Source organism: Elaeis guineensis, chromosome 12 (genome assembly GCF_000442705.2).
Source record: "Elaeis guineensis isolate ETL-2024a chromosome 12, EG11, whole genome shotgun sequence".
NCBI classification, from domain to species: Eukaryota; Viridiplantae; Streptophyta; class Magnoliopsida; order Arecales; family Arecaceae; genus Elaeis; species Elaeis guineensis.
In genome coordinates, this window is record NC_026004.2 from 78,689,205 (window position 1) to 78,761,293 (window position 72,089).

At 38.2% G+C, this 72,089-nt stretch overlaps 2 protein-coding genes and 2 non-coding genes across 4 annotated transcripts; all 4 read right to left on the reverse strand.

The window, feature by feature from the left end:
• Positions 1–29,242: 29,242 nt before the first annotated feature.
• On the reverse strand, positions 29,243–29,345 carry LOC114912887 (U6 spliceosomal RNA). Its single transcript, XR_003798878.2, has one exon. It is a non-coding gene; the product is annotated as a U6 spliceosomal RNA (small nuclear RNA).
• A 3,015-nt stretch (positions 29,346–32,360) lies between these two features.
• Positions 32,361–32,458, reverse strand: LOC114912888 (U6 spliceosomal RNA). The gene has a single exon (XR_003798879.1). It is a non-coding gene; the product is annotated as a U6 spliceosomal RNA (small nuclear RNA).
• Positions 32,459–54,378: 21,920 nt separating this feature from the next.
• On the reverse strand, positions 54,379–55,461 carry LOC105033276 (ricin-like). Its single transcript, XM_010908010.3, has one exon. It carries the CDS (start codon positions 55,459–55,461, stop codon positions 54,379–54,381), a length of 1,083 nt encoding a protein of 360 aa, XP_010906312.2.
• A 10,850-nt stretch (positions 55,462–66,311) lies between these two features.
• Positions 66,312–66,776, reverse strand: LOC140852850 (abrin-d-like). Its single transcript, XM_073246404.1, has one exon. The coding sequence runs from the start codon at positions 66,774–66,776 to the stop codon at positions 66,312–66,314; it is 465 nt and encodes a 154-aa protein (XP_073102505.1).
• Between the last annotated feature and the right edge of the window lie 5,313 nt (positions 66,777–72,089).

Genomic DNA, 72,089 nt, shown 5'->3' on the forward strand with positions numbered 1-72,089 from the left:
ACCTACACTTGATATTGCCATCGTCCTAGTAATAGCGTATTATTTGGTCGTGAACCAATTTAAGGACTACGTGATAAATCCATCTTTATCGATCAAAGTAGTCCTAAGAACTTCATCACAATATAGAAGTTCATTAGAAGATGTAACCTTGTGATAAAAAAATACCAAATAATTTTTATTATTTATCAATTCATATACAAGTATAGTTAGCACAATCGTCACATGATTGGCTTTAGGACATATTTTTCAACAACTCCCACTTAGACTAAAGCCAATCAGTATTGTATCATATACCCATCTTCGATTTATTATCTCAGAACTCTTAAACATCGAGGCTTTAGTAAATGGGTTGGTCAAATTTTTCTTTCCATCGATCTTCTAAAGATTGATGTCACCTTAATAGATTTTTCGAATAAGGTGGTAGTGATGCAAAATACCTAGTAAACTAATGGGACTTCGGCTCCTTGGCATGAGCTATGGCTCTAATGCTGTACAATACAGCAGGACCATCATCAGAGAGTGCCACTTAGCTTGCCAGTGAACCTGTACAATCACATAGCTTTCTTGCAAGCATCAAATGCTGTAATATATTTTGCCTCGTAATTTGAATTTGGCTATATTTTTCTGCTTGAAATCTTTCCAGCAGATTGCTCTATTATTTAAGGTAAGGATGTATTCCGACGCGTTCTTGGTATTATTATGTCCAACTAAAAACTAGAGTCATACTCCATAAATTTTAAGTCAGATTCTCCATAAATGAATCACTGATCCTTAGTATTTCTCAAATACTTAAGAATGACCTTCCAGTGATTCTCACTCAGATCTTGCAAGTATTCACTCACTATTCTAGTGAATATATCATATCCGATCTCATACATGGTGTAATGATAGAATAAATTCTACTCATAAACACCCTATGTATGTTAGACTGAAAAACTTAAGCAGCCTCTTAGATCTATCTCTATAGATCTTCATCCCTAGGATGAGAGATGCTTTTTCTAAGTCCTTTATGGAGAACTATGATAATAGTGAAACCTTTATTCTCTATAATGTAAGAAATATTATTTTTGATTAAGAGAATTTTATTCACATACAAGATAAGAAATACACTCATAGAACTATTAACCCATTTATATTTGTAGGGTTCTTCTTCGTTCTCAATGAAGCCATACGTTTTGATCACTTATTAAAATACATGTTCCAACTCTAAAAAAATTAGCATTGCCACAAGAGAAAATGTCTCATTATGGTTAATACCATAATGTTGACAATATCCTTAGACAACCAGACGAGCTTTGTAGGTCTCCACCTTCTCGTCTGTGCTACTCTGATCCTATTGAAGATCCACTTACACTCTATGGGCTTTACCCTTCAAGTGAATCAATGAGTGTCCATACACCGTTGACCTTCATGGACTCCATTTTGGACCAATGGCCCCAAGCCATTAATTAGAGTAGAACCTCTGCATGATATCTATGTAGGTGATCAAATCCTTATTGTTCTCATCGAGTTCAACAGGATCACGTTTCAGAATCTAAATACTGAAGTATCTATCCGACGGATGCGGTACTCTACCGAATCTCCTTAATAGTACCTCTACAATGGGTTTCAGATTTGATCTGATCAAATTCGATTCTATGGGTTCACTAGACTGTGTCAGTTCTTCTACCTGTCGAACTTCATAAGTTCCATATTAAACACATCAGTACCTTCACCAAGGTATTCCTTTTTCTGAAAGGAATGCTGAACAACTCTTGTTCTTTAGCATGGTAGAAGTTATATCACCTAGATCTTTTGGGGTTGTCCTACAAAATAATATATATATAGGATCAAGATCCAAGCTAATCTATCTGTAAATGCTTGACATAAAATAACACTCCCAAATCCTAAGATAAGAAAGTATCAGCTTATGCCTAGTCCATATCTCATATGGAGTCTTTGCAACTGATTAATTTAGAATTCAGTTCAGAACATAACAAGTAGTCTTAAGAGCATAACCCTAAAAGGAGACTGACAAACTTATAAACCCCATCATGGATCGAACTGTGTCTAACAAAGTTGATTCTAATAGGAGAGAATCATATTCTCTTTTAGATATGTCAAAAATTAATTAAAATACATTCTCCTCTTTGGTCTGATCGAAGAATTTCAATGCTCTTTCAAGTTTGTTTCTCTATCTTATTATGGACTTATTTAAATATTTCAAATAATCCAAATTTATGGCAAACATGTTCGTAGATCCAATACATCAGTATATATCAAATTCAAAATATCATTGGCTCGTTCATCTTTTCCAGCAAAAGGTGACTTGGTAATCTTACTAAGGAGATAGGATTAACAGGTTGACAATGATTCACAATCATTGACCTCAAAAATTATCTCCTGTTGATCCTATTCTTATTTATATGATCGAGCTTAAATTGTCAAAGGTAGACTTTCATGATATTATCTATTTTAAGGAGTTTGTTTGATTGTGTACAATACACTAACAGGTCGTGACTATCCATAAATATCATTTCTTAGTTGTCCATATGATCTTGACATCATTCATAATGATATCACAAAATCATTAGACAGTAGTGACAATCACTAAAATGACATTCTAAGAATGAAAAATAGACTCGATAATTTTTAAATCTAAGATTGGAACATAACTTCCATCTCCAATGTTCTGAAATCTCTTATTGTTTTCAAACTTTCTACTATCTTGAAGTCATTACAATAATTTACATAGACTTCTGATATCTAATACCCAGGTAGTAGTATCACAGATAAAGAAATCACAAAGTGTTATCATATAAGTATCTTGTTCAGTAACCTTTTTGCTGATTTCACTTTCTTTACCTATTCGAATCAAAGGACTCTGCCAGACTATGTTTATCTTTGACTCTTTTGTCAGTTTGGACTTATTAGCCCAAGCACTACTCTTTTGCACCTTCTTTTTTTTTTTCTTAAAGATTTATTACCCCACTGAAGATACATCTTCAGAGGTATGAAAGAACTCCTTCAATATTTGAAGAATTTTCTCTCACTGAGCATCATCGAATTTACAACTAAATTCATATATTTTGCTGCTCTTAAAAATACTACACGATGATATGATCATTGGTCCACTTCTGATAAGTGCCTTCGATCGCATCACATGTGTTGGATGTGAAAACTTCAGGTGCTGGATCCATAATCATATTCAGGATTCATTCGTGCTCTAGAACTATTTACAACTTTCGATATCAATTATCGAAGTTGGATCCTATAAATTAGTCACTGTCAAATAGTGAATGGAGCATCGTACATCTAGCCATAACTGAAAGAAAAATACAAAATCTCTATGTTTATGAATTGATTGAGCCTAAAGACTTAGACTTTAGTCTAAAGGTTCTCACACTATTTTAGTCGAATTGGTAGCCTCTATCTCCAATCCGAAGAATTATCTTAATTCTTTAAAGGATACTAGAATCTACACAGAGTGCATACAAGTTCGAGGATGGCTCAATCAACCTATATGCATTTATGGGTAGGTTCTCAACCAATGATTTCTTCAAATAATTTTTAGTAATTAATTTTACCTCAGATTTTATTTCAATAGGTGATGGACATCCACTAAAAGTTTCGATTAGGTCAAACCATTAACATGAACCTACTCAATTTTTTTAACTAATAAATGATCAGATCCGAAGATGGCTCGATCAATCCAACTATCATCAGATAGTACAATAGAGTCATCATATGATGAATGATAATTTCATCATTCAGAGAAAATACCAGATGGATGGCGCCTGCAATGTCAATCAGAAATAATGGATCCATTATTATTCATCTTAACAGGAGGCTATGATCTAGTTATCTCCATAACTAGTTTATTTTATAGACTTAATAATTTAAAAAATTTACGAATCAGTTTAGAGAAGATATAAGAAGAGATCAATCAGTAAACCACGATCCTCCCACTGACTTTACTAAGTCATTGAATTAGATCAGATTCATACTAGTTGAAATGGCATCTAGATCTGTCACACTGATCAACCGTAATGATATGGGTCAAGTCGAATCACTTAGTGGTCTAATCAAGAGATAATTTATCAAATTGGCCAGGTAAGTGAGATCAATGGGAGGGTCTGCTAAGCTTGCCTTAGACACTATCGAAATGATCAGGTAAGCTGCTTCCAATTAAAAACCATCGATCGAAATGCCGAACTTATCTTAGATACTAATTGGTTAATTAGTTTCGATTTGACCAACCTAATGATTTGGATTCAACCACTGAGCCATAATCAAGGTTCATTCGGTCTAATCAAAGACATGGACTTGACCATCTACAACTATTATATTGGTTCTAAAGAAATCTTAATTTTAATCTAATTCAATATTTGATTAGATTTAATCAATTTCTCTAGTTAGTCCATTCACTCTTTGATTCTAACCTTAGGTCTAACCCAATTAAGAGGACTTGATCTAAGCTAACCCATGCTCCCATGTTTTATGCGAATGTCATTAGATCTTAAATCATAATTCTAGATCTAATTGATTCTATACTTAATTCTCAATTAAGTTTTGCATCAACATGGTTAAGATTTTGAAAATAATTTTCATATATAAATCATCAAATCTTTTAGATCAAATCTAAATATTTTATGATTTTAAATCAAAATAATTTTGATTAAACAAGATTAGATGTAACTAACTTCTTCATAACTTGCATCACATACAATAACACCTAGAATTTCAAGATCTAGGATTTTACAAGAAAGTAAATTTTCTCCTTTCACTTTCTTCTTCATGGGATCTAATCACATGGCACCCCTACGCATCATAAGAGCACCTTATCGAATGAGAAGAGAAAGGCCTTTAAACTCTTCTTGCTCCTATGATCGGATGGTTTGGTGATCAACCCAATCTAAGTACTTGCTAATCGGATCATCTAATCTAATCACATATCACATATGCATGAATTTAGATCTAATTTAAATTATATCTGATCTGATTATAATCTTAGATCATATCTAGATCAAATTATAAATATCACATGCATGACATAAAATCAGATTTTATCAAAAATTAACACAAACTAGGACAACCTTTTCACCGTAAAAGATAAATCCTACAGTAGGATAACCTTATATCAGTTTATCTGATCAACCATTAATTAAATTTAGATTAAAATATCATATATTAGATCTAAATAAAATTTAAATTTAAATTTAATATGCACATAAATCATGTCATAACGAACCTAGGCTCTGATACCACTGTTGGGATGCGTAGGCGATTTCATACATGTATTTTGAAACTTTTTTGAAAAAATTATAGTAAAAAATAATTAGATTAATCAAATTAATCTAATATGCATATGATCTAATCATCAAATCAACCTACTCTAGGATCTATGACATATTATGTTGCATATAAAATCTGAAATAATCTGAAGATAAAATCAGCATGCATGCATATGAGCAGTAGATCACATCTACTACTAATCTGAATTCAGAACTCCATACCTGAGCATGAGTTGATAATATCTATTGTTGAGAGACATGATGGAGGAGATCTTTTTTTGTTACTCACAGTCGCACAAGTATCCGATCTCTATGAAAAATTCACTCGAAGTCCCGATCTGATCGGTCTTCTTGGGAGTGCTAGCTCACGTGAAGATTTTCTTCTTGATCGATCTGGATGCTTTCTTTAAATCTTTAGAATCTTTTTAAAGATTGAAGATGAAATTCTGGAGGAGATGAAGAGGTAGACAAAAAATAAAGAAGAAAATAATTTTTTTCTAATTTATTCTCTCTTCCCAAATCTTTAAGATCAAAAATCTGAAATTTAAATTTTTTGTGCATACCCCAAGAGAGAGGACCCTCCTCTCTATTTTTCATGCTATGAACCATGCCCAAACTTCCACCACATGAAGAGCTCTCTTTTGGTATCTTGCACACACAAAAAAAACTACAAAAACCCCTTTTATAGGCATGTAAGGAGATAGGATGAAGAGTCCTAATGATCCTAGACTCTTACAAGATTCTACCTCCCTTCACAATTCCACATCCTAAAATATATCAACAAAATGACACTCCTTCCTATATTTTTCTATAGTAAATCAGTTCTCTAACTGATCTCTTAAAAAATATATCCTTAAAATATTGCACACATAAGGAGAAAAAAATTTATTAGCATGAAGAGGTTGATCTAGATGAGAACAGATTCTCCTGATAAGGAATATTTTAAAATCTTATTTTAGAATTTTTTTTATTAAAACTAGTTTAAATTTGGCTGTCAGATAGATAAGGGAAAGAACTCTTTGGTGTGAAAAAATATCATACAAAATAATTTTGTGTGTGGAGATATATGGCATGCAATCTAGGTTGGCGCAGGAAGAAGAGTCCTATTCCAATAAGGACTCTAAGTTTTCTTATTTGAATCCAAACCAAATCACATCTGGTTTAGCCCAAACAAAATATATAAAATCTAATCTAATTAAGTTCATAAATTTTTAATAAAACTTTAATCAAATTAAAAATTGATCGAATCAAAGTCCTGATCAAATCATGGACAATTCTCTCTTAGCAATTAGGTCATCTCATAACCTAATCGAGTCAAATCTAATTGAATCCAATTCAATTAGATTTTATTTAATCCTTTTTGTTTAATTAAATTAAGCTAATCAGTAATCTAATTACTAATTAATCTTCTATTAATATACTAATACTTGATGAATTAATTTATTATAATTTTTGCATTAGATTAATCATCAATCGATATGACGGTTAAGTCTTTGAATGATTCTCAATCATTGATCAGTCACATGATCAGTCAGAAACTTCTTTTGAGTGTGACTCCATAGGTTCGAACCTAAGCCACTAGCATAAGAATAACTTTCAGAACTAATCGATGTAACCATCTAGCAATGATGATCCGACGTCTGGATAGGTCGAATGATGGCGAAGCAATATTTAAGAACCTATTGGCATATGATTACCGTATAATTCATCTCTTTGACTCTAATGCTCGAGAATAATCTAGAATTTAACTATCAATCCTAAATAAGTTATCCACATTATATTTCAATCTTTTTTAAATCCATCACATAGATTATCCGGCTTAGATTTTGCTAAATTGAAATATACTGATGCATATCTCCTACTAATTCGGAGGGGTCAATCCAATCTTGACTCATGTACTAATTTGACAAGTACTTGACTGCATCCAAAAATTTTTCATCATTAAATTAGAAACTCAGTTAATCCGAACCAAAGTATAGTGAGTTGCTTGCAAGTCACCGTGGTGATCTCAAGTCGAAGGGACACTTATACCCATACCCTTCACGAGCTATCTTTGACAGCAGAGTGCTTTGCAGTTGGTCACATTCAGTGACAATGTACTCCTACATCTCACCTGCATGCCATACCAGTATCTCTATACTATTTGGTCACGAGGATAATCAATGCATATGGCACACAATGACCTACACTTGATATCGCTATCATCCTAGTAATAGCATATCATTTGGTCACGAACTAATTTAAGGACTACGCAATAAATCCTTCTTTATCGATTAAAGTAGTCCTAAGGACTTTATCACAATATAGGAGTTCGTTAAAAGATGTAATCTTGTGATGAAAAAATATCAAATAACTTTTATTATTTATCAATTCATATACAATTATAGTTAGCACAATCGTCACACGATTGGCTTTAGGACATATTTTCCAACAGTCTGAAGTGCAAAATGAAAAGACAAGCTAATCATGCATGATCCTATAGCTAGAGGAATAGCAATAGCTTCTAGGTACATGTTTTACCCATTTATATTGCTCTTTCATAGTTTTACCAATTTATGCTTTTTACTCTACAAAAGGGCCTTAAATCTCCCAGTGATTGAGATCTAGGTTATCACCTGCAGGTCTCCTTTTATGGATTTTATGGGTTTTAGAGTTATTTCGTCTAAAAAGCTTGATGTCTTTAAAAGAAAATGAGGGCTAATCAAGCATCTTATCTTTGTGCAGGAAATCACAGACATGATTTTTATAGAGGGTTTATAAAAAATATTTCGAATTACCTTGCCATGGTCATCATGAACACTTGTGTAAATTTTACTGCAGACCAATACCTTATTGTGAATAGACAAGCTCTTGAATAAATGAAAGGGTAAGAGAAGTATGGAATTTAACAAATAATGGTAGCTAAAATGATACATTAGATTACAGGAGCTAGCTTTCTTGATCAACAGAAATGCAAAGACAAAGTCTTGGAAATTAAAATTGCAAGCATCTTTTCTAAAGAAAAGCAAGGACTTACCTATTTCCTCTCCATTGATTTTCGATTATCTTCCCTAGTCTTCCCCCGATTGAGAGGAGCTGAGGGAGCCTGCCTGTGGATGGGAGATGGAAGGGGCACGAGAGAGAGGAGCTTAGAGAGATGGAGGTGGCTGGAACCCTAGATAGCACAAATGAGGCAAGAGGATGAAGAAGCGAGAAGAGGAAGAGACTAGGACCCTAGGTAGGATGAAGAAGCAAGACGATGAATAGCGGCTTAGTAAGTCGCCCTATGGTAGGATGACTCATATAGTTGCTCCACTATAGGGCAACTTACTAAGCCACTCTATCATAGGACAACTATATATTGCTGAGTCAGCCTTCCACATGACGTGAATTCGGATGAGTCAGCAAAGAAAGTTGCTCTATCATAGGGCGACTTTGACTTGGACAGTACTTTGATAAATATTTTAGAAAGAATATTATTTTATTAATTTATTTTGAAAATAATATTATTTAGGTAAAATTGCCATTAGAACAAGAGAAGCAAAAAAATAAAAAAAGAAAAGAAAAATCAGAGATAGAATAACGTGGTTAGAATCTAGTTAAATTTAATTGGGTTTCTCATGGGATCAAAGCAAAATGTGTGCTTCTAGAGAGGTAAAACTCCTATCCAATGAACAAGCATAAACGAATAAGTTTTCTCCCATGTCGGATTGTAGAGCAAATTGCACCAGTCCTTTGAGAGACCTTGGTCAATATGGAAGTTCTTAGGGTAAGCTCATTAAAAGTTGGATACGAGAAACATGGTCTAGGGATAAACATCATTCAATTGTGATGCCTTTGCTCCTTCTCTATCTAAAGAGTGCTAGAAGCTGGGGTATAGAAGAGGAAGGAGAGTCCTTCTTCTGGAAGGAGTTTGAACGCCAAATATTATGGGATGCAACTTTTATGCATTGGATAAGATAGAGTCTTAAGAGTTAAGGACTCTTGATTATTTCACGCGTTCTCCCTTTCCACGCACCATATTACGGTGTTCAGATTTTTTTTAGCAGAGAAAGAGTCCTTCTGTAGGTAAAACACTTCATTTTTCATGCTTTAACCCATGGGATTACATACAAAAAATTAATATGGAGCGTGTAAGGGAGTTGGGATGCCAAGAGTTGGCGCCCCTTGATGTCTTGTGTGGCGCCCCTTCATCCTTTATTTAAGGGGTGCCCCATATGGCATAAAATTCATCCAAAAATGGTTTTGGATGTCGAATTAGATGAGGAAGAGGTGGAAAAAATTTGAAGTGAAAATAGAAAGGAAAAGGGAAAGAAAAATAGAAAGGAAGAGAGGAAGAAAAAAAGAAAGTATGAGATATTTGTCCTAAAAATTAGATTGTTCATGTGTTGAACATAAAATCTGATTTGAGTATGGTGAGATCTTTTGAAGAAAAATTTCTAAAGAGGTCTTAATGGAGGTCATGAAGGCATACAAGCTATGGTGCAATCAGTTCTTGCGAAGGACAATTGACAGCATACTTGCGAAGAAGGCTGCAGCACCATGTCGAGTTGGGAAGGGCCCTGATCAATCCTATGTGGATCACCGTTGAAGGCTTCTACTTTAGAGTCTCATGAAGATCTCAAAATCATCAGTTTGTGGTCTTTATGGTGGTATATGATTTCTGATCTTCTCCTCGTATGCATGTTTTTGTGGTTTGATTGTAATCATCAAGGGGTTCCTAAGATTTAGAGTTTCGATGGTCTTATTTAAATGTTAAACTTTATTTTTAATTATTGAATGTATGTTAAAAATTTTTTAAAATCTATATCTCGCTGTGTCATCAGAACTCAACTATAGTATCAGAGCCACCCTTGATAGATTCAGTAAAATTTCATGTTATTCTTGTGATATGGATTTTGTCCTGTTCAAACTATGTCAAAATCAGATTTTCTAATTGATGTTTAGTTGATGTTTATGATATATTTTTGTAAATGATAAATATTATCGATCTATGATCGAACCTTGAATATAAAATTCTATAGTTTATAGACGTATGTGATAAGTTTAATTTAGATCCTATGATCTATTTTTGATAGAATTGAAATCCAGTGCATGTGATGTGAGGGAGTCTTGAAATGCTACATATGGATGTATATTGTCAAGACTTGAGATTTTTGTATTTGATGCATTTACCTAAGATCCAAGGGCTGACCACCATGTTATCGGGCACTCACCATTGTGGGTTGACCATTTTGGTTGTTGCCCAAGGTGTGTGTGGGGTCGAAATTTTTTTATCACAAATAGGATGCATCAGACAATGGATTAGAATTTTTATGCTGATGGATTGGTTTAACTATAATTTATTATTCTAATACAATTAGAGTCTAATGATTATAGATTAAATCAAGTTTATAGTTCTAATTTGATTAGAAGTCATGTTTAATTTTGGTTAATCAAATTTGTCATTTACCTAATTTGATTAGGGTCTGAGTTATGGGTGACCGAATTTGTGTTAACCTAATTGAATTAGGTTTAACCTAAGAATTGATTAACTCAACTTAAATGAATGACAAATGATTAACTTAAAAGTTAAAATTGGGTCAAGTGTTGAACCCGAATCGAAAATCCTAGATGGGTCTTATACCCATAATTTTGAACATCTTTATTGACATGTGTTTGAATGATATCGCAATTAAAATAACATGAGTTATTTGTTATAATATTTTATAATTATTATGAAATGTTATGTTGATTTGTTATGGACTATGAAACATCCATGTGATGGATATATGTATGAATGCTTACATACTAGTTGATTATATTAATGCATTTGCAAGAGTTGCAATAGGGGCTGGATGTCCTTGATGCATTATATTATCAGCTGAACCTCTCTTTTCTATATTTTCAACTATTGATTGAAATTTTTATATAATGATATAAAATTATAGAAAAAAAATTATTTGAGAATAGATAGAAATTATTTCTTTCTATTTTCAAATAAAGGTCCAGCATTCATGGTAGTCTTCATGATGGCAAAGACTGGACTACCAGGCTTTTGGAGAGCTAAGGCGCATTAAGATTGATCATGAGATTATTCAATCTATGATGCACCTAGGGTTAGACCTAAAGATCATTCTATGGCTCAGATAAATTTTTCAAAAGTCCATAACTATTTATTTTTCTTTATTTTTGCTCTTACATACTGGTAGTTAGGAGTTTGATTTTACATAGCATTTGATGCATATATATGTTAAGGATGTGCTTGAGACCTAAGTCCCTTACATAAATTATATTAAGTCATAATGGCGAAGTGTTAAGAACACTATCCATGCCTTCCTTCATGCTAAGCTAGTATTATCTCAAGAACAATAGTAGGCTTATTGTGCTATCCACAAGGCTTACTGTGGGGACTGATTTGATACTGTCTTAGTGCATAATGATGCTAATGGTATTTAGCTCATACTAGGTCAATAGAGTATATCAAAGACTGTAGTGAGTTTGTTGTGCTATCCACAAAGCTTGCTATAGTGATTGGTACGATGTTGACCTAATGATGCTTATGGCATATTTGATAATGCTGTCTTGTTGTGCTATCCACAAGGGTAGTATTATCCAGATATGACCATATAGGACTAATACAATCGTGATGTTATCGTTAGGATATCGTGATTATCAATCTAATTCTAACTTTAATAAAAATTAAAAATACATAAAAAATAGTTAGTCAGATAGAATCCACAGAGAAGGCAGGATTTTGATTTGAAATCTTTGATTTTGCAGAAAAAATAAAATTTTGAAGAAAAATAATTTAAGTTGGAAAATAAAAATTAAAAGTATAAAAAATAAATCAGATACTAAGATCTACTATTTAGATCCTAGCTTCTACTTATAATAAAATAAATAATAAAAATTTAAAGAGCATAAAATAAATTGGTACTAAGATCTACTAACTAGATCCTAGTATCTACTTGCAATAAAAATAAAAGATAAAAATTTAAAATATAAGAAAATAAATTTTACTTTAATTAAAATTAAAATTTAAATATAAAAAATTTAAAAAGAATAATAAAATAAAATAAAAATAAAACTGTAACAAAGATATGAAGTTGATCAGCCCAACCTCATCGAAAAGATGGTTGATGACCTCTCCTTCTTTCGTACTCCGTAGAGCGAACCGACTTCTCTTCTTTTTTCTCTTGGGTCTCTAAACTTATCTAATTTTTTTCTCTATTTTTTCTTAATTTTCTACTAAATTTTTTTCTCTAGACTTATGTCCAAATTTTTTATTCATAGATGAATTTTTCATCTTTTTTTAGTCACAAAAGGAGTCCTAAAACCCTTAGAAATCATATTATACTCGTATAAATTAATTATGCCCGTTAGATTGCATTTGGACCACCCAGATCTGATCAAAAATCAGCTATTTTCTTCTTATCAGGATCGGATTCATTCTCAGCTGTCTGATCGTGCTCTAGATTAAATTCTGGCCATCGAATGGTGCAAAATCTCTCCTTAACAAAGTCGAAATGAATAGCAACCGTTGGATCGAGTGATGGATGGAATCTGGGCTGTCGGATCATGCCCAAAAATCTTATTCAAAGTCGAAAATGATACTGGCCATCAGATCTTGCATCAGATTTGATTTGGACTGTTAATCAGTGCAAAAAACCTTCCACCCACCTGTAGACTGTGTCCTTGATTCTGTGGATCGAGCGGCCAGTCCACCATACATCGAAAGCTATAAATTTTATTTTTTAAGATATTTCTGCTTGATTTTTGCTCTTATTTTTGCCTGAAAATAGAAAAAAAATATGCATTAAATTTTTCAAAAATTTTTTATTATTTTGATACTTAAATTACTCAATTAAATCAATATCTATTTTTCATAAATTACTTTAATTTTATTTTTTTTAATTATTTATTTTTATAAAAAAATCTAATTTATTTATGAAATTAGATTTTTTAGAAGATGTTAGCACCATAAATTATCAAAAATTTTTAAAATAAATATAAAAATATATCACTTATCACAACCTCCAACTTGAATTTTGCTCGTCCTCGAGTAAAGAAAGAATTTAGAATCAAATATCGTTTAACTTAAAGTTTTAAATTTTACCAAATAATTTTCAAAAAGCTATTGATGTTCCATAGAGCGTAAATGAGGTATGTCATTAGAGTATTAATACTAATCAATATGAGAATTAAACTAAGAACACTAAATATTTTTTGAACTTTTCTAAATTATCCCTACCTTTATCTCCAAATCATTAACCTTCATATGGATAAGTATATTGTTACTTTCATCCTTTATTTATTGATTTTTTTTTTTAACATTGTATCGCTATTGAGTGTCTTAACCCCTTAAGCTTTTTGTTTGACTTATGTAGTGAGTTTTCAATCAATAACTTCTAAATCAGATGACTTTAGGACACTAAGTATAGAATATCCTTCGGACCTATTTGCTCGAATCAAATAGGCTACGAGTTAACACTAGCTTTACAACAAAGCTTCTTTGTCCTTCATACCTTTTGACATGAAACTCAATGCTTGCTTAGGCAAAGAGGTCCGGTTACTCAGCATGAAATACTTAAAAACTTTTCTTATATATATATATATATATATATATATATATATATATATATATATATATATATATATATATATATATATATATATATATGTATAGTTATCATAAATATATAGTTATCCTACGCAAGCCTATAAGAAGTAAACTCTTCCTCGATGCTGGTAAAAAAATTTAGAAATACTCAAAGAAAACTGTTTAAGTTCTAAACTTAACTCTTTATTGAGTTTTCTTAATACTTGATCCCTCAATATCTCACAAACTCTCTAATTTATGCATTAATTTTTTTTTTAAAAATGCTTGATTTAACTCGATTCTTAAGTGTAATCAAGTGATTAAATGCTAAATACTAACTTACTTGAGGACTAAAAAAAATTTTTATTCTCCTCCCCAACTTAATCGACATTGTCCTCAATGGAGTAGGAAAAATGAAGGGTACATGCAAAAAGAAAGAAAAGGAGAGATGTCACTTGATTCAAAAATCTTTTCAAAATTAGTTCTCCCTCTAACTTAGTCAATATTATCTTCAGATCCCTACAGAAGATACAAAGTAATACTCAATTAACCTAAACAAAATGCAAAAGATAATAAAAATTAAAAATTAAAAATTAAAAATTAAAAATTGGGTTGCCTTCCAGGAAGCGCTAAGTTTACCGTCTTCAGCCAGACCATGCTACTTCTTACCTATCCCGTGTCAAATATTAGATTGATAAATTTTAATAACTTTGGATTGCCAATCTCAAGAAGATGGCCTATGATAAATGTCAATATTTTATTGTCAATCTTCAGAAAGTATTTTACATCCTCCTTCTTAATTTTAGAAAGATAATTCACAAACCCATTCACAGACCCTTGTTTGTTAAGAATTTCTCCTATTTGTTCTTCTAAAATGCTCATGAATTGAGTTTTTAGGTTAGGAATTGAGTTCGATGCAATGGGTACCGAAAAGATGTCATTTGATTTTAAACATGTGTACTCAGATGTAATCAAAGATGACTTCAATTCTGGATGAGGTGATGATTCTAGAATGAAAGAACCGACCTCTAAGGTTGAAGAAAATGAGACTCTTAGTGAATATATCTCAGGTAACTCATCTGCTCTCTTCTCTTTTTTATCACTTAGATTAGTATCAGTACTAGACTCAGATTCTTCTATTGGGTTAATACTAATCTCCTCTTCTAAATTCTCTTTTTAGCTAGAATCAGTACTAGCCTCACTCACCTGATCTTAGTAAGGGTCCTTAAGAATCTTACTACTTTTAAGCTCAGAGATTACTTTGCCATTTTCAAAATGAAGATTCTTAGGTGGGACATTAGATTGATGACTAGGTCCAGATGGTTGGTGGATGAATGGGTCATTTTCAAAATTTGATATTGGTTGGCTCGGCAATTAACCTAATTCTCTCCTTATGGTAGACTCAGCTAATTGACCTATTTGTGCTTCTAGTCTAGTGAGAGATTGCTGTTGAGTTATAATCATTTGTTGAAGTTGGCTAAATCTATCGTCGGCTAGATTGGTTTGTTGAGGAGGTAGGTATGGTGGCTGACTGTGATACGGTGACTGGGTAGGCTGACTAGGCTAACCTCTATTGTAGGCATAATTCTGGTATTGGAGCCTATTCTGAAAGTTCTACATAGAAAAAATTTGGGTCTGAGCCTGAGTCTGTTGGAGTCTCTAAAAAAAATTAGGATAGTTCCTCCAATCTTGGTTATATGCATGTAAGAATGGGTCATTGATAGGATTAGAGTAACCTTGAGCAGCTTGAACTTGTTCTTGGATGAAAGGTAAAAATTGTACAGCCGTAGGACATTCACTCACATGATGGGCTAAGCTAGCACAAATAGAACAAATCTTCTGATAATTGAAAGATGGTGTGTATTGCACAGGAAATTATGGACCTAGGGCTAGACATTTATCTATTAGAAGGTCGATTTTATCTAATTTTTGGGCTATCAGGTTTAAATCGATCATAGGGCTAGAGTCTGAATGTTTGATCCCATAGAATGATGAAAATATCGATGGGTTATAGGTGGAAGGAATAAAATATTCCTTCATCTACCTAGGTGGTTCTCAAGGGTTTCTAGCCATTTGATTATTAGGTGTAACATGGATCAGCCATTCAATTTTAGAATTGGATTCAACTAGATCAGAAAAAATTATACCGTGCATATACCAGTGCAAAACCTAATGTGTGTGGTTCAAATTTTTTTTTTTAAGAAAGAGAGAGAAAGAAAAGAGAAGAGAAAGAAAGAAAGAAGTTTTAAAGGTGAGATCCTTAAGAAAGCTCTAGACCTAAAGACAAAAGATGAGAAGAATTAGTTATGGTTAAGTGTTAATTGTAATCAAGTTAGCAGATAATTTAACCTAGACACCTATGGATTTCTTAGACCTAATAGTTCAATATAGAGTGGCTTAGCCTAGATACAAATTAGGTTTGTTTTCATTTCCTTCAACTAGCCAGGTAAGAGGTGGGGTCGTGGGGGTCCCCCCATTGCGTGCCTTAGACATCAATTAGATTGACCAAGTAAGCTAACGGAATCAATTAAATAACCATGAGTCTACTTAGGCTGAGCCTTTATAATCTCTAGCCTTAGACACCAGTTTCAGAGGTGAGTCCAAACTTACTTTACACTTGACTTCACCACAATACTCAAACTGAACTCAATTGATCATAGGGGCCAATGTCTACTTGATTTTAGTTAGGTTTGGGTTAATGCGGGATGCTGGTTGGTTATTTTTGGACTAAGAAAAGATGATAAAATCTCCATCTTATCTTATTATGGGTGTTGTCCTTAAATTGATTTGAGATGAATATGCACAACCAATTTCAAACAAGGGAATTCTATGCAACTAAATTAGATGCATGAAATTAATCAAACTTGAAAGCTTACCTTGTCTCCAGCGATCACCAAAAGAAAATCTAAGATGATGAATGCTTCTAACAATTAAGTTTCTACTCTTGTCATGTAATTTTTATTAGATTTATGTGGGTAAATTTTAGGTTAATTTGAAAAAAAAATTAATTAATACTAAAAAATTAGTTAGGATCAGGGTTAGGATTGATCTCACCAAGCAAAAATGAAAGCTTTCTTTCTTTTTTAATTTTTTTTTTCTTTTTTATAAAAAAATAAAAAAGTTAGTATGCTATATTTACAAAAAAATCAAAAAAATTAAATATTAAAATTATTGTCTTCCCCGACAATGGCACCAAAAATTGATATCCCCGGCAACGGTGCCAAAAATTGATGCAATCGCGATGTTGTCATTAGGACATCGTGATTATCAATTTAATTCTGATTTCAATAAAAATTAAAAATATGTAGAAAGTAGCAAGTCTAGTCGAATCTACAAAGAAGGCAAGATTTTGATTTGAAATCTTTGATTTTACAAAAAAATTAAAATTTTGAAGAAAAATAATTTAAGTTGAAAAATAAAAATTAAAAATATAAAAAAATAAATTGGATAATAAGATCTACTATTTAGATCCTAGCTTCTACTTATAATAAAATAAATAACAAAAATTTAAAGAGCATAAAATAAATTGGTACTAAGATCTACTAATTAGATCCTAGTATCTACTTGTAATAATAATGAAAGACAAGAATTTAAAGTACAAAAAATAAATTTTATATTAATTAAAATTAAAATTTAAGTATAAAAAATTTAAAAAAATAATAAAATAAAATAAAAATAAAATTATAACAAGGATCTGAAGTTGATCAGTCCAGCCTCATCGAAAAGATGGTTGATGACCTCTCCTTCTTCGTTCATACTCCGTAGAGCGAACCAACTTCTCTTCTTCTTCTCCTTGGGTTTCTAAACCTATCTAATTTTTTTTTATTTTTTTCTTAACTTTCTACTGAATTTTTTTTTCTCCAGACTTATTCTCGGACCTCCTATTTATAGGTGAATTTTTCATCTTTTTTGGATCACAAAAGGAGTCCTAAAACCCTTAGAAATCGTATTATACTCGTATAAATTAATTCTGACTGTTAGATTGCATTTGGACCACCCAGATCTGATCAAAAATCAGTTGTTTTCTCCTTGTCAGGGTCAGATTCATTCTCAACCATCCGATCACACTCCAAATTGAATTCTAGCCATCGAATGGTGCAAAATCTCTCCTTAACAAAGTCGGGATGAACAATAACCATTGGATCGAGTGATGGATGGAATCTGGGCCATCGGATCGCACCCAAAAATCCTATTCAAAGTCAGAAATAATGCTGGCCATCAGATCTCACGTCAGATTTGATCTGGACCATTGATCAGTGCAAAAAACCTTTCGTCCACCTGTAGACCATGTCGTGGACTGCGAACTATTTCTGTGGACCACGTCTTTGATTCTGTAGATCGAGCGGTTGGTCCACCATGCATTGAAGGCTATAAATTTTATTTTTTATGATATTTTTGCTTAATTTTCTCTCTGATTTTTGCCTAAAAAATAAAAAAAAATATGTATTAAATTTTTTAAATTTTTTTTATTATTTTGGTGCTTAAATTGTTCAATTAAATCAACATCTATTTTTCGTAAATATGCTCTAATTTTAAATTTTTTTAAAATTATTTATTTTTATAAGAAAATCTAATTTATTTATAAAATTAAATTTTTTAGAAGATGTTAGCATCATAAATTATCAAAAAAATTTAAAATAAATATAAAAATATTTTACTTATCAAAGATTAAAGAGTACGATTTAACTAAAATACTATAGTTTGTTGTCCTATCCACAAAGCTATAAGTATTTTAAAGATAAAAAATATGTTGAGAGTTGCATGAGATACAATTAGTAAAGAGTTACTTACCCTTGAACTCATAGGAGCTTGTTGTGCTATCCACAAGATTTTTTATGAGAAATTGGGATCTCAACCCTACTAAAGAACTTCATGATAATGTTCCTCGATTTCATACTTGAGGACTATGAAATTCATTAAAATAGTGAGAAACATAATTAGATAAAAATCTTCGTCTAACTTGTGTATGTCATCATGAGTTATCCTATTATATTTTAATATATAAATTTGCATCTTTACTATCACTGCTTAGGATATTTTTTAAAATTGACCAAACTTAAAAGAATGATTGAGAAAAAGAAAGTGAAGAAAGTCTTCACTATATGTATCTTATATCATTACAGCGTTGATGAGCAATAAAAATGTAAGAATTGTCTTACTAGCATGAAGCAATAGCAGGATGCAATAGTTGCATCTGCTAATAATTTGTATGTAATACAAATTAATAATTCATTGAGTGTTTCAACTTTAAAATTTTAAGAATGTGATACCTTATACAGGTTTCATTTTTGTAAAATATTTGCCGGATGTATAAAGCTGAAGTGAGATGACTACTTGTCCTTTTGGCACTAATGGATAGTCCATTCATGCTAAGACTATAGGAACCTATTTATTTAGAAACTAGTAGACTATTGTTTATCAGAAATATTATTTCAATCTCTATGTTATTGTAACATAGATTTGAAATTAATGTTAAGGATAAAAGGTACTCTCCTTTTAATAAATTTTATAGCTATGGTCTTATGTTTCATTACTCAATGATGTTATTCTTCATATTGATGAGAACAAAAAAATAAATATGTGATGGTCACATATCTCAGGATAACAAGGTATTAAGTTTTGAACATATGGATGTTTGAAGACTAATAATATCTCGAGCCAGAGATAGATACTTCATATGTGATATGATGTATTCTCTAAAATACTTCACTAATATTATTATCTCATTCTAGGGATATATCTTAGAAATTACTGTATGAATTAGATATTGTAAAAATTTGTTACGAGCACTCTATGTGAGATATGGAAAAGAAAGAGACAGGTAGCCCACTTATGTGAAAAGTATTGATGTACATAAGTTTGTACTAGAACAGATATTTATAAGTATATAGGTTATCCTAAAAGAATAGTATGTGATACTATTTCTATCACCCTACTTGACAAAAAGGTATTTTGTTAGTAGGTATGCCACCTTTTAGGAAAAAAAAAATTCTAAGAAAGGGGACAGTGGGAGGATAAATAAACTTGAGAAGTTCAAGATCTATAAGCTATCTTATCATAATCTATGGAGTGTCCACAAATTGATTCTCGACCAAATGTGCCCAGTGATGAGACACGACCATGATACACATCTCCTCACTGAAAGGTCAATTCGAGTGTGTAATGTACCACTCAAATATGGGTTTATCATTGTGAATGATAGTATACCATACATCATTGTGAATGATATTTACCTTAACCTATTTGGAGTTAGTCATGAGTAGTGACTCTGACAATTGGTCTGAAACCATATCAACTGAAATTAACTCCCTGAACATCAATCAAATATGGACTATGGTTAAAGCATCTATAAGTATGACCCAACAGATTGCTGTCAGAAATGTCTATTCAGATTTTTGCTATTGCCACATTTTATCAAGAGAAGTTATCTCTAGTGGTAGGGTAAATGCATTTATGAATTCAGACAAGTATTGAGGAGATAGTACCTCTATTTTTGATGAGATAGTCATAATGTTTGACTTTATCAAATATAGATGAATCATATGTGTATGCAAAAAGATAAGTGGGAGTCTCACTAAACTTCTTGGTTATGTATGTGGGTATCATACAGCACATTGAAAAGGTAGTCCCGATATTACACTCGATCAATAATGTGCTTATCACAAATATTTTTATGAAAAAGACTTGGGTTAAGCATCCAATATTTTTTTGGCATCTATTGGGATAGATGTAAGGGATGCTGGGCTTGTCCCAGTCTAAGTACATCAAATTTATGTTGAAAGAGTTCAACATGAATAGTTGTAAAAGAGTTTACTTACCCATATATTCAATGTACCAAGCCTGATGTGATTTATACCTTAAGCATAATTATTGATTTCAAGTAGATCCATGATAGGATCTTTTGAAAATTGTGAAAAGCATTCTCAAAGTACTTAAGAAGTACTAGAGGAGTAATGAATTGAAAAAGTTTCAAACAGCATACTGTATTTGTTTCAGTTAAATGTTGTTAGTAAAGTTTGCTTAGGAAAGTCACCAGATGAAAGGGTTCATCACTGAGTTGGGTGTAATCTTACTAGGTACCCATGCACATCCTAAGCACTTTCACCTCATTCATGATATGATCATAAAATGAGTTATTATTATTAAGAACATCATAACGGACCTGTTCACTAAGCCTTACACAGTACCAGTATAATCACCATCCTGATTGCATAGGCATCAGGTATAGGAATGATTGACTTTAGAGCAAGTGGGAGATTGAAAGAATAGTGCCCTACAAGCCAATCGTATGGGGATGCGAAGAAATTTTTCTGTGATATCTTCCTACTCATTTACATGACATTAATTATTTTATTTATATGAGATATTATGTTTTATCATTTACTGTATCATATTCTTATGATTATGATAAACCCCATAGATTAGGGTAATGATTTTAGAGCCATGAGAGATCATATCAGTGAGATCTAAAATCTTGATAGCTTTAATCTAAAATATTCTCAATCATTGGATCATCGAATCGGAGATCGATAATTTCGGTAAGACTGGTGCATCCTATATATACTCGATGGAGATGGTGGTTGATCTCACAACTACTTGTGTGATGATACTAATACAAAGATGTAGGTGCTCATTAGAGAATGAGTTCATGGAACTGACCCACAGAAAGAACATCTGATAAAGTCTTACAGCATGTCGACAGATGGTTCTTCAGTAGGAGTGGTGCATGTGATCTTTTGACCTGAGATCACCATGATACCTTATGTGCATGAACCCTTACTTTGGTTTATTTTTTAGCACACTACTTTGATATATTTATGGAATATTCTGGGTATGGCGAAGTGTGCATGGAGATTGTGAGTAGTCAATAAGGAATCGATCACTCTTTGTAAGAGGAGAGAACATCCTATGTGATCTCATAGGATGGTGACTCTGAAAGTCTCTGACCAGAGCAGGGATGAATAGTAGAAAAAATTTTTACTAGTTCATCAATCGGGTCATCATTATCGAATCGAGATATATATGGTTAGGTATTTGGGTTTGACATATTTTCATACCCATGTTCTTTCCGAGATGTTATATGATCGAAGAATTAAATTGCACGGTAACTCATCCCGAAAGGATAATTTTGATATTTTCATCAAATTTTAAATCTTCTGGATAGTCATAACATGTTGCTAGACGTTAATCTTGACTTATGGATTCATCATCATTAAAAAAATTTAATTTAAGAATCAATTAGGAAGAGTCCTAGTTGATATGGACTCTCGAGCTGATCTAATCCAATCGGATTAGGATTACATCGAGAGTTTGGGTCCACTGCTGGTTAGATTTGGAACCTAATGGGTCACATAGAATAGAAATTTAGTCTTGGTCCAATCTATTTGAATTTATTATAAATTCAATGGGTTAATTGAATTGCTAGCACATGAATTAATCCAAGTTTCCAATTGGGTTCAATGCAAAGATGTTTGTGCTGACCTAGACTTGTTGCCTTGACCTAATGTGATTGGGTTTGAACCTATTTTTAAATAGGTGGCTTATCTGATTTTTAATAGAAGTGTTCCATTTAAATCCATCATCTCCACATCAAAACCACACGAAAAATTAAAGGTGGCGTTACATTTATTTTGGGTTTAAGGAGAGGAGTCCTTCTCTTCCACTCCTCTTAATTTTCTTACATGTTCCATGCATTCCTTAATTTTGTGTGCCATCAGATGGAGCCTTGGGATGTGGGACATGGAAGAGAAAGTGAAGTCCTTCTCTTGGAAGGAACTCCATGCCAAAATAAATGTGGGACGCCCTATTTTTGGCATTGAAATGGAAGAGTCCATTTCTACGTGGACTCTTATTTCTTTCCATTAATTTTTACACGTTTATTATTTTCTCATGACATTAGATGTCTCTTGGGATTATGGGCATAGAAGAGGAAGGAGAGTCCTTCTGGAAGGAGTTTGAATGCCAAATATTATGGGACGCGACTTTTATGCATTGGATAAGATAGAGTCTTAAGAGTTAAGGACTCGTAATTATTTCACGCGTTCTCCCTTTCCACGTGCCATATTACGACGTTCAGATTTTTTCTGACAGAGGAAGAGTCCTTCTGTTGGTAAAACACTTCAGTTTCATGCCTTAACCCATGGGATTACATGCAAAAAATTAATATGGAGCATGTAAGGGAGTTGGGACCCCAAGAGTTGGCGCCCCTTGATGTCTTGTGTGGCACCCCTTCATCCTTTATTTAAGGGGCACCCCATATGGCATAAACTTCATCCAAAAATAGTTTTGGATGTGAGATTAGGTGAGGAAGAGGTGAAAAAAATCTGAAGTGAAAATAGAAAGGAAAAGAAAAAGAAAAATAGAAAGGAAGAGTGGAAGAAAAAAGGAAAGTATGAGATACTTGTCCTAAAAATCAGATTGTTTATATGTTGAACATAAAATCTGATTTAAGTGTGATGAGATCTTTTGAAGAAGAATTTCTAAAGAGATCCTAGTAGAGGTCATGAAGGCGTATAAGCTATGGTACAACCAGTTCTTGCGAAAGATAATTGACAGCGTACTTACGAAGAAGGCTGTAGCACCATGTCGAGTTGAAAAGGGCCCTGATCAATCCTGTGTGGATCACCGTTGGAGAATTTCTACTTTAGAGTCTCGTAGAGATCTCAAAATCATCAATTTGTGATCTTCATGGTGGTATATGACTTCTGATCTTCTCCTCATATGCATGTTTTTATAGTTTGATTATAATCATCAAGGGGTTCCTAGGGTTTGAATTCCGGTGGTCTTGTTTAAATGTTAAACTTTGTTTTCAATTATTGAATGCATGTTAAAAATTTTTTGAAATCTATATTCTGTTGTATCACCGGAATCCAACACACCCAGCCTACAAAAAAAAAAGCCCAAAAAAAAAGCCTGTGCATGAATTGTAAGGCACCAAAAAAAAAGAAAGAAATTGGGGGAAGACTCCTACTAGGAGTATTCCTCCCCAGTCGACTCCAAGTCAGAGTCCATCACCAAGGAACCAAGTGCTCAAGGAATTTTCCCAAATCCTCTTATTTAATTGAATCCAACTATCCTTCAACCTCCACCATTGATTTTGAGTCTCGAAGTTGAGCCTCAAAGGTGCTTTTTCTTCCCTTCTGATTATTGATAGCCACCGTCTCTATGGTCACAAAAAGTTACCTAGTAAGATCTTCTAATCTTTGAATTGATCTTGTTTTCCTTTCTCCTTAGTCTCTAGAATCATAAAGTTTGGATGAACAATAGTCAGATTCGTCAGGATCTTGGATGTCCTGTTCTGATTTGAATTCTCCTATTTTTGAATCTAAAACTCAACCATCTTCACTAATTCTGGCGGTCGGCACTACCAGCCTTGATTGCTGAAATATTCAGTCAATCCCTTCCTTTAGGCCATAGTCACTATTGAGTACCATGATCATCTGTAGGCAGTCTTGAGATCTAACCGGAATAGGTTAGCTGGCCCTATCTTGCTTTGGCTGATGCCTGTCGCACCTACTCGCCATGCTCCTCCACCATGGACGACCACCACCTCTAGCACCTTTCCACTTGCATCTTATTTCCGGCCACTAGAGACTGCCAAGAAGTCATCACACCGTCTTCTCTTCTCCTATTTTGTCAAGGGGAACCAAAAGGAAAAAGAAGAAAGAGAAGAAAATAAGAAAAAAAAGAAAGAATAGAAAAAAAAAGTAAAAAAAAAAGAAGAGATACAATTTCTCTCTCTTCCCTCTCTCCTTTCTCTCTCTTCACATGCTTCCACTATTTTCTCTCTACTTTCTCTCTTTAAAATTGTGTTTCTTTCTATAAAGTTTGCCAGTGAAAGACTTTCTTTCGATGATTCTGATCAAGTTCAATGAAGGAGTAAGATGTGCATCTAGATGGAATCTATCGATTTTGGTAGATAAAGGATAAGCTTATATGATTTATGAGATTGAGTTCTAAAGACCATAATCATGGTAGAGTGAATAATAGAAAAGAAATTTTCATGAAATTTTACAGTAAAAACTCAAGTTGAATAAATCTTACAGATGACAGATATAGGATTTGACGAATTTTCTATAACATCCATCTTGTCGAGACTCACGATAGGAGAAACGTAATGCATTTATGAAACTAATTTTACTTGGATCATCCGAATTCTTCAAATGTTGCATTATTTTTGGTTGAATCTCAAAAGTCTATAATGTATTAAATTTAGAGTACGTAAAAGATGCTAATTTACCAATTAAACAGGTGCAAACAGAATATCTGTTTCAGCTAACAGACATTTATGTTGGTGTCAAAATTTTTGTTCCACGTCCCATGAATTGAGCTTATTTAGGTCTTTAAGCGATTGGAATTAAGTAAAAATAAAAGAAAACAAATTTGGACAATTCATCGATTTTTGCATGTTCTCCTTGTACTGTACGGGGAACATACTAATATTCTTGTGTATCATTCCAATTTTATCGATGTCTCCGAATGGACAACCTTATCATCATTGCTTTCCACTTAAAATGTGTTTAAAATTGTAAAACGAGTCCACGTCTGAATTTGGTTCGCATGTAAGTAGAACGCATCACCCTGAGCGCTAGTTTTGTTTTGTCTTTTCAATTGAGCCCAACTCAGATGTGCTTTTAGGCTATTTTGCAATTCTTTGGTGAGAAATTTTTTATGCACCATATGCAGTACAATAAAAATACCACTCTTTTTCATTGAACCATATAACCATACTTTTTAATATAAATTAAATATATCAATTATATAAATTAAATATATTAATTTTATTTTTTGATTTAAAATTTTGAATGATAAAAATATCTTCTATTCTGAAAAAATTATGATATCCCTTTATAACATCGCGTGGCCTGTTATGATGTCCTAAAGATATATTAGGATTTCTGAAAACAAAAAGTCATAAGGAGGAAATGACATTTTCATCGTTAAAAAATTCATAAAATTTCAATGACGAAAATGACAAAAATTCATAAATTTCATAAATTTTATAATTTTTTAATGACGAAAATATTCTTCTCTCCTTATGACTTTCTATTTTTAGTAAGTCATAATATATCTTTAAGACGTCATAACAGACCACGAAATGTCATAAATAGATCACGGATGTCATGATTTTTTTAAAATAGAAAAATATTTTCATCATTCAAAATTTTAAATAAAAAAAATGAAACTATGGATATTTAATGAGCATTGAAAAATAGAGATTATGTGGTCCGATAAGATAATGCAGCATACTTTATATCAATTTTATTGTATCACATATGGTGTACAAAATACTTCCCTCCTTTTATTCCAACAAAAGTCAGCCAACTTTTTGGCCTAAGCTGCAAATCGGTCACTAAAAATATTGAGTAACCCAACTGAAAGTGATGATAAATAATGAGTTTTTTTCCCCACAAAAGAAAAGAAAAGAAAAGGAAATCTTAGGCCATCTTCAGCTGTAGAAATTTATTTTTATTTATTTTTTTATTTTATTAAAAAATAAAAATTAAGAAAAAGATATTTATTTTTAGAAAGAATAATTAATCATATTATAAAGTAAATATTGTCATAAAAAGAAATAAGCAATGTCAAATGTGAGAGATAGAGTTTATTTTTTATAAGAAAAAAATTTTGAAAATAAAAAATAAAATAGACTTTAATAAGAAAAATATGAAAAACATCATTCTAAGAATTTTCAAAGTTATATATAATAATTGAAAAAAAGAAAAAAAATCAGGTTTTAATTTGTTCATTTAGAAACATAACGTATTTGAATAAAAAAAACTCTATTTTTCATACTCTATAAAAAAATTTCTAAAAAAACATGTTATTTTCCACTGAGGCCCTTACATTTTTTTCCCCTAAGAACAAAAGAAAATCTGTCTTTGAAAGAAAACAATTGGGTTTTAACATATCTTGCCATTTATTATAAGTGGCTCTCTATTTGACGTTCATAAAACTAATGCCGGTCTTACTTACAATGAGAACAGCTGAGTACAGAACAATTTAAAATTAAAAAGGAAAAAAAAAAAAAAAAAGGTCTTTGAAGCTGCTACAGCCCACACGTTAATCAGTAATCTTTACTTCCAAAGAAACATATGCTACCAAATGCTTTCTAAAAGTTTTGTTTTAATCAGTCACACATTAATACTTCCTGCCCTAATGGGTTTCTACCAACAATCTCAATCAAGCAAACTCAAAGTCCATCAATATTTCAAGTACAATTTCTTGTCCATAGAAAACATATATTTTATTGCTTTCAAGAAAAAAAGAAACAGTTAAATTAGTTTAATTAACTACCAAATTAGTAGTTCAAGGGGAGAATTTAAATTCTATCATGGTCTCCCTCCCCCAATAATTAATAACATATAATAATTTATGTTCCAAAAGAAATCCATTACTTCGCTGATCAATATGTCGTGACAGTAAAATCTAACACCGGAAATAGCCCTAGAATTTGCCATATGCAACTTCTCCAAACCAATAAGTGTTCTAAACTAATCCTGCATTTCATCAACATTTGTCAAATAATATTTTCTATTAAAATCCTTGGTTAGAGAAAGGAAAGAATACTCAGTTAATGTTAATGTAATTTTTAAGTTTGCATCAATTGAGAGAATTGCTTATTTGTGTGTTATAGATGCCGTATATGATTAGCAAATTCTACTTTCTTTGATTTTCTTATCTCAATTTTCTTTTTGTTCATGAAACTACACAAAATATAAACTATTTGATTAGGAATTGCTGCTCACTTAGACAAAAGAAAGGAAAAAAAAAAAGAAACCAAAAAACTTCTGTCTCAGATTCTACCAAATCAATTTGGATATCATTATTTTCTAATGCATGCACATTAGTAGACAATTAAAACTATAGCTTAAACTCAAGATTCAGTTAAATCTTAAACATATCAAAATCCAAGCAAACAAGAAAGAATGGTCATTCAAGCACAAATAATAATCACATGATAAGAGTTAAATTAAAGTTAAATGTTTATTTTATTTTGATTAATAAATTTTATTCTTAATTTTTAAAAAAATTAACTAATTTTATTTTTATGTTAAAAAATAATTAATTATATTCTTAATTTCAATAATTCTAAAAATAAAATTCTATTCCTAATTTTAATAAAATCACCTTAATATAATATTACATAAAAATGTCCAACTCCACCACCTCAATATATATATATATATATATATATATATATATATATATATATATATATATATATATATATATATATATATATATATATATATATATATATATTATTTTTATTATTTTTTTTTTTTTCTTTTGGGGTTTATGTAGTTGAAGTACAGATAAAGGAACGAAGCTTGTTCCCCAACTCCCACTTTCCTAGAAACTAGCTTCCCATGGCACTTCACTTGGTATTATAAAACAATTTGCATTTATGGAACCAATTTCACTTGATCGACCAAAATCATCAAATATTATATTTTTTGGGTGCAATCTCAAATTACTAGTATGTATGATATTTAGAGCCTAAAAGAAGCTAATTTACCAGCTAAACGGGTTCAAATCAGATATTCTTTTAGCTATCACAGATTATAAGTTGCTATAAATTTTTGTTCCACATGTTCCATGAATTGAGTCCAGGCTTTTTGTTTTATTTATTTATTTATTTATTTATTCTTAAAGCTTAGATAAGCCTTTGGTTAGTAATAATCATATTCGGTTACAATTGCTGGGTGCTGAAGGTCTTCTTTTTTTTTTTTTTTTTTTTGAGTTGTTAACTACTTGACAACCACTTCTTCATTTACAGGAATTCTTAAAGAGCTCAAAAAAAGAACTTAAATTTCAATAAACTCTCTATTATTCAATAACTTAAAAAATATATATTTATACTACTTACATAAAAGTAAATAAAAGATTAGTATAAAATTAAAAGTTTATTTTATTTTTACATATTAATAAATAATTAATTATATTTTTAAATCTAAAATAACTAATTAATTATATTTTTAATTCTAATTCTAACCCATAACCCTAAATCATTAACCAAACAAAAAAATAAGATGACTAATTAATTATGTTTCCAGTTCTAATCTTAAACCCAACTCTAAACCTTAAACCAAAATAAAAAATATATAACACAAGAATTAATTAGAAAATACGCATAAAAAATAAATTCTAAGTAATTTAAATTACTAATTAATAGATATTGAATTATATCAAAATTAGTAAATAGTCAATAATTTGATAAATTTTTTTATAATTTAATCATTATTATATGCTTTCGTACTCAAAATTATTATATTCATATATTATATTTAATTTTTCACATCAATTAAGCCATAATTATTCCCTTGCAACATACATGAGAAAAATGCTAGTAGATAAAAAGAAGGAAATTGGTGTGAAGGGAAAAATTTAAATGGGTATAAAGAAAACTAGATTGGATCATTTCTTAATTTATGCGTGTCATCCTTACACATAAACCATGCTAATCTTCATTATATCGTTCCAAATTTATTGCATGTCCCTTCGGGAACAACTTATAATCTCTGCTTTCTAATGAAAAACTTGTTTAAGATTGTTAAACCAATGGATGTGGGATTTTGGTTCGCTTGTAAGTAGAAATACATCACAACTTTTGTGGGCGTGTTTTGTTTTGTCTTTTCCATTTAGCCCAACTTGGATGGACTTATGGATCATTCTGCAATTCTTTTTGGTAAGTAAAGTTGGGCCCAGAATCTTGGGCTTACCAAGGCCTTTCAGCTTGAGCTGGCCAAGGGTTAAGTGTGCAAGGGTTAAGTGTGCAATTGAAAGTTATGATAGAGAACAAGCTTTCCCACAAAATAAAAGAAAAGAAAATGTGATGAATTGCTGTGTTGTTAATTAATTAAGCACCACTGATCAATTGATAGAGTCTGATCAGTATCTATTTCTTTAAATCATTATTAATAAAATTTTCTGTTAAAATGTGGTCAAAATTGGCTGTCAATTACTTAAGTATTACTAAGGTATATGGAGATCGTGTGTATAATTGAAATCGAGATTAATTTATTCTCTACGGTACCCTAGTATATATGGTTGTATAACCATTAGATCTTTTTATTTTGCCTTGATAAGATGATGAAATAATGTTACTGTTTGAAGTTATGCTTTTCTTTGCTAGGTTTTATGATGGAAATTAAAGTTCTAAGTTTATATTTTTTTTGAGAAAATGTAATATATTAGTCAAGAAGTTATACAAGATCTATAATGTAATTCATACATCAATATATTAAATTTAATGATTTTCAAAGATCAATCTATTATCTAATCATTAAATACAAAGCATAACTCTCAAATCTCTGGCTAGATCCATCTAGCTCATTATGTGGCTATTTTGCTATGCATTTTTTCGTCTCTATATATTTTTTTAAAAAATATTTCCTATCCAGCAGTCTATAGTAATTTAAAAGCCATAATCTATATCATATAATATATCTGTAATAGCAATTGAATTTGGAACTAACGTCGGGACAAATGTAACATATAGACCCTAGAATATAATACCAAATTACATATAATTTAACACTACTAACAAGGCAGGTTAGGTCACCACTAGATTAGGATTTATACATAACTATTACTGTAGAGTGAGATATCATTGGAATCAAAAAGAAAAAGTTAAAATAAATGAAAAAATATCACAAAGAGAGAAGAAAGGGTTCACAACCATCTGATTTTGTTGGTGGCAACCCCAATATTAAAATTCAGCTTTTTATTTTCTTAGAGTTTTTGTCAGTAGAGAGAAAGATGGCCAATATATTCATAAGTTTATATTTTAGAATAATAGAATCATAATATTGATATCTCCTAAATAATTTATATTTTGATCTTGAAAGATCACGAGGCATCATGAAATAAAGTGCATAAGCATACAAGATGCACCTATTTAGGGAAGCATCGATCATGCCATTGGACCAATTCTTTTTTCTATTTTTCTTTTATGAAAAAAATAACACAGGAAAAATATCTTAGAAAATAAAATATATTTGTTTTAGTACATGAAAAAAATTTTAACAGAAAAAATAAAAAGAAAAAAAAATTGAGAGCTCCATCTTAAATAAAAAATAAGCTATCTGAATTATTCAGAAGTAAAGAATACATTTCACACACACATACACATACATATATATACACACACATACATACATACATACATACAGTAACCTACGAATTCATTAACCCCACCTATCGATGAAGAAATTGGATTGGAGAGGACCACTCCTTGGTGTATCATCGGACGTGTAGGTCAAGGCCTCGAAGCGTTCAAAGCCAAAATGTAAAATAAGATTATCATCGCATTCCTCAGGTTCTAAATTTTACTTGAATTTTAATTATTTAGATGAATAAAAAAATTACTATTTATAAAGCAGATTGCAATTAAAGGATTTAGGATTAAAAAAAAAAAAGCATCTTTCACCTTTGAAGGATATACATCTCACAGTATGATGGGTTACCGAATATCCGTTTCAGCTATAAGAGATTGAAAACAGGTATGAAAATTTATTCTACATGTTCCATGAGTTGAGTTTAGGCCTTTAGGTCTTTTTTTTTTTAATTTTGTCTATTTAAACAGGCCTTTGGACCTTTGTTTTGTAAATAATCATCTCTTTTACAATTTCAAGGTACATGTATAAGATTTCTTCTTAAATTTTTTTGATAGTTATATTACTTTTTTTTTAAAGAAAATATAGTATAGTAATTAATCAAGAAGTCATACATTATTTATAACATAGTTCATAGATGAATCTATTCAATCTAATGAATTGGGATAATATACAACTCTCAAATCTTATAACTCACTCTACAGCTATTTTATCACATAATTTTGACATCTATGTATTTTTCTGAAAAAACATTTTCCATCCCATAGTCTATAGCAATTTGAAATCCATATTTCATACCATATACTAAATCCGTAAGAATAATTGAAGCTGGAGCCAACTTCAAGGTAGATGCAACTCATGAACTCTAGATTATTATATCAATAAAGAAGCCCTAAAACTACCAATTGCATAGATTATATAATCCATCAATTAAGTGAAAAATATCAAAATAAACTAAACTAAACTAAAAAAAAAAGATAAGAAAAAAAAAAGAGAAAAAGAGAGACTTATCACCAATAAATTTACTAAACTTATTGGTAGTAGCACATTTTTTTTTTCTTGAAGAAAGAAATGAGAGCAATAATTACATTGCATTTGAAGGTACTTGATAACTTCTTCATTTACAGGAATTCTTAAAATCAAAGAGCTCAAGAAGTGAACTTAAATTTCTATTAAAATCTCTACTATTTCATAACTTTCGAAAAATAGAAAAAGAAGAAGATTGGTGTTCAAGGGAAAAAAGAAGAAAAAATTCTCTACTAAGCTATAAGTTCTCTACTATTCCATAACTTTAGAAAAATATAAAAAGAAAAAAATTGTTTTTGAAGGGAAACAAAAAGAAAGAATTCTCTACTAAGCTGTTAGTTCTTTTTTTTTTTTTTCAAAATTTAGATGGGTATGAAGGAAAAAAATTGGACTATTTTATCAATTTAAATATGTCATCCTTGTGCAGAGGTTATGCTAATTTTCTCTTTACCAATTTTATCGAAATGTCCTGAAAAATGCTGCTTTCTTTTTAAAAACTTGTTTAGGATTACTAAAGCAATCGATGTGGGATTTTGGTGAGCTTGTAATTAGAACACATAACAACTTAGTTCCATTATTTTGTGGGCTAGTTTTGTTTTGTCTTTTCAATTAAGCCCTACTGAGATGGACTTTATGTACTAGTTTGCAATTCTTCTTCGCAACTAAAGCCAGCCCAGAATTTTGGGCTTATCCAGCCTGAAGTGCCATATGACCAATATATATAAGTTCTCTCTCAAAGAGAAGAATGGAAACTTTGCCTTTTTCCTTTTATTTTTTTATTTATTTATTTTTGAGTAGAACAAAAGAAAATCTGTCTTGGAGTTTTGAAAGAAAGCAATTGGGTTTTAATGTATCCTTACGATCTATTATGAGAAGCTTTTTATTTGATGCTCATAAAACTAATGTAGGATTTACGTATTATAAGAACAATTGATGAATACAGAACAATCTAAATTTTTTATTTTTTTATTTTGAGCTAAAATTGGAAATTAGTTGTCTAATTCATTCAGTCAAATTCTATTTCGTGCAATCAAAACAAAGTCACCCAATCTATGATCAACTGAGAGGAGAGCGTGTTTGGCATCCCTCATGACTTCTATATCATAAACTAAAGTAATCACTAGTAATTACAAAGACAATGATTTTCATTGGTCAACGAAAATTAGTTTTCTGATTAACAGAAAAATATTTTTGAAATTTTTAAAAAATTAACTTTATCTCTCTCAGTTATTTATGATTTAATACTCAACCTCTATAGTATTTTAGTCTAAACAACTAAATATCTTTTCTTTGAAAACATTTTCTTAAAGAATATTTTGCTTGAAAAATATTTTCCAGAACACTAGTTTCTACAACTGCAACTTCACTTTGTTTTCAAAAAACTAAAATTATATCCTAAATCAGCTTATTTAAAAAAAAAGAGAGAATGTGTTCTTTCTCGGCAATAGTGATAAACTACCAGCACATATCATCAATCATCTTGTAAACACTCAATAATGAATAATTATATACCAAAATAGACAGCACAAATTTGTCTTCTAGAATTCGTACTTATTATGTCGAGATATAGAAATCCAACTTTGAAAAGATGGCATTTGGGGTAAACATAATATGCAGATTAACTTGAAAATAGAATCAACATTGCAAGTCCAATCATGAAGATGGATATCGTTGCTGCATGAAAGGAGAAATACAAACATATATGAACTATGCTCATTAACTTGCATGACCTGTAAGCGAGATTCAAAACATATTGGCTACAACATGTCTTTTTAGTACATATTATTTCTCAAATTCTTTTCTTATTTGTTTCCATATTTTGAATTGAAAGAGTTGCACACTTATACTATTTTGGTACAAAATAATCTCTGAAATTTTCGTGTTTTTCATGGTTTGAACTTAAAAGAGTTTTAAACTTTATATATTTTTTCAGATTTTGGATGGTGATATGAGTCAGACTCACTCCTCACTGATCGGCCAATATTTATTTATTTATTTACTGTTCTTCTACCTACTCCGAATATGTCAGGCTGTCCCAATTCTTCATTCCTGAATAAAGGTTTTATGTACTGGGAGCCACTGAACAATCATGTATATCTGGGAAAAATAAAAAGAAAAAAAAAATATCTATCTGTCAAGAACGATTCGACAAAGACATTGAATTAATTGCAGTATATGAACTTAAATTGACTCCTAAAATCTTTTGTCCTTTAGGTTTGCGGGATTACTTGATTATTTATAATTACTCATTTCTAAATGTATGTCTTCTCTAGCTCCATGAGTCCATGCTAGACACAGGCCAGCTTCTTCTTCTTCTCTTTGCCGATATTCTGTTTGTGGAGTCCTTACAAGAACAGGTAGTTACCATATCCTTAATACCTCTACTAAAAACTAAGAATAATTTCTCAAAATTATTCATATTAACCACCAGAAAGATTATTTGTTCAAAATGATCATTAAGACGACGACGACAACAAAAAGTTAAAAAGAAAAACAAAAAATAGAGCACCCTCTAAATTAAGAAAAATATAAGCTCGTCTCAAACTAAGCATTTATGCTGGCTATGCTTAGGTCATTAATAATTATGCTTTTTGATATTCACTAGTATTTTATCATAATTATTTTGATTTGTCGTATTGTAAGTACAATATAGATATATTATAAAAAAGACATCAGAACCAATTGATTTAACTAAATTAGCCACTCAACTAACACTTTAGGATGAATGTTTGGAGTTGGAATTCTATCATCCTCTCTCTTTTCATTAATTTTTATTCTAAAATAAAAAATAAAAGAAAAAGAGTTTATTATCCTTATCATTTTTGTGTTTTTTTTTTTTTTGATGAAGTTTCGCTAGCATATTAGGTAGGAAGTTTCGCTAGTTTATTAGGTAAAAAGTTTCGCTAGTTTATACTGTAAAAGAAGATCAATCATTCTTTCTCGTGAAAAATATAACTCAGATCTTGAGGATCGGATTCTGAAGCACTTCAACTCACTCTCTTTTTATATTTCTATTACTTGGAACCTCATATTCAATGTGTACTAAGATCAATCAGCCCAATAACCTATATTGCAGCAAAAGGAGGGTAGGCTTGAGCTTAGAGCTCTCTCTCAATCTCCAAAAAATAAAGATTACCAATAATATAATCATATTTTAAAATCAAAACCATTAAGTTCAATAATTAAAAAAAATAAAATGAAGAATATAAATAAGCTCGGCGGATAGATTATCTCCAATGCATTTGCTTTCCTCACACCTCTTCTGACTGGCACCAGATTATATATATGTATATATGGTAGGAGTTTGCCCTTAGATGTATCAGAACAATTTCATTTAAAAGAAGAGAAACAACAAAGCTAACTGAGGAGAAGCTTAGACTTGGTTTCAAAAAAATAAATATGTAGCAAGTGTTGCTTCTTAGATGCACCAACACAACATTATTTAAAGGGTAAGAATTATTATGGCTGAGGTGCAGGAATACAAATCATTTCGATCCTCTTCTCTCCCAAATATTTTACTGACAAGAACCAACCCCGGATAGAAAGGCGCACATAAAATAAATAGAGCAAAAATAAAATTAAGGAACATCAAGATTTTATATGAAAAAATCTGTATCGGAAAAAAATTATGGAGCCAAGCTAAACAAATCACTCTTTCCAAAAGATCCAATACAAAAATAATTACAAGCAAAATCCCTCAAAAACAAGTAGAGAGCAAAGATCTATCACACACAAAATAGATCTCCACATTTTGATCTCAAGAAAGGCTCCTCACGCCGCTCTGAGTGCATGTATGCAGAACCCTCATGACCCACCTTTAAATAGGCCTCGAAATCCTAAAAAAAGTTAGCCCAAACCGCATCACGAAAATCGAGTTAACTCAAACTAAAACTGAGTCGACTCATCTGGAACCGAGTCAACTCATGCTGAAATTGAGTCGACTCGTCTGCATACCGTCTATAGGGTCCTAAAAATATAGCTCCCTGTATAATTTTTTCTCTAAAACCGAGTCAACTCAGACTAAAACCTAGTCGATTCGCATAAAGTCGAGTTAACTCATGCTGGAATTGAATCGACTTGGATGCAGAACCTTCTACCTCTTTGGCTGATCCTTCTGTAGGCTGCTCCCATAACTCCTTGACCTCTGCACGAGCTTTGGGTTTCTTCACGAGGGCTTTACGCTGATCAGTTGGGTCATCCTCATTAAGGAGGGATAAAACCCAACAAACTCTCCCTCCCGACTTATGAGGAGGAATCCACCAATATCAAACCAGCGACCTCTCTGCACACCTCCAACTTCTCTCTTGAAAGTTCCTTTGTCATCATATCAGCTCCATTCATGTCAGTATGAATCTTTTCGAGATACAATTCTTTTTGCTCCAGCACATCTCGAATCCAATGCATGCGCACATCAATATGCTTTAACTTAGAATGGAATATAAAGTTCTTACTCAGGTAAATTGTGCTCTGGCTATCACAATGAACAACATACTTGTCCTGCTTCATCCCGAGCTCTTGTAAAAATCGCTTTATCCAAAGATTTCCTTGCATGCCTCCATCACCGCAATATATTCAGCTTCTGTGGTAGATAAGGTTACATAATTCTGGAGCTTAGATTGCCATGACACAGCTTCCCCTGTAAATATGACTAAATAACCTAAAGTTGACTTTCTCGAATCAATATCACCCGCCATATCGGCATCAGTATATCCTTCAAGCAATGGCCTCTCACCTTCCAAGCACAAACAAAATTTAGAAGTGCCATGTAGATATCTCAAGATCCACTTCACTGCCATCTAATGTTGTTTGTCCGAATTTGAAAGAAATCTACTTACAATATCTACTGAATGACCAATATCGGGTCTTGTACACACCATTGCATACATTAAACTACCAATCATCAAAGCATAGGGAATATGTCTCATCTCCTCCTTTTCTACATCAGTAGAAGGATATTGTTGATAACTTATCCTGAAGTGATGGGCTAATGAAGAACTCACAAGCTTGGCTTTGTCCATACTAAATCTTTGAAGCACCTTCTCAATATAACCTTCTTGTGACAGTCATAATTTTTTGATTTCTCTATCACAAGAAATCTACATGCCAAGTACTTACTTTATGGCACCCAAATCCTTCTAGCAAAGGATTTACTAAGTTCATCCTCCAACATACAAATCTTCTTCATATCACAACCCACAACAAGCATATCATCGATGTACAATAAAAAAATGATAAAATCACCATCATTAAATTTTTGCACATAAATACAATGATCTGACAATGTCTTCTTGTAAGCATGATCAACCATGAAGGAGTTTGTCGCCCAGCTATGCAACCCAAGAGGGGGGGTGAATTGGGTTTCTAAAAAATTTAAACTTAACTTACAACTTATGAAGGATACTTAACAATAGCAAGATAAGTAAGGAGAGTATAATTGAAGCGAGGGTAATGGTTGGATGCAAGAATGCAAGAGAATAAAGAAGTTTAAAAGGAGAGCAATTAAGCACAATACAAACAAGAGGATTTATAGTAGTTCGGTGCCAACCTTGCACCTACATCCACTCTCCAAGGTCCTACTTGAGAATTTCAATCCACTAACTTGTATTCAACCTGAATACACTCGTCGGAAACTCCGACTCTAGCTATCCCAAGCTAGTCCACTTGTTTCTCGGGTACAAGCCAACCCAATACAATGTCAGAACCTCCGACTCTAGCTATTCCAAGCTAGAACACTTATTTTCCAGGTACAAGCCAACCCAATACAATCTGATTCAAGGTTCGGATCAACCTTCCCACATTTTGAAACCCTTCCAAAATAAAAATAATAACTCAAAAGGAGTATTACAATTAATTGCACAAAAATACTAATAAAGCTCCTTTAATGAGTGAATGAAGCTTTAAATACACTTTACTCAAGTAGAAGAAAGCTCTTTCTGATTTTCTCAAGGTGGTTGGAGACTTGAATGAGCACTTGAGGAGCTGGTGAACTTGAAATGAAAGCTTCTTTAACTTCAAGAGGGCTCTTTGCTTAGGGCTGAAATGTATGCTTGAAATTCTCTTCAAAACCCTTCTCTTGTTTTTGATTCCCTCCTTTAAGTCCCTTTATATAATTTCAAATAATAGTGGAGAGTAATCTGGGCTGAAATAGAGCCGTTAGAGCACATTAAATGGACATTAAATGCAGCCAAAATGAGCAAAAAATTAACCGTTGCGAAACTTTTTCGTCGCAGGGGTCGACTCATGCTCATGAGTCGACTCATGGGGTCACAGGGGTCGACTCATGGGGTCAGCTCATATGGCATAAAACAAAAATTAACAGTTCTGTATTTTTGGCTTGCACAGCAATAGAGGTCGACTCATAGGGTCGACTCATGCACAGGGATCGACTCATGGGGTCGACTCAATTGGGTGTGCCAACTAAAAATAACGTGTCGTTCAGCCCTTTTTGCTATGAGTCGACTCATGGGGTTGACTCAAATTTATAAACATAATTTTCTTTCAAAATACACATCCAAAAATATTAAAATTGCCTCCAATAGATTACAAATATTGTGTTCTTGCTCTTGAGACTTCCAAATCAAAACTTGGTAAAATTATGATTTTGTCCCTGAAGTACAATAAATCTTTTTCCAAGCCAAAATCATTAGTAATCCCCTCAAATACTTTGTAATCATCAAAATCAATTCAAGGAGCAACAATCTCCTCCTTTTTGATGATGACAAAATACTTGAGCAAAAGCATATATAAAGTATTGAACATGAATTTCAAATTTATGAAGATGCATCACTTAGATATTATAGTCAAGTATTGGAACGAAATGCATCATAATCAGTTTAAAGATAAATTTAAAATTTGCTTATAAGTGCATTTGCTTGAAAAGAAAAAGGCATGTGACACATGTATTGTTCATTCTTTAATGCTCTTATTACTTAATCAAAATCCTCTTCTCGATTTTTGAATTGGTGCTTAATGTGCAATCTTTATTGCTCTTATTGCTTTACTCAATCTCAATCTTGATTCTCTACTCTCCCTTTTTGACAGCATCAATTAAGATTCTCTACTCCCCCTTTTTTGAATATATTTTCTCTATTCCTTCCTTTTGATGGGATCAATTTTACATTTTTAGCTTCCTTCTTTATTGCTTATTGTTTTACTCCCCCTCAATATAGCAATCATAAAAAAAAATATATCAATTTGCTTATTAAAAAGATATTGCTATTCAAGTATTTCAGAATTTAAAAGTAACTCCATTCGATCAGAGATATTCATTGAAAGTTAAAGTATATATATACCCAAAAGATGAGTGAATACAAAGATATTTCAATACATAAGTGTTGACTTAGAGTACAAAAGACATGGATAGAAACTATCCAAAAGTCAATCAGTCAACAACTACAAGATAGATCCTAGACAAAAACTAAAGAAAAGATAGACTACACTGGATCTAGTAGATATCATGGCTGGATGGATCGGAGTCTGATGAATCAGAGATGGGGTGAGGGGATGAAGGATCATGTCCATGAGCTCGACCTCGACCGCGTCTGCCTCTGCCACGGATAGAGGTGCCAGCACGAGTGGAGGGGTGAGAAGATCCTGAAGCCTGAGAAGCAAAGGACTGAGCTACAAGAGAGAGTCTGATGGTGTCCAGAAGGTTCAGAGCTCTTGAAACAGATTGTAGTAGTACAGTGAACTAAGTGGAAGCATGCTCACTAGAGCCCCTGATCTCTCTCCTCAGAAAATCAAACCCACTCTCCAAGACTCCTCGCAGTCTGGCTGCCTCCGCAGATAGGTCTGAGACCTCAGTGATGTCCTCATGTGGCTGTGGATGGGCTAGAGCTAGTACTTACCTCTGCAAGTCGAATACTCTGCCAGTCAGTCTCACCACACAACCCTCAAGCTGCTCGATGTGAACTGACTGATCAAAAATCATCTGAAACACAGTGGAGATGTGGGGGATCAGTGTCTGATCAGATACATCATGAAATGTCGATCCCTGAGCAAAAACTGAAGTACCCATCTGACGAGATAGTATGGAAGCTACGCGCTGAGATATCATCTCTATCTGGTCATCAGCCAATCTGATCTCTGAGAGATGTGCTCTGCTGTCCAGCTACTGGACTGAAGTGTACCTCCTCAAAGACTCTGACGGCCCAGCCTCATGGTCAGAAACAAACTGAATGTCTGGAGATACAACCCTGTGATCATGGAGAGGTGATGATGGTCCTTCCTCCTCTGCTCTGTCCAAAGCTCTCTCTTCCACACTTTTTGTCCAACCACCATCAGTCTTAAAAAATCCCATGCGGTGCAGAGTATGGCGATTGATAGTGTCGGAGTGAGAAAGTCTAGCTACTGCCTCCCCCTCAAAGCTAACTCCAAACCTCCTGAATACTAAAGTGAGAGCCATACCGAAAGGCAAATGTGCCTTGGACCTATTCAAGGTTTCTCTCATAGCTTCAATCATCAATGCCGGGAGGTTCAGGGGGGTTTGAGTAATGACATGATACATAATGCAGATGTCTCGGCCAGAGAGGAGATCATATCTACCACTTCTAGGGAAGAATAACTTAGTTACCATCTGGTATAGAAGCCTCATCTCAATGGAAAGGATCTTGGCCTCTAATTTGTTTAGGCTTCCCATGAAGGTTCTTCCTAGAATTACATTTATTTCCTCCTCCTTAACTGGGAGTTCCATGTTTGTGTATCCCTCACAGGGTAAATGAAGAATTTTTCCCAAAAGCATAGGATCAAGGATAATTTCTATACCCTTTACTATGGATTTTACTGTTTCATTGCTATAGCTCAAGTTCAAATAAAATTCTCTAACAAGATCCACATAGGTATTTTCTTTAAGTGAGCAGTAGAATTTTCAACCTTGGTCCTTGATTTTTGATCCGATAGAGAACCTTTCCTTTTCAAAAAATTTGAAATCAATTTTTTGTCGGGCTCTACCTTTCTATCAGAGAGGGGTATCTTACTGGGACTAATTGGAGACCGATATGTAGTTGGAGCAGATGCAGGAGCAGGGATTGAAGCTGACGTGGTCTCGGTTGCCTGTCTCTTTCGACGCACATCCTCTTCCAACCCGCGGACTGATTTTCTCCTTTATGGAAGCTTCATTTTCGGAGCCATTTGCACAACCAGAGCTAGCAAGGATCTTAGGAGATTAAATGTGTGGAGAGATAAAAGGTTTTTAGGGAAATGGTAAGGATTTTGGAGAGGAGGAGTGCCGATCTGGAGAAGACGAGTAGAGTCTAGGGCAAACTTGACTCGCTCAAAATGAAGAAAGAAAGAAAAAAAAAAGGGAGGAGCTGGGTTCCGAGAGGATGATTTAGAGAATGAGAGATGGTGGGAGAAGAGTTTTTGGAGAAGAACCTGGGTTTGAGGAAGAAGAGAGGGAGTCTTTTGGCTTGGTGGAAGGAGGAAGATGAAGAGTTGGGTTGGCTTAAGGGAGGTTTTCCAACAAAAGGAAGCGCCCGAAAGATTTGGTCAAAAATTACAAGTTTACCCTAGGGTCGACCCTAGGGGTCGACTCATGGCATAGAGAAATTCAGAAAAATGGTGAAACAATTTTGAAAAAATTTAAAATATTATAAGAAGGATGTATACCCAAAAATTGATTATGAGAATGATTATTTTGGATGATTGAGCTCAAAAGATGAGAATTAAGCTAAAGAAATTTTTGATATTGATATCTTAGAATCAGAGAGACACCTAAGTAGATGGATCAAGGATTCCTAGTTCTCTCCTAATTTCATAAAATCTATCTTCACTTAAGGCTTTGGTAAAGATGTCAGCTAATTATTTTTCAGTACAAACATAGTCAAGAATTATGTCTTTATTTTGAACATATTCTCTTATGAAATGATGTCTGATTTCAATATGTTTTGACCTAGAATGTTGAATTGGATTTTTAGTGAGATTTATAGCACTAGTGTTATCACATCTTATAGGAGTTTCATTAAGTTTGATACCAAAGTCTTCGAGTTGTTGCTTAATCCATAAGATTTGAGCACAACAACTTCCGGCTGCAATGTATTCGACCTCGGCCGTAGACAGTGCTACCGAATTTTATTTCTTGCTAAACCAAGAGATTAGGTTTACTCCAAGAAATTGGCAAATTTCACTAGTACTTTTTCTATCTAATTTACATCCAGCAAAATCGGCATCTGAATATCCTATTAGGTCAATTAATAAGTCCTTAGAATACCATAATCCTAGAATTTGTGTACCATTTAAATATCTAAAGATTCTTTTAACAGCATTCAAGTGTGATTCTTTTGGATTTGATTGAAATCGAGCACACAGGCAAACACTAAACATGATATCAGGTCTACTAACAGTTAAATATAATAGAGAATCAATCATGCCTCTATAAAATTTTAAGTCTACACTCTTACCTTCTTCGTCCTTGTCAAGCTTACATGTTGGGCTCATGGGTGTGTCAATTGGTTTGGAGTTCTCCATTCCAAATCTCTTAAGTAATTCTCTTGTGTACTTGCTTTGAGTGATGGAGATTCCTTCTTTTGTTTGTTTGATTTGGAGTCCGAGGAAGAATGTAAGTTCTCCCATCATGCTCATCTAGAACTCCTCCTGCATGAGCTTTGCAAAATTTTGACAAAGAGATTCATTAGTAGACCCAAAAATAATGTCATCAACATATATTTGTATAACTAATATATCATTTTGATTTTTTTTAATGAAAAATATTGTGTCTACATTTTCTCTTGAAAAGTCATTATTGAGTAGAAATTTGCTTAACCTTTCATACCAAGCCCTAGGTGCTTGTTTCAAATCATATAAAGCTTTATTTAATTTAAAAATATGATTGGGAAAAGCATGATTTTCAAAATCTGAGGATTGTTCTACATAGACTTCTTCAGCAATATATCTATTTAAAAAGGCACTTTTGACATCCATTTGGAATAATTTAAATTTCATAAAGCAAGCATAAGCAAGTAGAAGTCTAATTGCCTCTAATCTAGCAACAGGTGCAAAAGTCTCATCAAAATCAATTATTTCTTCTTGATTATAACCTTTTGCAACTAATCTTGCCTTATTTCTTATCATATTTTCATGTTCATCCAATTTATTCCTATATACCCATTTTGTGCCAATTATTGAGTAGTTTTTAGGTCTTGATACTAAGATCCATACATTATTTTTTTTAAATTGATTAAGTTCTTCTTGCATTGCATTAATCCAATTATAATCTTTTTCAGCTTCTTCTATAGTTTTAGGTTCAAGATGAGAGACAAAAGCACAATGATTGAATGCATCTTTAAGAGAGGAATAAGTTCTTACACCATGTGTAAGATCACCAATGATTAGTTTCTTGGAGTGATTGTGATCATACCTCCATTCTTTGGATAGATCATTTGTACCTGCAGGTTATTTTTCACTTTTCTCATCCTGTTTGTCTTCATATTCTTCATCATCTTGAATGGTTGAGTCTTTTAGAGTGATCTCCTTTATCCCTTCTATAAGAGGATCTGCATCATTAATACCTTCATTCTTCTTGAAGGAAGATCGTTAGTTTTATCAAAAACAACATGTATTGACTCCTCTACTATTAAAGTTCTTTTGTTGAAAACTCTAAAAGCTTTGTTAGAAGAGAAGTAACCAAGAAAAATCACTTCATCAGATTTAGCATCAAATTTTTTTAGTCTTTCTTTACCATTATTCAAAACAAAACATCGACAATCAAAAATATGAAAAGTTTCATCCTTATGTGCCAAAAAGAAGACCCATGTAAAATAAAAAAAATCATCAATATTTATAAAATCATATCGTTTTCCACCTAGACTAGTAGTTCTAGTGGATCCAAATAAATCTATGTGCAATAATTCTAATGGTCTAGAAGTTGAAACAATATTTTTAGATTTGAATAAGACTCGTGCTTCTTTATCTAGTTGGCATGCATCACAAATTCTATCCTTTTCAAAATTTAATTTGGGTAAACCAATAACCAATTCTTTCTTAATGAGTTTTGAAAGTAAGTGCATGCTAATATGTGCAAGCCTACGATGCCAAAGCCAACTAGTTTCATTAATCTTGGTATTCAAGGATACTAGGCATTGCATGTTTATTTTGGATAGATCATTCAAATCTACCATATAAACATTGTCATGTCTATGTCCAATAAATTTAATGCCTTCATTAATAGGACTAGTTACAATGCAAACAGAGGATTCAAAAATAACTTTATATCTTTTATCACAAAATTGACTGATGCTTAATAAATTATATTTTAAACCATCTACTAATAAAATATTTTCAATAAACTTGGAGGGAGTGATACCAATGTTACCTATACCGATGATCTTTCCTTTACCATTGTCTCCAAAGGTAACCATCCCTCCATTCTTAGCATCAAGTGTGATGAATTGGGATTCATCACCAGTCATGTATCTCGAGCATCCACTATCAAGATACCATTTCTGGTTTGCTCCTTGGGATGCTAGACACACCTGCAAGCAAAAGTCAAGTTTTTACTTTAGGTACCCAAGCTTTCTTGGGTCCTTTTTGGTTAGTTACAATGGTTCCTTTTGGAACCCATATTTTCTTTGCATTAGAATTTAAGAAATTGTTAGAGAGATAAGTGTACGACTTGTGACCTATTTTACCACATTTGAAGCAAGTAATGTTTAAAAACTTATTGTTTGAAGAGTTTACATAGATATTTTTTAGAAATTTTTATTTCTTTAAGGGTTATAACCAAGACCAGCCTTATTATAAACAGCCTTTTGATTTTTAAGAATCATATTAAGTTTATTAGAACTTAAAGTGAATTTTTCAACTATTGATTTTAGCTTGACAATTTTATTCTTTAAGTTCAGATTTTCTTGAAGCAATGTAGATTTTTCATTTGAAATGCTCTCATTTTGTTTTAGTAAAGATTGATTCTTTGATTTTAACTCTTTATTCTTTATCCCTAGCTTCTTTAGTTCATCAATTAAATCATAAAAAGCTTCATGAAGTTCTTCAAAGGTAAAGTCAACAGGAGTTGAAGAATTTACCTCATTTTCATATGCCATAAGGTACAAGTTGGCTTGTTCAGTTGAGTCTTCTTCTTCAAAGCTTGACTCATCACTTCCACTCCAAGTAGCCCTCATGGCCTTCTTCTTGTACTTCTTGGGACCCTTCTTTAGTTGTGGACATTCAGACTTGAAATATCCCGATTTCTTGCATTCGTAGCAGATAAGGGGTTGGTCTTTATCCTTTTCTTTGCTATATTTTTTTTTTGTGGGTGGCCTCTTCCTCATTCCTTGTTTCTTTTTCTTCAAAAATTTTTTAAACCTTCTAGTAATGAGAGCCATTTCTTCATCCTGCTCTTCATTTTTCATATCATCAGTTTCTTCATCAAGTTGAGCCATGGATTTGAGGGCGATTGTCCTCTTCTTTTTGACTTCTTCTTCTTGGTGTTGTTTCATGCTCAACTCATGTGTCATCAGTGATCCTAGAAGCTCTTCCAAGGGTAGAATGTTCAGATCCTTGGCTTCTTGGATGGCGGTCACTTTGGCTTCCCAAGTTCTTGGTAAGGACCTAAGAATCTTCTTCACGAGGTCACTGTTAGAATAAGACTTACCAAGACTTTTCAGACCATTTATAATATCAGTAAAATAGGTAAATATTTCAGTTATAGATTCAACATGCTCCATTTTAAAAAGTTCATATTTATGCACGAGCATGTTAATTTTGGATTCTTTCACTTGATTAGTTCCTTCATGAGTTACTTCTAATCTATCCCATATTTTCTTAGCAGTCATACATGTTGAAATACGATTGAATTCATTAGTATCTAATGCACAATATAAAATATTCATAGCTTTAGCATTTAGTTGGGCCATTTTCTTATCAACCTCATCTCATTCTTTTTCGTGTTTGGTTGATTTCACACCATCAATAATTTTAGTGGGTGTGTGAGGGCCGTTTACTATGATACTCCACATATCATAGTCAAGTGCTTGAATGAAGATTTTCATCCGAGCTTTCCAATAGATATAGTTGGACCCATTGAAAAGTGAAGGTCGGTTAGTGGACTGCCCCTCAGCTAGAGAAGTGCCAACTTGAGTTGCCATAGATCTTTAGCTCTTTGATTGGTTAAATCAAAGTAGGGCTAGAGCACCGGGCTCTGATACCACTTGTTGCTCAGCTATGCAACCCAAGAGGGAGGGGGTGAATTGGGTTTCTAAAAAATTTAAACTTAACTTACAACTTATGAAGAATACTTAACAATAGCAAGATAAGTAAGGAGAGTGTAATTGATGCGAGGGTAATGGTTGGATGCAAGAATGCAAGAGAATAAAGAAGTTTAAAAGGAGAGCAATTAAGCACAACACAAACAAGAAGATTTATAGTGGTTCGGTGCCAACCTTGCACCTACATCCACTCTCCAAGATCCTACTTGAGAATTTCAATCCACTAACTTGTATTCAACCTGAATACACTCGTCGGAAACTCTGACTCTAGCTATCCCAAGCTAGTCCACTTATTTTTCAGATACAAGCCAACCCAATACAACGTCGGAACCTCCGACTCTAGCTATTCCAAACTAGAACACTTGTTTTTCGGGTACAAGCCAACCCAATACAATCCGATTCAAGGTTCGGATCAACCTTCCCATGTTTTGAAATTCTTTCAAAATAAAAATAATAACTCAAAAGGAGTATTATAATTAATTGCATAAAAATACTGATGAAGCTCCTTTAATAAGCGAATGAAGCTTTAAATATACTTTACTCAAGTAGAAGAAAGCTCTTTCTGATTTTCTCAAGGTGGTTGGAGACTTGAATGAGCACTTGAGGAGTTGGTGAACTTGAAATGAAAGCTTCTTTAACTTCAAGAGGGCTCTTTGCTTTGGGCTGAAATGTATGCTTGAAATCCTCTTCAAAATCCTTCTCTTATTTTTGATTTCCTCCTTTAAGTCCCTTTATATAACTTCAAATAATGGTGGAGAGTAATCTGGGCTAAAATGGAGTCGTTAGAGCACATTAAATAGGCATTAAATGCAGTCAAAATGAGCAAAAAACTAGTCGTTGTGAAACTTTTTCGTCGCAGGGATCGACTCATAGGGTCGACTCATGCTCATGAGTCGACTCATGGGGTCACAGGGGTCGACTCATGGGCTCAGCTCATATGGCATAGAACAAAAATTGACAGTTCTGTATTTTTGGCTTGCACAGCAACAGAGGTCGACTCATAGGGTCGACTCATGTACAGGGGTCGACTCATGGGGTCGACTCAATTGGATGTGCCAACTAAAAATAACGTGCCGTTCAGCCCTTTTTGCTATGAGTCGACTCATGGGGTCGACTCAAATTTATAAACATGATTTTCTTTCAAAATACACTTCCAAAAATATTGAAATTACCTCCAATAGATTACAAATCTTGTGTTCTTGCTCTTGAGACTTTCGAATCAGAACTTGATAAAATTATGATTTTGCCCCTGAAATACAATAAATCTTTTTCCAAGCCAAAATCGTTAGTAATCCCTTCAAATGCTTTGTAATCATCAAAATCAATTCAAGGAACAACAGAGTTAAACTTTTTATATCATTGGTATGAAGCTTGCTTTAGTCTATAAAAACTCTTTCTCAACCTACACACCAATCTTTCCTTGCCTTTGACTTTGAAGCCCTCTGATTGTTTCATATAAATCTCCTCCTCCAAATCACCACGAAGGAAAGCCATTTTTACTTCGAGCTACTCAACTTTAAAATTTAAACTTGCAGCTATACTTAAAATAATTTGAATAGAACTCATTTTAACTACTAAAGAAAAAATTTCTTCAAAGTTAATACTTTTTATCGGGCCGAAACCCTTCACAACCAACCTTGCCTTGTATCTTGGTTAAAAAGTCTTCTCCTGAGCTTTCTTTCTAAACACTGACTTGTTCTTCAAAGCTTTCTTGTCATTCGAGAGCATTACCAAATCATATATTTAGTTCTCATGTAACGAGCTCATCTCCTCTTGCATAGCCTCCAGCCACTTCTGGCCTTCACCATATGAAATGGCCTCTTGGTAGTTTTCTGGCTCTCCCCCATCAGTAAGTAACATATATTCATTGGATGAGTATCTCTTGGATGGAATATGCCCCCGTATAGATCTCTATAGTTGTGTCTCTGCTTGTTGTTCAACTTCTGCATTCTCAACCTCTGACTGTGTATCAGTACCAATAGAATTTTTTTATTCATTAGAAGAGTCCAGCTATATATTTTCAGCACCCATTTGTGTATCGCCGTCATTAGCTTCAAATTGTTGCTATCCAATCAACTCTTCGATCTTCAGATCAGTAGAAACTATCCTTGAAACCTCCATCTTCTCCTTGATGTCATCAAGAAACTGATCCTCCAAGAAGACCACATCTCAGCTACAAATAATCTTTTTGTTTATTAGACCCCATAGACGATATCCGAACTCTTCATTGGGATACCCAAGAAAAATGCACTCCCTTAACTTTGTGTCCAACTTTGTTCTTTCATCTTTTGATACATGTACCAATATTTGACACCCGAACACTCACAAGTAATTATAAGAGACTTTTCTTTCAGTCCACACATGCTCTGGAACATCACCATCCATCCACGAACTTGGAGTGATATTGATGATATAAACAGTGGTCCTCAAGGTCTCATCCCAAAATTGCTTTAACAGTTTGGCATTTGACAATATGCAATGAACTCGCTCCACAACAGTGTGATTCATTCACTCGGCTACACCATTGAGCTATGGTATCTTAGGAATTATCTTTTCATGTCGAATACTCTTGCTCTACAATAAGCATTAAAAGAACCCAGGTACTCACCACCATTGTCGGTTCGGATGCATTTAAGGGTCACACCCGTCTCCCTCTCCACCATAGCATAAAATTGCTTGAAAACTTTGTATAATTGATCCTTGCTCTTCAAGAGATAAGCCCACACCTTTCTTGAATGATCATCTATGAAGGAGACAAAGACAGCTACCAAGTGTCCTAACTGATATAGGACTACACACATCCGAGTGTACCAAATCAAGCACATTCCTCCTTCTAGTTTGAATCTTATTGGAGAAAGAAATGCGATGTTGTTTACCAGCTAAGTAATGAATATAAGATTTGAGAGTCACACCTTTGAAATCAGGAAGATGCTTCTCCTTTGCGAGGTGTAGAAGGCTCTTCTCGCCAACATGACTAAAATGCTTATGCCATAGCTCCAACAGAGAATAATCTTCACGTGTGTACATCTCTCCATCACATACTTTGGCCTCCATCCGATATAGAGAATAATATCGCTTTTCCTTTGCCACAATAAGGAAACCACGAGTTAGCTTGCATTGACCTCCACCAAAGAGACTATAGTAGCTTTCTTCATCGATCTTTTCAATAGATAGCAGATTATATCGAAGATCCGGTACATACCTCACATCCTTGAGCACCAACTTAGAACCAAGATTGGTCTTAATACAGATATCAATGATTCCCACTATGTTGGAAGAGCCAGTATTGCCCATCTTAAGCACACCATTATGACTTTGATAGGATGAAAAGAAATTTTTTCGAGGAGTAACATGATATGAGGCATTCGAGTCAATCACCCAACTCAAGCCATCATCAACAACACAAAGACAAGGATCCAGTGATGAGCAAAAATAACCTCCTCTTCAGCCACAACAACTGAAGATTTTTTAGATTCCAACTTCTCTTCGCCCTTCTTCTTTTCTTTTAGCTCCTTCTTCAATGCATAACAATATTTCTTAATATGACCAGGGTTTCCACAATAATGATAGTTGCCTCTAAATCTTGACTTTGATCTTCTCCTTGAACCATCATGCCTTCCTTGCTTGTGATTCATGCTCTTCCCTCACTTTTTAGCAACCAATACATTGAAAGAGGACATACCTGATGATTTTCTTCTGACCTTCTCATTCAGCAAGATAGAAGTGACAATATCCATGGTAACAACATCATCAGGTGCCGAATTGCTCAAGAAAATCACCAAAGTCTTCCAGCTATCTGGTAAAGGACTGAGAAGAAGAAGAGCTTGCAACTCACCATCAAGAGTTATCTTTATAGCAACAAATTGATTTACAATCTTCTATGTTTCATTTAGGTGCTCGACAATAGAACTCCCCTCAATATACTTTAGATTCACAAGCATTCGAATCAAGAAAGCTTTGTTGTCAGCAATCTTTCTTTCATATATACTTTCAAGCTTCTTCCACAAAGATTTTGTGGACGTCTCCATAGAAACAAGATGAAAGACATTGTCATCAAGCCATTGCCTGATGAAATCGATAACTTTCCAATCAAGTTTCTCCCATTCACTATCTTCCATGTCTCTAGGTTTGGTGTTTGTTCTAAGCAACAATGCATCAAGATCTTGGCACGCCAACTGATCTTTCATTCATGTTTTTTAGATTGCCCAGTTGTTCTCATTCAAGCTGATCATCCGAGTAGCCTTTGCCTCCATCTCGAACCTTGCTTTAATACCACTTGTTAGGAGGAAGGAGAGAAAATATCATAAAGACAAAGTAAATAGGATAAAAAAATTTGAGGAACACCAAGATTTTATGTGGAAAAACCCATATCGAAAAAAAAACATGGAGCCAAGCCAAACCAATTATTACTTCAAAAGATCCAATACAATGATAGTTACAAATAGAATCCCTCAAAAATAAATAGAGAGAAAAGATCTATCACACACAAAATAGATCTCCAGGTTTTGATCCAAAAAAGGCTCCTCAAGCCGCTCTAAGTGCGTACATGCAGAACCCTTGCGATCCATCTTTAAATAGGCCTCAAAATTTTAAAAAAATTGATCCAAACCGCATCACAAAAATTGAGTCGACTCAAACTGAGATCGAGTTGACTCGCCTAGAACTGAGTCGACTCATATTAGAATTGAGTCGACTCGCCTACATGCCATCCACAGGGTTTCGAAATATGGCTCTCCGTATAACTTCTCCTTTAAGACCGAGTCAACTCAGATAGAAATCAAGTTGACTCGCATGAAGCTGAGTCGACTCATGCTGAAATTGAGTTGACTCGGATGTAGAACCTTCTGCCATTTTAGCTGATCCTTCTGTAGGCTGCTCCCATGACTCTTTGACCTCTAGACAATCTTCGGGTTTCTTCACAAGGGCTTCACACTGATCGTTGGATCATCCTCATTAAGGAGAGACAAAACCCAACATGCATGCACCTCGAATGCATGTTGAGAGAGATGTTGCCTTCGGATCGTATCCAGCAACTCCAATTACTTACCTCTTGAGGACTCTTCTATGCCAATTGACCAAGTAGTGGATGTGACACCTTATCACGCACGCTAATAAAAAGCCACGAGGGCGCAAGTGGTAGATCAAGTCAGGCTTGAAAATCAAAATAAAATCTTAGCGATCTGGCCGTCGCCGACCAGAGCCCACACCATGTGCATCAATCTTATATTACTAATTAATCTTGATTAGTCTTATATTACTAATTATTCTTTATTCCTTTTTTTAGGATTTATAAGAAGAAACATATTTTAAATATTATATATATATATATATATATATATATTGTATATTTCTTGGTTTTAAATGTTTTTTTTTTGTATTTGTCTTCATGTGCACCCAAATAACAATAAACTACTAATTGGAGTTTCTCTCCATCTCAAACTCACCCAACTCATAATAAATTTTCTATATTTCTTCACGAATATAGTAGAATATTAGGACTGGAATACTAAACTGCATGATATCCCTCAAAGACCCTAGATTTCATGACATTCCTCGAACTCAGCAAGGACGCAAAGACACAAGGAAAATAACAATTGAACCTGGATTTCATGATATTCTTCAAACTCTTACCAACGATTAAGGGATGCAAGAAAAAAGACGCAAGTTCTAATGGAACCAGCTGGTAATTGATTCTAGTATATGTTGCACCTGTTATGGGATGGAGGTGAGAAAATTAAATTTGACTAGATGATCAGAAAGCTGATGAGAGAAGTAAAAGCCAGAGCTAGATCTGAGGGATCACTTTCTTTGACTTTACAAAAATTTGGAACTTTATAAACCAGAAATTTCTTTTTAGTAATTTGTGTTTAGTTCATCCCCGAAAAAACACACTATAACAGTATTATAGCCCAAAGCCCAAGCCCATCTAGCAAGACCCAAGCCCCAAAAAAAAAAAAAAATGAAAACAGGAAAAAAATTGGGAAGATGACTTCCGATAGGAATCTTCTTCTCCGACGAGACCGTGGTGAATCGAAGTCTTAGGACCTCTCGAAGACCTAGGGCTCTCTATAAGAAGACCCTCCCCTTCCTTAGAAGCCGATCATCGGTCCTCTTCCCCTCTCTTTCTCCCTGATTTTCCGATTGAAGCCGCGGACACTCATCTTGTTCTCGCCGTGATTGCTCACCGGTGGGGTCACCAGAGGCCGAAGTGAGTTCTCCTTCTCTTCCTCTCTTCTTTCCCCTTCTTCCCATGCCTTTGTGCGCGACTGCCGGCGACGGGTGTCGTCGATTTTTGGTCGGAGAAGAGACTCCTGTTTTGGTCTCTTCTTCCCGTGGATTTTCCGGCGCCGGCGATCGCAACCGACCGCCAGCTTTGCCCCTCCGAACCTGGGAGAGTGGCCCTCCCTTGCCGCCGGGTCCGTCGTGCCGGCCGTGGCCTGAACGGTCGATCAAGACAGGAGACCCGCCGGTCTCCTGTTTCGGCCTGGAAGGAGCCCGAGAGAAAAAAAAGAAAAAGAAGAAGAAAAGAAAAGAAAAGAAAAGAAAAGAAAAGAAAAAGAAGAAAAAGAAGAAAAAGAGAAAAGAAAAGAAAAGAAAAGAAAAAGAAGAAATATATATATATATAAATAAATAAATAAATAAATAAATAAATAATAAAATAAAAAAATTAGAGAGAGTTTCTCCCTCTTCTTTTTCTTCTTTCAGTCTGAACTCTTACTTTCTCTCTCTGAAATTGGACTTTCTCTCTCTACTTTCTCTCTCTAAAATTTTCTCTCTCTAGATTGTTTCTCTCTCTTGATGGATTTCTCTCTCTAAAGTTATTCGTTTAGGATTAGCATAGTGAAAGGTTTCATTTTGATGATTTTGATCGAGTTTAGGGAAGAGTCTGATTTTAAGTGAGGTTTTGATTTGGGATTTGTTTAGATTTAATTTTGAATTAAAATTAATGTAAAAATATAATTTTGGATAATAGGTACTGAAGAATCTCCTAAAAGTTAGTCGATCTATTCATTCAGTGCTCCGTGAAAGGTAAGTAATGAATCATCTTCTCGAGATATTTCATATTTATTCTGAAAATAAATAATTATTCTCTGAAATTATGCATGATTTATAAAATTATGTTTTGAAAGAAAAGTACTTTTGAAATATTATGGTACGTCGATTATGCACATGTTCAGTGAAAATTTATAATATATTATGATACAAAGTATTTTGATACAGATCGGATTTATGCTCTCAGCCTAACTATGTTTCAGTGGGCCCCGCCAATGGGGATTATACGTTGGTACTCAGTGGACCCTGCCAGTGGGGGTTGTGCGCTGGTGTTTGTGGACCCTGCCAGTGGGGTTGTGCGCTGGTATTCAGTGGACCCCGTCAATGGGGGTTAAACGTTGGTCATAGTCGAGGCTGTTGAGTTACGGGTGTTTTGAATCGAATCGGATTTATGATTATATTATATGTGAATATTTGAAAATATTAGATTTGTATTAAATCAGCATGTAATATATTTTTATATTTATTTACAATATTGTTCTTGAAAATTATATAATATTTGAAATATCTAGTTGAGATATTTGTTACTTACTGGGCTGTCTAGCTCATTACCTTTCTTTCTATTTTTCAGATTCAGATAATTAATTACGAACGTGGGAAGAAATATTGGGACAGAGCTTTTAGAGGCGAGATTTAGCATTGTCAACTTCATTGAACTTAGATCTATTATTTTATTTTTAGTAAAATTTTATTGGATGAAAGATATTTATTTTAATTACTTGAATTAAAGTTGAATAATAATTATTTGAATTTATTCCGCTGTGATGCATTGATATCGTGATGAGATGCCTTGCATGCTTATGGAGAGAGTTCTTCATAAGTATGCGGCGGTTGCCGTGACTTCTGCTCGCGATCTCGGGTCGGAAGCGTGACAAACAGACTTCAGCCGAAACAATTCTTTACATAACACATTTTCTAGCTACTAATTTTGTTTGGTTCTCTGAAACTAATTGTACGAAGGAAATTAAAAAAGAGAAAATATATATAGCTGCGAAAACACAAATGGCAACTAGCTAGCTAGATTGCCAACTTATTTGATTGCAATGATACATATTTAACATTGCATACATCATATTGTAGTTTCTTTTATAACACTGAAATCCATTACAAACATGTCTTTCATTGATAAAGCCAGAAGTAATTAATAGTTAAAATGGTATAAACCACTGCTGGCTAGGGCTTCCTGTGTATTCCGAAACGATTATCGAACGAAGGCTTGGATCTGAATCTGCCACATCCATCACCAATCCTTGGTAGAAATTTAGAATGGTGCCGTCGTTTCTAAGCAACCAACGATGTGTGGAGGTCGGGTAACAATAATGAATGAGGACCCGTCTTGTTGAATTCCTAGCAAGGCAATTGGTTTGATCCTGTTGAGGTCGTATTGTGCCATCTGGATAGATAGCCCATTGTTGCCCAATCTTGTCATTTACGCACTCCTCTAACCAAGGTTCTTCTCCATTTGCTTGCATGCAAAGGCCTCCAAGCCCAACAATGGTCGTGACAAAAGGTTTTGTGTTATTACTAGGAAGCCAACTTTGACGGCTAGCATGGACATTGTCTCCTATGCTGAGTTGAGTGCCTTCAACTGATGAATCAGCAGTCAAGACTAGTCCAAAGTGGCGATGTACGATTGTCCCATTGTAGGATAATTCCCAACCGGCCATATCTCCTGCAGAAACACAATCCTGGATGACCATGTATTTGTGCTTAGGGCCAGGAGTCATGCACTTATCATTCGAACGAATCGTCCCGTCTCTCTTTAATGTCCAAAATTGATTCACGTCCGCATTGGACTTACACGACCACAAAATTTTTTCATTTCCATCATCGTAATTTTGACACTTGACGTCAAGACATAAGCCATCTCGACCACTAATGCGTGCAGTGGTCTCTTCATATGAACAAGTAGTATTATCACCCCTCACAAGTAGAAGATAGGACTGGGGTGCCGGATTTGGATCATAACATTGGTGAACCATGATCCCCATGTAACGAATTATTGGACGAACATTTGTAACCTGGACCTCCCGACCCCGAATATCCATTAAGCTAACCGCATCAAATGTTCCATTTTGAGAAGCTTGAATTCTACCAGAGAGGGTTTCCCAATTGTTTAAGAGCCGGATCATGCCACGGTCTGGGTAAAACCATCCCTCTGCTCCTCTATTTATGCTTGGAATCACTAACAAAAGCTCAATATATGTGAATCGAGCTGCCTCCGCTATCATCTCGATGCAGATTATGATAGACTGAGCCCGACTAGCTCTTTCACCATTGTTCCTGTTGCGGCCAATCCTCTCGTCGTCTGGTCGCCGGGTGTGAGCGCCTGCAAAAGAAGTCCGCACTGACCGGAGGTGGCTCCGGTGGGGACCCTCCGACGGTCAAGTCAGAGAGGAGACTAGGCAACAGTAGAAAAGAATCAAGGAGCTCAGCGAGAGAGAGAGAGCGAGAGCTAGAGAAGAAGAGTTCAAGGGTTTCGAAAGGAACCTCCTCCAGTACTGTTGCCTTCTCCGTTTTATAGTAGGACGCGACATGGCACCATCATTAATGGCACAGACAATGGGAGAATTGTCAAATCGCCGAAGACTGTCAGAGCCGCCGCGAGGCTGTCAAATCACTAGGGTTGACCCATGCCTTAGGTGGGATAATGCCCCAGGACGGCTATGTCGCACGCGGCTATCAGGACGGACAGTCTCCAGCAGTCGTATGGTGTTTGAAGGAGTCGACCGACTGTGTGTCGGTGCCTGGTTGAGGAATGTCGGATGAAAACCCAGGGACCCTCCGATGGTCAGTCGGACGCGTTGCGGGAGTCGGATATCGGGCTCTACAGTTCGACCAGTCGGGAGCGAAGAGGGTCTGCCCGACCGACGTATACCCGGTCGGTCGGTGTCGGCAGTCATCGATCAGCAGAGTCGGGCGCTGGTCAGGCGGGACCGACGGTTAGTCGGCGTGAGGGGGACCGGTCGGTATATCCCAACAGTTGCCCCCCCCACTCTTGAGTCGGATGGTGTGCTGGCCAGCGTCTTTGCGTGGGCAGCGGCGTCGGGCGAAAGGAATGGATATCCACCATATTGTGTCCCGACTCTGACGACCGTACCGTTGGTTGGTCCGGTGTCAGGCATCTTATGAGTGTCAGGCGACTCGTCGGTATCAGACGTCCCATCGGTGTCAGGTGACTCATCGGTGTCAAACATTCTGTCGTGTCAGGCATCGGTGTCAGGCGTCCCGTCGGTGTCAGACGTCCCATCGGGAATAGAAACCGCCGTTTCTACCGTCTCTTCGGGAACGCGAACCGCCATGACTCTTCTGCCACATGGCGGGGAGCCGTTAGGCCGAACCCGTTCAGGCGGATAGAGTCGACGTGGCCTGATCTGAGGCAGGTGCGTCGAACCGTCGAGCCGAAGGAAGGCCCAGATGTCGCCACGCATCACGATCTGGGAGATCCTCGCTGGTCGTGCCTTCATCTCGACCGTCGGGGGGCACTATATATACAGGGTCACTTGCATCCGGATTTTCACTTTCCAAACTTACTGTCGAGACTCTGGTTGAGCGGTCCCTTGCCTCAGGTAACCGTCCCCATTGTCCTTTGTTCTCTTCCTCGCTTCCTCGTAGTCCTCCTCTTTCTTCCTCTTTTATTCTTTGACCTCTGTTCCGGCGTAATGGCTAGAACATCTCCTCGAGGAAGTCGGTCGGGGAACCCGACTGACGATTCTCGATCGACCCCAGAGGTGGAGGTCTCTTCACTTTCGGGGTCGAACGTTGATCAGCTCCGGGAGCAGTACTGCATCCTGGAGCAATTTCAGCTGTTTGTCCCTGGAGCCAATGGTCGGGTTAACAGCACGCGTGAGGGCCAGGTGGCCTTCTACGTCGAGGACCTACAGGCCGATCTTCGCTTCCCTGTTCGAAGTTCGTCCAGAACGTGCTGGACTACTACGGGCTATGTCCGGCGTAACTTGCGTCGAACTCAGTCCGGCTGGTAGTCAGCTTCACCTTGTTGTGTCAGTTTTTGCCGACCAACCCTCGGATTTCACTCTTCCGAGCTTTTTTTGTTCTTCGACCCCACCCTAAAGTCCGAAGGTGATGGTATTTCAATCCTCGAAAAGGTCTCTCCTTCATTACCGATCTTCCATCGTCGATTCATGGATGGAAGAACCAGTTCTTCTTTGTCTCTTCTTTCGTTCTTTGGGGTTCCCTACCCATTGGGGGGACCTCCGAACCGAACCAAACGAGAACAGTCGGGTGGAGGCTGGAGACCGAGAAGACTTCCACCGTCTGAAGGACATCTCAGTGCCGAAGCAGAAGGAGCTCATCACCGAGCAGGCCCTGTACGATGTCGGTCTCAGCTCGGTGCCCCGCCTAGGTCTGTGTCTTTGCTGTTGTTGTGTTTTTTTTTTGATGTTGATCGTCTGTTGTCATTGCAGATATGCCGCCAAGGACGAGGTTGACGGCAGTCGACATCTGACAGCATGCGGCACGCAAGAGGTCGGTGCAAGGGGCCGAACCATCGCGGCCTCCCAAGAGGCCTCAGATAGCTCCGTCGAGCGAGCCGGCTGGGGCGAAGGTGGGGCCCAGCTCCGAATGGGCATCGGATCGGGAGCCCGTCATTGCACTATCGGTGCCGATGGTGCCCGTTGAAGTCCCGTCCGAGGACGGGGAGCAGCCTCGCCCAAGGGACGGGCGGCCGAGGAATCGATCGAGGGTGTGCCGGCTGCTCAGCCGGTAGAAGAGGTTCGGGAAGAGGCGTGCGAGCCCGAACAACCTGCATCAGCGGCTGCCGCACCTTCGGGAGGGACCCAGTCGGGCTCGAGCATGCCCTCCTTTTCCGATGTCAAGGCCTGGGTGTCCGCACGGGGGAAGGCCCCAATGGCATCCGGCGACGATAGGAGGTCGGCCGGGGGTGGAGTATCGACCGACTCCCTATTTTTCGAAGGGACGTTGGCCCTGGCCAACCATGACTTGGCCAGGAGGCTATGCCAAGCGCTCATCCTTCCGGCTGACGTCGAGGCCATGAAGAATCAGCGGGTATCCGACATGCTATCCTCCTTCTACCCGACTATGATCCGGGTAAGCCTTCCTCCTTTCCATTTTCGTTATCGTTTTTTGTAAGTTCGGTCTTCTGACAGTTGGCTTCATTTTTTGCAGCTGATTTATAACATATCCGAGCTGAAGGCCGGATATCGAAGATTCGGCATCTACGTGCGGCCTGAAAGGATAAGGCCATGGCTGCCGAGGCCGATAAGGTCATACTGGTCGACCAGCTGCAGCAGTCGGTCGACCAGGAGGCCCGGCTTGAGGGGGAGATCTCTCGCCTCACCGAGGAGGTCTCCCGACTCACAGGCGCTCTGGCCGCTTCGGGGATCGAGCTGCAGTCGGCCCAGGACGACGCCAAGCGAAAGTCCCGCACCGTTCGTCGGCTGCATCATGAGCGGGAAACTTCGCCAAGGAGCTCAAGGCCGAACGCGAGCAGCTCCGAATAAGCCTAGGGAACCTCGCTAAGGCTGAAGAGAACCTGTCCACCGCTCAGGCCGATGCGGACATCGCAAGGACGGAGGCGGAGTCGGCGAAGGAAGCCATGGGTCGGGCTGTGGAGGACTTCTGTGACTCCGAGGAGTACCAGGAGGAACTTCTGGAGAGCGGCTTCCTCTCGTACCGAGTGGGGTACGAGGATGCTCGGGAAGCCGTCTGGAGCTTGTATCCGGAGCTCGACCTCAGTAGCATCATGCCGCTAGAGTCGGAGGCCCAAGCTGCGGAGGAGATGGCTGACCCGTCATTGGGAGATCGCACCGCAGTGGTAGAGGCCGACGCAGATCAGTCTACCGAAGGCCAGGCGGCTCGACTCCCGAAGCGGCCCCAACTCCTGAAGCCCGAGTGGATGCGCCGACCGCCCCCAATCTTCACCTGATGGAGGAAGCTGACTCCGGGGATTAGTCGGTCTTTTATTGTTATTTTTGTTCGGCATACTTGTAATCGGGCTTCGGTCTAATTTTGTAAACTTAGCTCGAGCATCAATGAAATCAAAATTTTTTAACTTTGACTCTTCTTCTTCTTTCTTTTTTTTTTGTCTCTATGTATCCTGGGACGTGTCTGGTGTGATTCGCCGAAATACTTTTGAACGCATAAGTCGTGAGCCCGACGTGTTAGTTAGGACGTTCGGTAGGATCCTAGGTAACGATCCGGAATAGTCGGTAGTGCGCACCGTGGCAAAGGCAGAGCGAACTCCGACTTTAGATCAGCCTCCTGACTGTTGTATGACTCGACAGTCGAGAGCTTGAGTCGAACGCTCGTCGCTCGGATGTGAGTTGGGCGCGTTCGTCGAGTCAAAGGTCGATCGATCTCTAGACATAGCTTGATGGTCGGATCATTCTGTAGGATCCGATAGTCGAATGTCGTCCGATGCATTCAGCCGGACGGTGTCCAACGTGTTCAATCGGATGGCGTGTGACACGTTCAGTCAGATGGCGTGTGATGCATTCAGTCGGAAAAATGATGACAAGTCGAGTTCCCATTACCCAGACCTAAGTCGGGTACATACATCGCACCATGTGATAAACGGTGGTAAGCGATTATCCTTCGATCGATCATAACCTGGTCGGTAAGTTGCGAACGCGATATTGGTCGCGTTGGTGCTTTGCCTTTCTTGGCCGAGGCCAAGTCGGCAAGTTAGTTGGTCGTTCTGCCCGAGAGTTTGAGTGTAGAAGAAGTGCGACTCCCGTCGTTATGGATACATCGGTCCTCGTAAGTATCCGATGCATCGTTGGCGATCGGGCCATTGATTTTTGAAGGAATGTCGGACCCAAGTCGGGGCGTCGGGGCTCGTACTTCTGGCGAGCGCCGACCCTCAGTCGAAGAGTCGAGATTCTGGACTCTGAAATTTTGAAACTGAATTTGTATTCCGGACAAGGAGATACAAAGTTCACTGGTAGTACAACCTCAGATTGTCGGCATTCCAAGTCTGGGGGATGACCGTTCCTTCTACGGTCTCCAGTCGGTAAGCTCTCGGCCCATAGGTGTCCGCTACCTTGTAGGGTCCTTCCCAGTTCGGAGCTAACTTTTCCTGGTCTAGAGGCTTCGAGACTTCTGCCTTTCTTAGGTCTAGGTCCCCAGGCCTGAAAAGTTTCGGTTTGACCTTGGCATTGTAGTATCGGGCTACTCTCTGTTGATAAGAAGCCATACGAAGTTGAGCCTCGCATTGGAGTTCGGGTAGGAGGTCCAAGTCGGCCCTCCGACACTCGAAGTTGTCCGGCTCTTGATACTGCTCGACTCTAGTCGATGGTAGCCCGATCTCAAGCGGTATCATTGCCTCTGTCCCATAGCCTAAGCTGAAAGGAGATTCTCCGGTTGGAACATGGGGTGTCGTTCGGTATGCCCATAGGACGAAATTCAACTCCTCGACCCAGAGGCCTTTGGCTTCATTCAGTCGAGTTTTAAGTCCATGCAGAATGGTCCGGTTGGTCACCTCGACTTCACCGTTGGACTGTGGGTGCCCGATCGAGGTCAGTCGATGTGTGATATGGAATCTCGCACAAAAGTCTCTGAAGTCCTGGTTATTGAATTATCGTCCATTTCGGTGATAATGGTGTGCGGCAATCCGAACCTGAAGATGATGGACCTCTGGACGAAGTCTTCCATCTTCCGCTCGATGATTTGCGCCAGAGGTTCAGCTTCCACCCACTTAGTAAAGTAGTCGATTGCGACGACTATGAACTTCCTCTGGTCAGATGCCGAGGGAAAAGATCGAGTATGTCGATCCCCCACTGGGTGAAGGGCCACGGGGCGACAATAGGGGTGATTTGGTTGGCTGGTCGGTGTTGTATGTTGGCGTACCTCTGGCACGGCTCACACCTCCGAACCAGCTCAGCTGCATCCTTCCTCATAGTAGGCTAGTAGTAACCCTGCCGTAGGATTTTGTAGGCCAAAGATTTGCCCCCCAAATGATTTTCGCAGATCCCTTCGTGTACTTCTCTGAGCGCGTAGTCTGCATCGGTCGATCCCAAGCATCTGAGCAAGGGAGGGAGAACGATCTTTTGTAGAGTCGGCCATCCATTATCATGTATTGGGAGGCCGACCATCGGAGCCATTTGGCCTCCGCGGGGTCTTCAGGGCTAATTCCATCGATCAGGTACCGAACAATCAGATCCATCCAGCTTGGTTCGGCAGCTAATTGTAGCACCTCTTCAACCCTATCGATGCTCGGCTACTCGAGATTCTCCACGAACGTCCGACCCAAGACGTCGTAAGCTGAAGTCGCAAGCCTGGAGAGTGCATCGGCCCGAGCATTCTCCGACCTAGGGATGTGGGAGATCTCAAAATATTTGAGACATGCCACGAGATCTTTCACCTTCTGGAGATACTTTGCCATAGTCGGGTCTCGCACCTCGAATTCGCCTTTGACCTGCCCCACGATCAGCTGGGAGTCAGAGAAGACTTGGAGGCTGTCGATCCCAAGCTCTTTCGCCATCCTCAAGCCAGCGAAGAGCGCCTCATACTCGGCTTGATTGTTGGAGGCTTTAAAGTCGAATCAGAGGGCGTACTCAGTGACTACCCCCTCCGAGTTGGTGAGCAGAAATCCAGCCCCGCTCCCTCCAGCATTGGAAGCTCCATCGATGTGCAGCACCCAGGTAGACCCGGGGTCAGGCTTCGAGATTGCAATTTCTCCGGGGTTCCCGCCTTCCGACCCTTGGTCGGTTGTCGGGCACTCCGCAATAAAGTCAGCCAGGATCTGGGCCTTCAAGGTAGGTCACGGTCGGTACTGAATGTCGAACTCGTTGAGCCTCATTTCCCATTTCGCCAGTCATCCCGATGTGTCGGGATGACGCAATATCGCCCTTAGGGGCTGGTCGGTGAGGACCACGATAGCGTGCGCTTGAAAATACGGACGGAGTCATTGTGCAGACACGATCAGGACGAATATCATCTTCTCCGTCTTTGAGTACCGAGCTTCAGCACCGTGGAGCACTTTGCTGGTGTAGTATATAGGTTGATGGATTCGGCTCTCGTTCTCTCGGATGAGCATCGAGCTAACCGCTTCAGGAGAAGTGGCCAAATAGAGGTACAGCGTCTCTCCGACTTTCGACTTTGCAAGCAGTGGCGGAGAGGTCAGATACCTTTTCAGGTCCTCAAAGGCCTGCCGGCACTCATTTGACCAAGAGAAGTCCTTCACCTATCTCAAGGTTTTGAAGAATGGGAGGCATCTTTCAGCCGATCGAGAGATGAATCGACTGAGTGCGATGATTCTTCTGTTCAGCTGCTGGACCTCCTTCTTGGTGTCCGGGTGCCGCATGCCGATGATTGCCTTTATTTTCTCAGGGTTAGCCTCAATTCCTCGTTGAGAAATGAGGAACCTGAGGAACTTTCCGAAGTCACCCCGAAGGCGCACTTAGTCGGGTTCAGCTTCATCTGGTGTTGTCGCAGAGTGCGAAAAATTTTCTCGAGATCTCGAACGTGATCTATAGTCTGCGCGCTCTTTACCAGTATGTCATCCACATACACCTCTATGTTGCACCCGATTTGGTCTTTGAAGACCTTATTGACGAGTCGCTGGTAAGTGGCTCCGGCGTTCTTCAGCCCGAAGGGCATTACTCTGTAGCAGTAGAGGCCCTTGGCGGTCACGAAGGCTGTGTGCTCCTCGTCTTCGGGCACCATCTGGATCTGATTGTATCCGACAAAAGCGTCCATGAAGCTGAGCAATCAATAGCCGGACGTCGCATCTACCAACTGGTCGATTTTCGGGAGTGGAAAGCTATCCTTCGGGCAGGTATGGTTTAGGTCGGTATAGTCGATGCAAATCCTCCAGCTCCCGTTGGCTTTTTTCACCATGACGATGTTGGCGAGCCAATCGGGGTATGTAGTTTCTCTAATGAAGCCCACCTCGAGTAGCTTGTCCACTTCTTTGTCGATGGCCTTCTATCTTTCAAGAGCAAAAGATCGCTTCTTCTGCCTCACCGGCCTCATTGCTGGGTCGATGTTGAGTCGGTGTGTCATCGTCTCTGGGGGGATGCCCGACATATCCACTGCCGATCAAGCAAAAACGTCGGCATTGGCCTTCAGCAACTCCACTAGCTGTCGTCGCTCGGGGTCGGGTAATTGAGACCCGACCCAGACCACTCGTTCGGGATTCCTGTTATCGGGATGGGAACAAGCTGTTTGATCGGTTCACCTCATTCTTCTCCTTCCCGTTGGTCCAACTTGTCGACCGTCAGGGAGCCCTTTAATTCGTTGCTTTGAGCAGAGATCTGGAAGCATCGACGAGTGAGCTGTTGATCCCTGTGCATCTCTCCGACTCCATTTTTGATCAAAAACCGAATCAGCAGATGATACGTCGAGACTATCGCCCTGAGGGCGTTTAGTCCAGGCCTTCCAAGTATGGCATTGTAGGCCGAAGGTACTTGGACGACCGCAAAGGTCAAGTGGATTGTGCTTTGTCGTGGTTCGGTTCCAGCCGTCACGGGCAAAGTAACTTCCCCTTCCACTGTGACAGCATCTCCAGCAAAGCCTATCAGGGGTGTAGAGACTCTCTTAAGCCGATCGGCCGACAATCGCATTCGGGAGAAGGTCGAGTAAAACAAAACATTCATCGAACTTTCATTATCTACAAAGATCTTTCTTACATCATAATTTGCTATTGTTGCCGAGACAACAACAGCGTCGTCATGGGGAGTTTGGATACCCCGAACATCTTCATCTGTAAAAGTAATTACATCATCTTCGCGCAGCTTCTTCGTCGGCTCCCTCCAGCAGTCGTCCCTGGGCCCAGTCGTTTGGAGATCATGTTGGTGACCCCGACCGTAGGCTGGTTATTCGTTGCTTCTTCAGTCGGCTGGGGTCGTCGGTCGGTGATGGATTGAGTCGGTGGGTTTCTCCAGAATTTGCCGAGATACCCTCGGCATATGTGGGCCTCGATCTTTTCCTTGAGTTGGATGCACTGCTCGATGTTGTGGCCATGGCCCCGATGGAATCAACAGTACTTTCACTGATCGAGGCCCTTTGCCTTCAAAGGTGGAGGTCATCGCAGATATTCCTCCCCTTCGATCTCTATCAAAATCTGCGCACGAGGAGCAGAGAGAGGAGTATAGGAGTCATACCTGGGACGCATCGGCCTCGGACTCCGCCGTTGAGGTGACCTCTGGCTCTGCCGCTGGGGTGAGACCTGTTTGTCAGTCGAGGGCCTGCTAGGCTCGGCAGGGGCCCGACCCTTCCTTCGCTTCTCCTTCGGACCCTTGGCCTCAGTCAGGCGCCGATCGAAAGCTCCTTCATCCGCGTGCATGTACTTGTACATGCGCTCCAGCAGTTCGACGTATGTCCGAGGGAGGGTCTTGTCCAAAAAGTAGGTAAATCGAGACCCCCTTAGTCCCCTCTTCATGGCTGAGATGGCCATGTCTTCGTTAAGGTCTCGGACCTCGAGCGTGGTCACGTTGAATCGCATCACGAAGTGTCGGAGCGTCTCATTTTCTCCCTGTTTGAAGAAAAAAAGGCTGTCCGAGGTTCGTAGCGGCTTCCGGCTGGTGCTGAAGTGGGTCACAAAAGAATGCTCAAGCTATCCAAAGGAGTGGATACTTTCTGGGCGAAGGTCGGAGTACCAGGTCCTGACAGCTTTGCGAAGTGTGGCAGAGAAGTGATGCAAAGAAGGGCATCGGTCACCCCTTGGATCGTCATGAGAGCCTTGTAGCTCTCCAGGTGGTCAACTGGGTCGGTGGAGCCATCATAGGGCTCCACATGGGGCATCTTGAATCGACTAGGAATCGGCTCGTCAAGAATGAGTCGGAAGAAGGTTGGGTGGTCTGGAAGTCGATGTCGTTCGAGGACTTCTGTCCGTCCACCTGCAGCTGGGCAAGCCGACGGTTGATTTCTTCGAACCTGCATTCGTAGTCGTCGGCCAGTCGGTGTGAGAGACCCCGGGGTGGAGTCTCCCGATGAATCTGAGAGGGAGGCGGACGGTATTCGCGGCCGCTTCTCCTTCCTTGCTCGTTCCAGCTGGGAAGGAGTCGGCCGTCGAGATCGATGGGTATCAAGCCGCGGCCGCCTCTCCTCCTCTCGGTGGGAGTGCTGTAACAGCTACTTCCGAAGAGGAGACGGAGACCGATGCGGGCACCGACGGCTGCTCCTGGAGGGCATCGGGTGTACCACCGGTTGCTCCACCGGCGAGTGCGGCAATCGGGTTGGTTGTTGTTGAAGGCTCTTGACCGCATCCGTCAGCACGGTCATCTGCCGCACGATCGCCGTGATCTGTGCCTCCGTGGTCACCACAGGATGTGGAGAGCTAGGTTCCGCCATGGAGGGTGGAGGAGAGACCTCTTTCCGATGGAAAGAGTGCCTCGCCGATCCGATGGCCCTCGACCGCTGAGCTCTGGTTTTGTCATCTCAAAAGAATGTTTCGAGTTCTGTGGGGGTCGTAATCCCTGTCGCTTCCCCTATCTAGCGTGCCAAAACCTGTTGCGGCCAATCCCCTCGTCGCCTGATCGCCAGGAGCGAGCGCCTGCAAAAGAAGTCCGCACTAATCGGAGGTGGCTCCGACGGGGACCCTCCGACGGTCAAGTCAGAGAGGAGATAGGCAACAGTAGAAAAGAATCAAGGAGCTCAGCGAGAGAGAGAGCGAGAGCTAGAGAGGAAGAGTTCAAGGGTTTCGAAAGTAACCTCCTCCAGCATGTTGCCTCCCCGTTTTATAGTAGGGCACGGCATGGCGCCGTCATTAATGGCGCAGACAATGGGAGAATTGTCAAATCGTCGAAAACTGTCAGAGCCACCGGAGGCTGTCAAATCACTAGGGTTGACCCATGCCTTGGTGGGATAATGCCCCAGGGCGGCTATGCCGCACGTCACTATCAGGACGGACAGTCTCCAGCAGTCGTACGGCGTTTGAAGGAGTCGACCGACTGTGTGTCGGTGCCTGATTGAGGAATGTCGGGTGAAAACCCAGGGACCCTCCGATGGTCAGTCGGGCACGTTGCGGGAGTCGGATATTGGGCTCCACAGTTCGGCCAGTCAGGAGCGGAGAGGGTCTGTCCGACCGACGTATATTCGGTCGGTCGATGTCGCAGTCGTCGATCGACAGAGTTGGATGCTGGTCAGGCGGAACCGACGGTTAGTCGGCGTGAGGGAGACCGATCGGTATATTCCAACAGTTCCTATAGAGATAATTGACCGCTCCTCTTAGTTCCTCGATTCCCAATCTGATCTCCTCACGCGTTTGATTTGCGGCATTTATAAGAGAGTCGTAATTACCATCAAACGAGAGTGTGTACTGCCTCGTGCCACGAAAAAGATTCGAAGTTGCAGATTCCGGGGCATCGCCCAGGAAGTACGCCCAGTCTCCTGCTTGGTAAGCTACTATGTATAAACTTGTGATATCAATTGCTAATGTGATAGATACCCTCCAAGTGGAGAGTTCTACACCAACGTATCGCTGTATGTTGGTAGGCGCGTTGGCTGGATCACGCAGCACTCGTATTGCATGCCTATCTCTTCGTGCTGCCAGTGTATCTCGTAGTCTCTCCAGAAACTCATGAAAGTTGTCCCCGGTGGCATCCACGAGGTTATATCTCTCCATGTGGAATTCATCTTGACGATATCCTAAACTTGACGGCAGCGACCCATTTGGTGATTTTGGTCCGAACAGTTGTGGTCATGAAATCCACGATTGTGTTGTAGTGGTGCGCATATTTTACAACCACCGCAATGAAGCAAACAGATGCTGCCATCACCATCCATGCCTTCGTCTTGCTTACCATCATCGTCGACTGCAAAGAAAATTTTTCAAATGTTCGTCCATTATCAAAACGTGAACCCTAGATGTATACCGTCCTTCCAAATCATTTTCTTCCTCGTTTCAATAAGAGTTGCAGAAAGAAAAACAAATGGTAAAAGAAATATTAGACGAAGACTGAGAAAGAAAGAATACACACATAACATCATCACCAACAGCGTGTTTAGATGCTAGAGTGAGGGTAGGAAAAAAAAAAAAAAAAAAAAAAAAATATATATATATATATATATATATATATATATAATGTTTAAAGAGGAAAGTAAAATAAAGTAAAGGGAAATAATTGGAAGTTCTATTGTTTGGATGGTTATTTTTTTATGGAAAGATGGGAAAAAAAAAATGTAGATGTTATGTTAATTTACTATATAATTATAACCTCACTAAAAACTAATCAAAAAATCCGAGGTTATTAATAATGCAAAATTCATACTTTACTATGTTAAATTGTCTATTTCCCCTTATTTTCCTCTAGGGTGGAAGAGAAATAATTTAAGCCTAAATATATTGACCGTCGATAAATTGTTAATTCTAATTCTTTTCTACTAATTTGCTTCCTCACTTTTGTACCCAAATAAGAAGGAAACTATTTTTTACTAATGTTTGCTTTATTTTTATAGTTTTTTTTAAAATAAAAAAAATCTGTTCAATTAAAAAAAAATATAAAAAAAAAAATTTTTTTTTGATATAGAAGAAGACTAATCTGCCTTAGAATAATAATCATCAAAATTTATTATATATATATATATATATAATTATAGAAAAAAATCAATAAACAAACAATACCGTAATTTAACTTTAAAATTTGATTTTCAAATTTTTCTCAACCACCAACCCCCTTCAACAATTTCAGATTTCCTAAACATCCCATCAAAAATTATAACAAAAAAAAAAAATGCCATCAAAATTCAAAAAATTTTGAAATTTTAATTTTAAATAAAAAAAACCGCGTGCCGCCACTATGATGGAGCAACGCCGATCGTCGGAGAAGATTGTCAAGACAACATGTCACCGGAGAAAACCGGCGGCAGCTCAACCATGGATCAAATCGACGATGCCTCCAACCGACCGACATAGCCAAGAACAACCTATAACCTCAGATTAAAGGGGAAGAGGGAGCACCGAAAAGAGTCGGCGACAATCCAAGAAAGAGTTTGGTAAGGATGCCAACCCGGCAACAACCAAAGAGAGGGAAGGTTCGAATAAAATTGGAAAGCATGCTCCGACCGTCCGTCGGAGGGGAAGCAAGGGGAAGGGCTGGCCAAACGCGAGCTTGCCAGAGGGAGAAGAGAGAGAATCGGCGCCCGATCCCGGCACAGGGAGAGAAGAGATCGAGGAGGGAGTCTGTGGTACATCAGAGGAGAAAAAAAAAGGAGGAGAGAGAGGAAAAGATCCCAACCGACGGGGGAGGGGTCCGGCCGGTGGAGGAGGTAGCTCCCAGACAAGGAAGAAGAGAATACTGGCCGGAGGAAGGGGGAATCAGCGACAGGGGAGAGGAAGAACGGCGACGCATCGCGAACCACCGGCACCATAAGAGAGAAGGAGATCAGGGAAGCCGAGACCAGAAAAGGGGATAGAGGGAGGAAGATTGGCGACACCCCACAACCTCCGGGAAAACCGCGCCGGAGGAAGAAAAAGCGGACTATCAAGTAATCAAGTGGCAAACGATGATGTAAAGACAGTTCAAATTGCTTATAATTATTAATGAAACCAAATAATAGTGTTGCGGCCAATCGCCTCGTCGCCCGATCGCCGGGAAGCGTGCACCTGCAAAAGGAAGTCCGCACTGACCGGAGGCGGCTCCGGCAGGGACCCTCCGACGGTCAAGTCAGAGAGGTGACTGGGCAACAGTGAAATGCAGACAGAGAGCTCTGAGAGGGAGAGAGGGGAGAGAGGAGCGAGCCTGCGTATGTGGGGGAGACGGGCGGATCGATCGCTTGCACTGTTGCCTTCCCCGGTATATATAGTGGAGCACGGTATGGCGCCATCATTAATGGCGCGGACAAGTGAGGAACTGTCAACTCACTGTAGGCTGTCAGAGCCGTCGTGAAAATGTCATGTCGCCGTGTAGCCGTCTAATCACCAGGGTTGACCCGGTTCTCGGCGGGACAATGCCCCTAGGTAACTGTGCCGCATGTCCGTGTCAGAGCTGACAACGTCTGGCGGCCGTACGGCGGTTGGTGGAGTCGGCCGACCCAGGGTCGGTGGCCAGCAGAGTGGCGTCGGACTCCTCCGTCGGTCGGCGAGCTTCATGTGGGTCGGCTACCGGACCTCTGGGTTTAGTCGGTCGGGAATGGACCGTGGAATGGCCGCAGTTAGCCGCCGATGGCGTCCGTCGGCCTGTCGCCCGACTTACCATCGGCCAGTTAGAGTCGTCCGTCGGGTCGTCGGTTAGTCGGCCGGGCTGCCAGGTCGGGCCCTCCGATAGTCGGTCGGTCGGTGGGTATCCCCCAACAGTTGCCCCCCTCCACTCCCAAGTCGGGTGGAGAGCTGGCCGATGCCTTCATTCGGGTAGCAAGGCCGGACGACTGGGAGTGGATTTGTCGCATGTGCAGATCCGACCGTACCGCCGGCTGATCCGTTGTCAGACATCTCACGAATCCCAGTGATCCAAACGTCTAGTCGATGCCAGAAGTCGCGCCGGCGTCAGGTGTCAGACGCCACGTCTTGTCGTTGTCAGCCGTCACGTCGGTGCCAGAAGATCGGGTGCCGGACGATACGGCGTCAGTCGATCGGATATTCGGCGCCGATCGTGGATGAGGCGTCCCATCGGGAACGCGGACCGGCGCGGGCGGCCGACTGCGGAGCCAACCCCCGCGCGCCGCGTGTCAAGGTGGTTGGCCGGCGCCCGCTCCGGCATTTAATGCGGGCGGTGCGGGCGTCCCGGGGCGAAGCGCGCCGAATCCTTAGCCAACCGGCGGGCGCCACGCGTCGCGCATCTGGAGGACCTTGGTCGGCGCGGGAGCATCTCGGCCGTCGGTCGGCCCTATATATATAGGACCTCCCGGATCCTGACCCACATTTGCCATTTGCTGGGGAAACTCTGTCCGGGCGATTTCTCGGTCGTCGCGGGCAGAGCTCTTCTCTACTTCCAGAGGGTCCATCGGGTTCGTGGTCCTCCTTCCTCTTCTTGCTTTCTTCCCTCCTTTCCTTTCTTTCGGTTCCTGCATAATGACCAGGAAACCGACTCAGGGAGCTCGGTCGGGGAACCCGACCGACGACACCCGATCGGCTCCGGAAGATGAGGCCTCCTCGCTTTCGGGGCCGAACGTCGATCAGCTTCGGGAGCACTATCGCATCCCGGAGCAGTTTCGGCTCTATGCTCCAGGGGCCGGCGGTCGGGTCAACAACCCTCCGCCCGGCGACCTGGGGCTGTATGTTGAGGACCTTCGTGCGGGTCTTCGACTTCCGATTCCGGAGTTCGTCCGGAATCTGCTTGATTACTACGGACTCTGTCCGGCGCAACTGGCGCCGAACTCTGTCCGGCTAATCATTTCTTTCGCGCTGTTGTGTCAGCTCTTGCCGACCAACCCCCGCGTTTCCCTCTTCCGGCCTTCTTCGTGCTCCGACCCCACCCTAAGGCCCGAGGGTGGTGGCTCTTCAACCCCCGGAAGGGTCTTGCCTTCATAACCGGTCTTCCATCGTCTATTCATGGATGGAAGAACCAGTTTTTCTTTGTTTCCTCTTCCTCCTCTTGGGGCTTCCTTCTCGCTGGGGTGTACCCCGAACTGAGGCCAACGACAACAGTCGGGTCGACGTGGACGACCGGGAGGACTTCCACCGACTCAAAGACATGTTGGTCCCGAAGCAGAGGGAGCTTGTTACCGAGAAAGCTCTCTATGATGCCGGCTTGAGTCTGGTCCCCCGAATAGGTATCGCCCGATTCCTCAGCTTTTCTTTTTGTTCGGCTTTAGGGTAGTTCTGGTCCGGCCTTTAACATTGGTCGGTTTTGCAGGGACACCGCCGAGGATGAGGCCGACCGACGCCGAAATTCGTCAGTTTGCCGCCGCGAGGAAGAGGCCAGCGTCGGGGGCAGGCCCTTCGCGGCCTTCCAAGAGACCAGCCCCAGTCCCGCCAACCGTGGAAGCGTCGGCGACCGAGGGGTCGGAGCCGATTATAGCCCTCGCGGCTCCGACCGTCCGAGTCGAGGAGAGGCCGACCGAGGAAGTGGCCGAAGGAGTGTCGGCGGTTTCGCCGCCGCGGGTGGAGCCGGATGTCGTTCGGGAAGCCGAACATCGTCCAGAGGCGTCCGCTGGCGCAACGGGGGGCGCCGGGTCGAACTCCAGCGTCCCATCGCTGCCAGCCCCGTCGGTCGGGGCAGCTGATCGGGGGAAAGCCCCGATGGAGCCCTCGGAGGAGGAGAGATCGATGCCCCCCAGCGCATACTACCCGAGGGTGCATCGCCTTGGCCAACCACAACCTTGCGAGGAGGTTGTGCCAGGGGATCCTCCTCCCTACCGACGTTCAGTCGTTGCAATCTCGGCAGGTGACCGAGATGCTGTCGCGGTTCTACCCGTCGATGGTGGAGGTAAGCTTCGCGTCACCTTTTCCCTTAAAAATTTTTGCTTGCCACATAATTCTGACAAAGCTTTTTTTCGTCGGCAGCTGATCTTTACCATGTCCGAGTTGGAGGCCGGATACCGAAGGTTCGGCGACGTTCGGGCAGCCTTCAAGGAAAGGTCGGCGGCGGCCGAGGCCGAAAGGACGATGCTAGTCGACCAACTACAGGAGTCGGTCGACCGGGAGGCCAAGTTGACGGACGAGGTCTCCCGGCTCATGGCCGAACTGAAGTCGGCCAAGAAGGAGGCCAAGCACAAAGGTCGGGTCGTGTGTCGTCTTCGACGCGAACGGGACAGTGCCACCTCCGAACTCCAAGGGGAACGCGAGCAACTTCGGGTCAGCCTGGGGAAGCTCGCGGAAACCGAAGAGGACTTGTCCATCGCCCAAATCGACGCCGAAATTGCCAGGGCCGAGGCGGAGCTGGCGAAGGAGGAGCTGGCCCACGTCGAGGACGAGGCACGGTCGGCGAGGGAGTCGGCCGATCGTGCGGTTGAGGACTTCCGGGCCTCCGACCGGTTCAAGGAGGAGATGCTCGAATCG

What these genes read in the sequence shown, in the direction of transcription:
- LOC105033276 (XM_010908010.3), bottom strand. Translation starts at nt 55,461, where the DNA reads ATGATAGCGGAGGCAGCTCGATTCACATATATTGAGCTTTTGTTAGTG.
- LOC140852850 (XM_073246404.1), bottom strand. Translation starts at nt 66,776, where the DNA reads ATGGAGAGATATAACCTCGTGGATGCCACCGGGGACAACTTTCATGAG.